We start from the raw sequence: 70,963 nt of genomic DNA on the forward strand, positions 1-70,963 counted from the left end.
TGACTGAGATTTGCTACCATACAGGTCAGAGGAAGGTTTTTTTTCTTTTTCTTTTCTTTTTTTTTTTTTTGAGACGGAGTCTCGCTCTGTTGCCCAGGCTGGAGTGCAGTGGCGCGATCTCAGCTCACTGCAAGCTCCGCCTCCTGGGTTCACGCCATTCTCCTGCCTCAGCCTCCCGAGTAGCTGGGACTACAGGCGCCCGCCACCTCGCCCGGCTAGTTTTTTGTATTTTTTAGTAGAGACGGGGTTTCACCGGGTTAGCCAGGATGGTCTCGATCTCCTGACCTCGTGATCCGCCCGTCTCGGCCTCCCAAAGTGCTGGAATTACAGGCTTGAGCCACCGCGTCCGGCCTTTTTTTTTTTTTTTTTCTTTAACACTCATCCATCTGGTAAAAAAGGAAACCATTCGTAAGCCCCAGTGTTGGTAAGGGGGTGGCATACGGGCACATCTCCGGCAAGGACCGTGGATGCCTCTCGGGCAGGCAGTGAGGACACCTCCACCCCGGCGCTCCCATGAGCCCGGCAAAGGGAAGCTGAGCAAAGATGTGCAGAGCACCCCGATCTGGACGAGGCCTGCAGACCACAAACGCCGGAGGCAGCGAGTGTGCAATTTTTGGTCTGTGTAGTCTCTGCACACAAGTCTGTGCTGCATGAGGAAAAAGCCAGGTCTCTCCACCAGAGAGTGTGGGCCGACCTCTCTGGGCAGAAGGGATGCCCTTACGGCTTCACTGTGTGGCCAGGATGTTGAAGGCAGAGTCCAGGCCCACGCCAGATCCCCAGAGCCAGATCTGTGCACTAACAAGGCATGAGCCACTGCGCCCGGCTATGTCTAAATCCAGCATTTTAGCCATTTTTCAGTGCACGACTCAGTGGCACTGAGCACAGTCACCTTGTCGTGCAGCCATCACCCTCGTCTGCAGAACCCTCCATCTTCCCCAACTGAAGCTCCACCCCCACGAAACACTGGATCCTGCACCCACAGCCGGGCCCCTCCATCCTACTCCCTGTCTCCGTGATTTTGGTGACAGGGCACCTCACGAAGTGGACCCTTGCAGGAGGGAGTTGTCAGCCTGGCTCCCCTCACGGAGCCTCGTGCCCTTGGGGTGCATCCCTGTTTTAGGGTGCTTCATGTTGCACTTGGCAAACGGACTTTGTTTGCAGGTTGTCATCTTCATGGGTTCTGGGCGGCTGCACCTCTGGGCAGTGGGAAGGGGCACTGCCGTGACCGTGGGGTCCTGCAGGGTCTTTGGGGCTGCCGGAGTGCTTCTCCCCAGGGACCCCGATCCGGCAGAACTCCACCTGCCCAGCTGCAGCCAGGCTGGTCTGAGGGCACCCCAGGGAGGACTCCTTGCCTTCGGGACGGCCTGGCTGAGCCCGGGGCCCACCCCAGCTCTGGTGCTGACTCCCTCACAGGTGTCCTGAGCTTGACTGGCCAGTGTGCATGCTCTTGCCACTGCTACTATCACCCTTCCCAAAGAGCCACCTCCATGTTACCCTGCCCCCTGAGGGACAGGGCCAAACAGCCCAATCCGTCCCTCCTTGGAGGAGAGCAGAGGAAGCCCCTCGTGGTGGGGGTGGGGCGAGGTGAAGGGACAGGTGGCACCTCAACATGTGGGTGTGGTTGGTAGAAGACCTCAACCCTGGGCTGGGATCCCAGTTCCGGGGCCACCCCTGGGCTGAGGTGCCTGGAAAGACATGTGCCCTCTCACCAGCTCACAGGCCCCAAGCCCGACCTTGAACCGGGTCGTGTCTGTCCCAGAGCCCCTTCGATGAGAAGTCACTGGGAAGCGCTGGTCTCCCGGAACGGTCCTGGCCGACTGACGAGGGACATGGGACAGCTGGGGAACCAGCGCCCCAGTGGGCAGCCAGAGCTGTGGACATTCCTGGGCTGCTGGAGCCTCCCAGCTGGAGGGGAGGAGGAGCGGGGGAAGAAGACACGTGCTCAGGACCTCTGAGGCTGTCCCTCTGTCCCTCTGCCTCCTGATTGTCCCGTGTGACCCTCCCTCCCTCCCTCCTGAGTGCGGCCCACAGCTGGGGGCCACGGCTGCTTCCTTGAGAGGAAGCCTAGTTTTGGCCTCAAGAGGACTCCAGGAAGAGGGGTCAAGGGGGGCGAGGGATGGGCTTGGAAGGAGGGGGGCACCCTGAAGCTCCTGTGCGAGGGAGAGCTGCCTCCTGGTGCCAGGCCAGGCACCTGGCGCTGGTGCTCAGGGAGCCCCATTCCAGAACCTGCCCGACTACGGGGGCCAGAGGGACACATAGTGACCTCCCTGGGTTGCCTCATCTTACCTGCTAGAGCTGGCAGCCAGCCACACACCTCAGCCAGCCTTGGCCCCATCTCGAGGCCCCTGCCCCCAGCTCAGGACGCCCGCTCTGCCCAGCCTGGGTCTCGAGGGTGGGTGGGAATGGGAGCCAGTTCCTTTGCTGACTCAGCCTGGCTATTTGCTCACTGAGAGGTCTGTGCACCCCACCCAAACTCCTCTCTCTCTGGGCCCCCAAGCCTTCCGCAGCCAGCTGAGCCCTGCCTGCGAGAGAGGCCCTGGAGAGGGTGGGTGGGGACTTATCATCGGGAACCTTCCCACCTCCAGCCCTGCTCAGTACCCTTGGCCCACCCAGATCGCCTCCCTCAGCCTGGTGGGGTCCCAGGCAGCCAGGCGGACCCCTCCACAGCAGCTCCCCACTCCCTCTGGAAGCCCAACCCTCAGCTCACTTCTGCCGCATTTCCAGTGGGGCTACCTGGAGTTCCCCCAAACCCCACCCCAGGCTTCCTCTACCCGCTCCCAGCTCCAGCCCTCCAGGATGGCCACAGATCCCCAGGGAGCCCCAAGGGGAGGGTGTGGCCTCAGGCCCTCAACATGAGGGTGGGGATGCAGCCCTCTCCAAGCCTCTCCACCCCTCAACTCCGTTACAGCCCATGGAACCTGTGGACACCCCACCACTCAAATCTATCTCCTGCCCCTCACCCGTGTGCTCAGACCCACATGGGGCCCCCAGTGATCAAGAGGTCATGGAAGCCGGGTTCCTGTGGGTGGGCGATGAGGCTCCATCCTCCCCCTACCCGCCCCACCCCCCTTCCTGCCCCCGGACTCTTCTTCCAGCCTGAGGTGCCCACCGCCAGACACCTTCCAGCAGTCTTTGAGACCAGAGAGAGTCCTGGCCTGAGGGCCACAGTAACCCACAGCAGGGTCAGCCACTCCAGGCGAGCAGCTAGGGGCCCTCTGCCCCTAACCTGCTGCCCCCGCCCTCCTTCCCTTTACCCGTAAAACTCCCCCCACCCACACCATCGTTCCTCCCCAAGAGGCCTGTGTCCACCGCCAAACAGAATGTCCGGCCAGCCTACTCCTCACAGGCCGCCTGGTGGGACGTGCACAGGGCGGGGCTGGACATCCCCTAGCCCCCGGGTAACAGCAGAATCAGGCTGGGAGGCGGGTGAAGGCAGGGGTGCTCTCACTGGCAGCCCAGGGAGCCTTCCTCTCATCAGAGTGGGGTCTGTCCATCCCATGGGTGCCAGAAGGCACGCGTGACCCAAAGCGGCTCAGGAGTGAGGGAGGTCACAGGGTCCCATCCCAGCCCCTCGGGCTCCCCGCAGGCGCCCTTCCCTTCCCAGACTCTGGGCTCAGCTCCCTCCCAGGCCCCTCCTCCACCCAGGGCTCCTGACCCTTTTGTGCTGAAGTACAAAGGGCCGGGGACAAAGCCGTGGGTCCTGCTGACGCAGCACCCTCCTGTCCAAACTGACAAAGGGGCACCAGGAGGGGGAGGCCCATGCAAGGCTCCTGATGCCTCAGCCAGTTTCTGTCGGGGCTGCGAGGGCGAGGCAGCCGCTGGAAGGACAGGGGATGGGGGATACGGGACATGGGATGGGATGGGCAGCAGGTGCCTGGCTCCCCCTCCTCCTTGGAAAACCAGGGCTGACTCGGGGGAGAAGGGCTGGGCTGGGCTGGGCTGGGTGGGCCCCCTCCCAGAGTGGCGGGATTCCTGGGCAGAGCTGGGGCATTCTCCACGACCCTTCCTCCCCTCACCACGCTGTGCAGGCCTCAGCAGTCCTAGCTGCTGGGGTGGCCTGGGACCCACCTGGGTGGGGCATTTGGGGTCTTGCAGGTGTGCATCCAAGCTGTTTGTCCTCACCAAGCTCCCCACCAGCCAGGCAGGTGCCTGGACACTCAGCGTCTGCCAAGTCCACCCCGTGCAGGTGAATGAATAGGCCAGGTGGGACGGGCACGTGCCACTTGTCTAGAGCAGAGTCAGCCTGGAGGAGCGGGGCTGGGTGGCCAGACCAGCCCTGAAAACAAACCCTGCCTTGGAGGACGGCCCCGAGAGCTGGGGGCTCTGCTCCTTCTCCAGGAGGATGACACTGAAAGCCCAGGGCAGGAGGACAGTCCTGAGAGCCGGCGGCTCTGCTCCTTCTCCAGGGAAGTTGAGTCAGACGCACTTACCCTGGCAGCTTGAGGCTGGACTTGGTGGTGGGATGGGGACCGGAACGCTCCGTGTTTCCTGGCCCCCACCAGGGAACAGACCCCTTGGGCGTTCCTGGTGGGGACAGTGTGGTGATGTGGCTCCTGTAGGAGGTAATGGCTCAGGGTGACCCCAAGCCACCATCCGCATTGCCACAGGGGCCCTTCCATCCAGGGGGCCCGTATGGAAACCACATCTATCCATTTAAGACATCAGGGGCTGCCCTGTGCTGGCCCCGAGGATCCTCTTCTTCGAACACGGCCATGAAGCCCTGTCCAATAAACTCACCACTTCCCTCCGGGAGAGCAGGTGCCACGAACCCTGCGAAAGGGGAAGAGAGGCCAGGGAGGGGTGTCCGTGAGGTGATCAGGATGGTCCCCTGGACGAGACCCTCACATGACCGCAGGAAGCGAGGAGCCCACCATGCAGGTGTCCAGAGGAAAGTGCTTCCAGACGTAGGAGGCCCCCATCAAGGGCCTGGCAGCACCCCAGGTCTGGGGGACACATGATTGCAAAGCACTCGGCCTGTCCTTGTGGACACGCCAGAGGAGCAAAGGGAAGTGGGGCTGGCCACGCAGCCTGAATCCCAGGACACCAGCCTCAGGGCTGGAGAGAAGGCCAATCCTGTGGGCCCAGACTCTGCCCACCTGCACTTGTCTCTCTGTGCACCTGAGGGCAGACGTGGCCCGGGAGGGGGTGGCAGGGGGGAGGGGGAGGGAAAGAGGGAGCCATGCACCTTTTGGGTGGCAGGTGAGGCAGGGGCTGCCCCACTTCTCAGATGATAAAACCAAGGCCCTGAAAAGCAGATCCCTCCGCCCTGGCAGGTCGCCTGGGGGTCCGGACACGGCTCCCCTCTAACAAGCACACTAATACCTGCAGACATCCTACTCACTTTGTAAAACAATGGGGAGAGCAAGAGACGGGTCAGGTGGCCTTGAACCCCACAGCCAGATCCCTGCCCTGTTGTATGGACAGCTGGCCTGGGGACGCCGCTAACAGGGGCAGGGGTCCTGAGGCTGCCCCTGGGGGACCACTGGCCACCCCCGCCTTCAACAGCCCAACCTTGGCTTCTCTGCGTCTCCCCCAAACCCCACAGGGTCAAGTCAAGTCCAGGAAACTTCGGTTTGAACTGACTTTATTATTTTGTAAATGTGAATTTTACAAAGCGCTTTACAATTAATGATCACATCCTTTTGTTTGCTTGTCATGGATTTCCACTGTCTGAAACGGCTCTGAGCACGCTTGAAGCCCTCTGTTTCCCTGGTCGCTTCTGGATGTTTCAGTTTTAGTTATTGATACAATGTCAGCCATGGCTAAAAAGTAACAGTCTTGACTCTACCAAGTAACAGCACAAAAAGAGAGTGAGGGCTCAGGAAAACAAAACAAAGGCTTCCTCCTTAAAAAAAGACAAAAAAAAAAAAAAAAAAAAAAAAAAAGCGAAGCATCTTCTGTGGCTGAAATCTAACTCAGTGGTACTGTGAAACCTTCCTTTACAGCACAGGAAAATTTATTTTTTAACAGTCGTGAGTTACAGTACTTTAACCCCTAAACAGACTCTTTAAAACAAACGTCTCCTTTTTAAAAGTCTCTCTTTTCCAAACATTCCGTCCGAAGGATGGATGTTCTACTTGTACCCAGTGCCATCCAAATGTTCAAGTCAAAAATATTTATACATTTTATACTTAGTTCTTTTCTTTTTTTTTTTTTTTTGTCTGCTAAAAATAGTATTGCAAGTTTTGGCTTCTTTTGACATAAAAATCACAATCATGTGTACGATGCTAACAGTGGAAGCGACTGATCGGAATACGAGCAGGTCGTCCAATCTGAATGCTTTCGATTCTGCATAATTTTCCTTTCTTTTTCTTTTTCCAAAGAAACAAAACAAACAAACACGAAAAACCTTTGCCATTTGAGAAACATCTTGTACCAAGCCCTAAATGCTCCGGTGGTGACACGCACGCACGCGCACACACAGACACAGACGCACGCGCGCGCGCGCACACACACACACACTCGCACACGGAACCGGAGCCGGCTGGCTGACATGACAAATTTATGCGGCAGCAACATTCTGAAACAGTAGTTACAGCTGAGGACAGCTACGAGTTCTCGATTCTGTTTAGGACTCGCTGCTGGCAGAGGCAGACAGAGGTTTCTTGGAGTTTGCAGTTGGTTCATGGGCCATACACCTTTTTCCACTTGCTGCCAAGATGTTTCCATACAAATTTCCCTTCTGAGGGGAACCCAGGCAGTACACGGCTGGGTGGGGTGGGGGGACTGGGCCAGTGCTTACAGCTCCAGCTGTCGAATAAGGACAGGCCAGGGTCAGGCACTAGAGTCCCCTCAGAGGGGTCCAGCCCTGAGGGCCGACCAGCCCTCTGTCCCTACCATCCGCCTTCCTCCTGGCAAACACAAATGCCAAAGAATGGCTCTTTCTGGAGGAGAAAGGAGGCCAGGCAGCCGGCTCCCACCTTCTAGGAGCCCTGACCCACGGTCGCCAACACCGGGACATCCAGGCGGGTCCTGCTGGCCTCTCGCCCACAGCTTCATCCACATTCAGGGGCAAAGTACAATAACCAAATCCAATGCAAAGTTAAGTGACGACAGAGAACTCGGGTGGGCAGACACAGTGCGGAAAACAAGACAGAATTCAAGTACCGAGGCACCCAGCCAGGCGCGGCCTGCCGGGCTCACAGTATCTGTCACACCTCCGGTCCCTCCTGGACCTCTGCATGCAAACCAGCTGCCTCCTGGGCCCATCCCCTTGGGGAAGAGGAGGGCAGGGCAGGAGAGGCGGCTAGGTATCAGGCCCACCACCTGCCAGGCGGCAGCTCCAACACAGTCCAGTCCCTTCTGTCCTCCTTAAAAGGTGCGGAGATAACGTAGCTCTGTAATAGATTCTATATAGGATATGCGTATTGCTAATAGTCAGGCTTAGGGATAAAGGTGCGGACAGCTCATAAATACTGAGTGGCTCGTCTCTCTCTACAGGGTCTGGATGAGTCAGGGTCACACTCACAGGACAGGACAACCCCGGATTCTGGAATTAGTCATCTTGTAAACAAAGGAGGGAAGGGTCCGGCTTTCTTAATTGGTTTCCTTGGGAAAAATGATCAAAGGATGCTAAGGCACTCTGGAAGGCCCCTCCGAGCCCGGGCCGCCGCCCCCGCCCCACGGTACATTCAGGACGCGGAGGGAGCACACGGCAGGTCCGCTCAGCAGCCATGCACGGCCGCAGACACTCCCGACTCACGCCCACCGTGGGACACATTAGTGCAAAATGCTCAGCCTGGCCCGCCCGGGGCGCAGGGAGAGCTCAGAACCCATTCACATTAAATTATTATTATTTAAGTTTTACCTATAGCTCTTGCCTTCCTTACCCAGAACAACAGAACAGACGGCGATTACAAACGAGGAAGGGGCCACGGGACATTGTGCAGGCCTGAGCAGCAGTCAGGCGTCCTCTGTGCAGCCACCACCTCCGGCGGCGGCCAGCGGCTCCCTCCCTGTCCTGGCCAAGGGTGGGGGGCACCCACTTTGGAGTGGAGGGCGGAGAGAGCCCTTCTGTCAGCAGCCAGGCCCCCAGGCATGGTCAAATTAAAGTGCAAATTTGGGTGTGGGGCAGATGCAGGAAACTCCAGAGGGAACTGAAGTGTAGCTCAACCTCACCTACCCACTCCCGCTTCCTCCCAGCTCCGAGGAAGGTTTGGTCCAGGTTCCCAGTGGGCCCCATGGGGGCTCCAACCCCACCTGGGCCCAAGACAGGGGAGGAAGAGGCAGAGAGAGGCTCCCTCTAGGCTGGGTGGTTCTGAGTTCAGCAGGAGGTCCGGATACCTCTGCACCACTGATCCACCTCCGGCCCTAGGAATGCAGGCCTTGGTCTCCCTGGACTTGGGCCCTGAGGAACGAGTGGAGGGGCCGAGGTTAGTGTCCATAGTGTCTGCCCATGGTCCCCCACCTCCTTCTGGAAAGCAACTTATTTTTCTAGAGGGCAGGCACGTGCTGGGCGTGGCTGGAGGAAGCCCAGGGGGCTGAGTGCAGTCTATACAGGCGGCCCCACGGGAGGTCTCCCAGGGCCTTGCCACAGGGGTGGGCTGTGGGGCAGAAAGGGTCACCCAGTGGGAATGCGTCTAACCCACACCCTGTAGGTCCCCAAGCCAGGGTGCAGCACAAGGTCCTCCCCTAGCGGGGGCGGCCTCCACTTGATGGGTTGTGGAGGTTGGGGGAGTGGGGTGTGCTGGTCGGCCACCGCTCACCGGCCTGTGTGCACACGGGAGGGGGTGCTGACGGGTACAGCGCTGCACTTGTTTTGCACACGCAGATGGGGAAGCCGAGTTCTGGAGGGACAGAGGTGAGCAACAGACGTTTCAAGTCTTGGGATGGGGGGTTCTTCTGGCCACACTTCAGGAGGACGGCTGCCCCTGGACAAGGGCCCAAGCCCCCAAAACAAAAGGGAGAGGCACCTGGGTAGGTGGCCACACCAGCACTTCACATAGGACTTCACATGGTCTGTGACCCCCATCACTTAAAAAATAGTAATTAAATTTCAAAGGAAGCACTCCAGCCTCAAAACCTACCAGCCCCATCTTCCATGGGCCTTTCCTCCACTGTCTCTGGCCCCCAACATGCATCCCTAACCTTCTGTCCCCTACCAGTGCCCACACCTCCAACTGCCCCAGCCCAGACCTGTCTTGGCCACCTCCTGCCTGCAGCCTCCATCCATGCACACCCCCAAGGCAGATGGGGAGCCCAGTACTGGGAGGACTCACTCTCGCCCTGGCCCAGCCCTGGCCACTGCCTCCTGCCTGAGCGGAGCCCCCCTCCCCGGGTCGGACCCTGAGCTCAGCTTCACACATACTGGTCACCCATCCGGGACCCCCTTTTTCCCCCAGTGGGAGAGGAGTGGTCCCTGGCCCTGGGCGGGGAGGCAGGGGGGTGCACCCTGACTGCCACAGATGACCCGCCCCAAGTCGTGGTGGGCCGGGGACAGGTACACCATCCCACCCAAAGTTTTTGCTCTATTGAGTCGGAAAGTTTCCAAACCATACATGAAATAGATCTAAATTACAACAAAACCTAAAAAAAACAAGACAAGCATAATCCCAAAGTGGCTGAGGCGGCAGAGGGCGGTGTGGGCTCCGTCAGCTGTGCACGTCCCACAGTGGGCCCGGGCAGGACAGTGGGAGGCCAGGCGGGGTCCGCGGTGCCCTGGGGGTCAGGGGACCGAGGGGCTGCAGAGCCGAGACAGATTGGACAGAACAAGGACAGGGTGAGGGGGCAGAATAAAGTACCCTTTTCTCCACCCCCGAGGGGTGAGCCACAGCCATCCCTGCCCCCTCGCCACGCCCCCGCACACGCGCGCGCACACACACACACTCGTGCACACACCCCACACAGGTGGGAGGCCTGGTGGGCCTGGCCCCGAGTCTCAGAAAGAAGCAAAAACGAGGAGTTAGGGCCCTGGGGCCTGAGCCCTGCCCCATTACCCCAGAGGGGTTCCACGGGTAAGGAAGGAAGGGTCAGTGACGCACACCCCAGCCCTCAACCCACCTCCCGCCACAGGCCACCGCCCCTGCTTTGCCTTCCGGGCAGAAGGAGCAGGAAGGGCAGGGAGGAAGGGGCAGGGCTGGGCACCAGGGGCCTGGCGGCCTCCCGCCCTCCCCAAGAAGGGGGAGGGAAGCTACACGTGGAGACTGACCTTGTGAATATCAAAAGGGAGCCCTGGGAGCTTCCTCACAGGAGGCTGCCAGTGGCCTAATTGTTTACAGTATAATGAATGCATTTGTTTCCTTCATCAATTTTAAATACAAGCAGAATAAAAATCACATTTTTCTCAGGCAACAGTAGCAGTTCAGTAGGTAAGTGGCTTGATCACATTTGTTTGTATTAGTAACGCATGCAAGCAGCTCTAGTACTCGGTCCCTCGCGCAGCCACCCAGCTCCGCTTACAAAGTCCCTGCATAGGTGCCCTCTGACCTCCGGGCCGCGGCCGCCGGTGTCTGGGGCCTGCTGGGGCTGCCCCCGCCCTGCTCAAAGGGCTGTGGGGGGCTCTGGCCATCTGCGGGCAGCGGCTCGGGGGCGGCCACCTCCTGGATGACCGAGCCGGCCCCATCCACCTCCTCCCCGGCATCGAAGGCCGGGTTGGTGGCGGTGCTCAGGTCAACATTCACAGCGTCAGTTCTCAGAGCCACGATGGTGGCCGCGTCGCTCCGCCGCTCGGCATAGATGCGCTGCTCGAACACCTGTGCCGCGGCGGGCGGGAACTCGGGGTCAAGGGGCACACTGGCGGCCGAGGAGCCCATGACCGTGCGGTACATCTCCACGCCCTCCGGCAGCATGGACTTGATCTTGGGCAGCCAGCGCTTGCGAACGCGGCGGGCGTTGGTGCACATGTCCGCGGCGATCACGTTCATCTCGCTCTCCTTGAAGCTGGGGGCGAAGTTCTGACAGTACACTGTGAGGACGGGGCGGCGTGAGCTCAGCCACCTGCCTGCCGGGAGGGCCCGCCCCTCCCCAAGGCCACGGAACCATGATGCCCTGGATGAGCCTCCCTGGCTGCTCCTGGGGCTCCCCTGGGCACAGCCAGAAGACCAGAGGTCACCTTTCTCACTGCGCGGCCTGGGAGGCCTCCCCACCCCGTTCCTCTGGAACAGTCTCTGGCCTGGTCAGGCCCAGCAGCCTTGGCTGTCCGCCAGCTGTGAGGCTCAGGCCTGTTTTTAATCTCTCCGGGCTTCCCTAGCCCCACTGGCTAACGGGAACTGGTCAGAGGGTCCCCCTCTCAGAAATAACAAGACCCCTCCCCGTCCCCGTCCCAGTCCCAGCCTGGAGGAGGGGAGCGACAGAAGCCGTCACTTCAGCAACCCTCGCCTCCTTTCTCCAGCAGGAGCCCAGGCCAAGGCCGGGCCATTCCTCCCAATGGCATCAAACCCACAGGCAGGCCCCAGGGGCCACGTCCACCTTGGTGCCTCCCAGAATCTTCCCAGAGCCCCAGCTGCCACCCTACGCTTTGGGACTGTAATTCCTGGATGCAAAGGCCCCTTTGCTCTAAAACAGAATTTGCCTCACAGGTTTTTTTTTTTTTTTTTTTTTAAGGAGGAAAACAAGATAATGCTTCTTGGGCTGAGGGCCACAGGAGGCTGTGCTCTTGGCCACCTGGTGTGAGCCGGCAGCAGTCAGCATCTTCCACATCTGGGGTGAGGGCTGGGGGGGCGGCGGTCTGCCCCGGAGATGGACCGGGCTCCGCCCCCACACGCCCAAGAGCGGGAGGCAGAAGCCGGCCGAACAGATGGCAAAGGCTCAAAATAACCGCAAAATGTAAATAAGGGGTTTTGTTCAAAAAGGAAAATTAGATCTATTTCACATATTAAAATAGTTTCGCAGCTGAATTCATCACACTTGGAAACCTACCAAGAACGTTAACACCTCGAGACCTGGCTTCTGAGAGCTGCTCTTTTCTCCTGTCTTTCCCTCAATCCGACCACGCTCGGCCCCCGGGGACAGAAGCTGCAGGTGGCCGGGAGCACCCCCGGGGCCCACCCAGTCCTCCTCAGGCTGGGATCCGAACCCAGCCTCAGCCCCAGCCCCCCACCCGGGAGACCCCAGGCTCTTACGTTTCACAGCGTTCAGCACCCGGCTGTCCAGCGGCTTCCGGCTGGGGTCGCTGGTGGACGAGCGGATGCCAGTCCCACAGCTGTTGGCCAGCGTGTTCCTGGTGGAGGGACCAGAAAGGGTGAGGATGACGGAGAGGGGACCTGGAGGCGACCCGCCCGTGCGAATGCCCTGCTGGGAGGCCACTTGGCCTCACCCTTGGCTGGTTTGCATGTGTCCCAGCTCGTGGTCCAGTGGCAGCAGCCAGCCCAGCCACCCTCTAAGGGACAAGACAAAGGAAAAGTGTCTGGGCTGAGAAGATGACCAGGTGACGGGGCTGCAAGGTGACCCAAGCCTTGTCCTCAGGGACTCTGGGGGCATCTGAGGAAGCTGCTGTGTCCTCGGGAAGGGTTCTGTCAGCCCATCCGCACAACAGAGTAAGTGTGGCTCTTTGCGTTTTTTGTTGTGGGGGTTGCATCCATAAGGCCCTTTGAGAAAGACCATGAAAGACAGCCCCTCGCTCCCCGGGAGCCTCTCCACCGTCCTGGCGCTGACAGGCCGCGGCTGAAGTCAGGAATGCAAGGGGACTTTCAATGCCACAACCCTGGACAATCAGACAGCTCACAGCTAAAGGAGCCAGAACCCTCCGCAGCTCCACTGTGCCCTCCAGCACCCCTGCCCTGACCTACCTGTCAAAGAAGGTGGCCAGGAGTCTCCGCAGCAAGACCTTGTGCTTCACCCCTGCGCAGAGGTGGCAGTTCATCAGCTGGCCGCGTGTGATGTAGACCCCAGAGCCTGTGGCCGCCACAAAGAAAAAGGGCTCATGGCCTTCCCGGGCCACTAGGGTCCGAAGAGGGGCACAGAGGGGTGAGGGGAAGGGTGGGGAGGAGCTGGAGGCCTCCAGGATTTTTTTGGGAGGAGCAATTTGATGTCCCACCTGCTGGTCACCAGGAGAGGCCACGGCCAAGGCCAGCCCCAGCGTGTCCCAAATCACACATGGAACTAAGCAGGGGCTGGGGAAAGCCACGGAACCCCCCACCCTCCCCAACGAGCCCCAAACTCCAAGCTCTCCCCGCTATGCTGCGGCCCCCGGGCTCAGCTCCCTCCCTGGGAACACGCTTTGTTGCTGTTTAGAGACGGGATCTTGCTCTGTTGCCCAGGCTGGAGAGCAGTGGTGCAATCACAGCTTACTGTAGCCTCGACCTCCTGGGCTCCAGTGATCCTCCCACCTCAGCCTCTTGAGTAGCTGGGACCACAGGCGCCACCACCATGCCTAGTTAATTTTGATGAAGTCTCCCTATGTTGCCCAGGCTGGTCTTGAACACCTGGCCTCAAGCAATCTTCCCACTTGGGCCTCCCAGAGTGCTGGGATTATAGGAGTGGGGCACGGCACCTGGCCTGTGGGAACACACTCTGAAGGGCTGGCTCTGGCCCTGGGTATGGGGAAACACTCATGTCTTTGCCTTTCTGCTCCATCCCAGATACCAAAGAGCCTCAAGCGACGATGAGGGAGACGGTATCCCCTGACTGGAGAGTATGGCTGGAGCTTTGCAGGGCCCAGCGCTGATCTCCTCTGAGTATGTGTGAAGGGGGAAACCAGCCGGGGCAGCGGCGTGGCCAGGGAGGTCCACCACGCTGTGCTATTTACCCTTAGAAACTTGACCACACCTCAGGTGTCCCACTAGGGTCTGGGTGAGCGAGGGCATGAACCAGCAGCAGGACTGACCCCGCTGGGAAAAACGGGGAGGGACCGCTCTCTGGGGACGGCCAATCTCAATGACCACGAGATGCCACGTCCTGAAGGATGCTGATGTCCAGGTGTGCCTGCTTCCAGGAGCCTGTAGTGCCCATGGCCTCCTCCTGGCATGGCCCGTCTCCTGACCCACTGCTCCCACAGGCCCTCTCCCTGCCAGGGTCTGGGCTGGAGGAACTCTCCTGAGGAGCTCATAAACTTGAAGCCGCACACCCCAAATACAGGCCACAGCTGCTGGAGGCTGGGGTGACAGACTGTCTTCCCAGGACCACACCAATGTGAAGCACCAGGGCTCACGTGGGCACCTGTGCCCCAGAGCCCAACCCCAGGGGCCCACCCAGCCCTGGCAGCCCAGCACTGCGCTCCCCATCCAGAAGCAGTGCCGGGGCAGGGTGAGGGCTCAGGGCACAGCAAGGTGGGCCCTTACCCCTCCTGGCCAGGGCAGCCCAACACCGCCAGGTGCAGCCCAGGAGGCCGCTCTCCCATGAGGACCGAAGTCCCTGGCAGCTGGAAGGCGAGGCCAGCCCAGGCCACTGGCAACCCTTAAGCGGCGGCGCACACTTGAGGCACTCGTCCTGCTGGGAAGGGAGGACCCTGACATGCTGCCCAAGGCGTGGCCTTTGGGGGTGGACAGGAACAGGACAGGGCTGGGGCAGAACTGCTCAGGCTGTGGCCAAGGAAAGCGCCTGAGGGACCAAGCGTGGGGCTTCCCGGAAAACCAGGAAGAAATCCCCGGAAAATGGCCCAATAGTCACCAAAGAAGATGCCCATGGCACGGGTCAGACTGGCTTCAGCCTGCCTCATCTTCTCCTTGAACGGTTGTAAAAATCTACAAGGAGCTATGACGCCAAAGGAATCCAACACAAAAGGTAAACATTCCTGAGCGAGGCCTGGCCCCCACGGGCTTCTGGACTCGGATATGTTTGTTCCGCCAGAAGGATCCCGCCTTGACAGCAGCTACCACTCAGAACCCGGCCGTTACCCCCAAAGGCTGCAACTGGACCCTCGGGGGGCGGGAGGGCTGGCAACCATACGTGACATGGTTTTATCTGTGACCCAAATTAAAACACGTTGCGACTGCAGCCCCTGCCAATCAGGAGCGCGACCAGCCCAGGGGATTCAATTAAAATGCTAAATTAATTCAATTGAATAACTTCTCTTAATGACACATTCTTCTAAAAGGAAATTACAGGAAATTTAAGATTTTTTTTTTTGACTGATTGGTGATGAGTACATTGTTCAGAGCGCCGCAAAAAAGAAATAATAAATGAATGAGTGAGGACATTTGCATACAATAGATGGGTGGGAGGCAGCCTCACCTGCCACCAGCTCCAGCTTTTCTCCGGGGTCCCCTTCCGAGTACAGCTTGGGATGGCAGCGGTATCCGATCTGGCTGATGAGGCTGGCAGGCAGGGCCACGAGATCGCGGCGGATGAGGACGCAGGAGCGGCTCTCCAGCGGCACTGGCTCAGGCTTCTCTTGCACTGCGGGCCCAGAACAACCCGGTCAGGTGGACATCTGGGAGGCTGGGCTGCTCTGTGCCTGCCCGCCTGCCCTCCATGCTCCCTGGGGCCTGGGTTAGACCCACTCTGCCTCCCTGGGCCCAGGTGAGGCCACTCTGTGCCGCTCTCCTGCTGGCCTGGGTCAGACTGGCTTTAGCCTGCCCCATCCCTACACTTGGTGCCCTCTTACCCACCTGGCCTTGCCCTCACAGTGAAGCCCCTGTGAACGAGTGAGCAGAAGATGTGAGGCAAGGGATGCCCGCCCAGGCCCAGGGAATGAGCTGCTGAGGGCTGGCTCCTGGGAGGGTGCTATGCAGAGCCTGCTGGCCAGGCAGGAGTGACAGCTCAGTGCTCAGGGCCCCAAGGGAGAGTACAGCATAAGACAGGATGGAGGATGGCTTGGCGGGGCCAGCAGGGCAACCACCTCTGGGGCCATAAAAACTGCCGGGTGGAGGAGAGGCGGGTAGCTGGACAAGGGTGACAGGTACTGTGGCCCCCAACTCTTCTCCCAGCAGCTCCCAGCAAGGGGCAGTAGGGCACGGCCACCCGACTCATGGGCAAGGACATGGGGACTCAGTGCATCCAAGAACACGGCCTGGGACCGCGCTGGCCTGACGAGGAGCAGCTCCATAAACACCTGCCAACAGCCAGGCCGACAGATGCGCCAACATCAGCCCTCCTGATGTCTGGGACTGTTCCTGACAAACCACTGCTGGGGCAGACAATGGCCAGGGACCCTGCACCCTCCAGACCTGCAGCTACACAGCGTGACCCGGATGGCACCATGTGTCACAGATGGGCCCCTCGGAGGCTCTTGGGCCACACAGCCCATGGTGCCACCCCGGGGTCCTCGGGCGGGACTCTCTGCTGTCAGGGTCACAGAGCCCCTCTAGAGTGTTCACGGAGGGCCAGGGCCGAGACCCCTCATCTGACAACCACCTGGTGGACACCCAGCATGCACCAGGCACGTGGGGCCGAGGAAATACAGCCCTGGCCCCAGATCCTGCCCAGCAATGCCTGGGGCTCCCACTTCCCCACAGGTCCCCACTTCCCTGTTGTCCCCTCCCCCCGCTACCCTGAGTCCCAGGAAGCCTCACAGGGCCCACCCTCACACAGGGGTCCTCACAAGCCCAGCAGGGTTCCAGGGTGAAGATCAGCTCCCCTGAGCAGACCCCCAGTACTCAAATGCCACCGTGGACACCAGTCTGGCACTCCTCACACCCCAGCCTGGCAGGCTGCCCGCACAGCCACCCTGCCCAGGTGAGGGCGGAGCGCCGCCTCCCTCATTCCTGTGTCCCAGCACCAAAGACAAGGCCCTGAGAGGGCCACCTCCCCAGTCTGCTGCCTTCACTAGGGAATCCCACTGCCCTGGGCTCCTGCACACCCCACCAAGCTGCAAGGCCTGCAGGGAAGGCCCCATGGCACAGCCTCCACCTGCCCGATTGCACGAGGGCAGCCTGCAGGTGGGAAAGGCCCTCAGGCCACCCAGGGCTGGACCTTGCTTGCCAAGGACAGGGCACAGTCCCCTCGGCAGCCTCAGTGAGATGGGAAGTCCCCCGGTGGCGGGCGGGGGGGGTAGCTTGCAGGACCTGCTGGTCCCAGGTGTGCAGAGGGAGGGGCGGGGTGGAACCTGTGTGTCCAGCAGGCTCGGGGCAGGCAGCTCCATGCAGAGCCCACCAGCAGCTGCACCAGGATGCTCAGAGGCAGGTGCGCCTGGCCATGCTGTCCCTGTTCCCCGTCTCTCCAAACCACGACCCTCACTTTGGAGAGTCACAGAAAAACACTGCAGGAGTGGCTGAGCCTCAGGGTATGGGGGCTGCCAAGGGGGCTGCTGGGGAGCAGCCTCAGGAGGACAGGAGGCAGGGAGGGTCCCGGAGTCAGCTGGAGTCACCTTTGCACCCAGCGCCTGTCAGGGAGGGTCAGGCCACCCAGCCCTGGGGGGCTGAAACCTTGGTTACTGAGGACCCCATGTCCCAATTCTACAGCGGGCGCCCCACTGAAGACAGTGGGTTCCACTCCTGAGAACCACACGGGGTCTGAAGTCACCCACCCTGGAGTCACCCTGACACTCCCTCCCCAGGGAACCACTCGCCCAGGATGAGCGCGGTGCACACTGCACCTGTCAGTCCCAGGGAGGAGAGGGAGCCTCCCAAGACCCAGGGACACCGGAGTGGAGGCCGCGGCAGAACAGAGGCCAGAAAGGGGGCCTCGAAGGTGGGTGCCAGCCCCTGCTCGGCCGCTGCAGGGGTCAGGCAGCATTTCCCGGGGGTGGCAGAGCACCGCAGGATAAGCCCAGAATTACCCGGGTGCTCAGGGAACACAGCAAAACAACCCGGGTGGTATTTTAAAACCTAATTACGCACCCCCACCCCCGGTGCAGCCCGCTGTGATTACACACGCAGAGGAGCAGCGCGGTGCGTGGCATTTACATAAAGAGTTCACCAACAGAAATAATTCCCCATCCACAACCACCTCATCCCGAGATGTTTTTCTAAACAGCAGAAGTGGTTTGTGCTCGGCACGCCCGCCCCTCCCCAGCCCCTGCCCGACTCCCCAAGAGCCAGAGACTGTCAGCATCAGAATGGCCAAAAAAACCTCTTCTATTTCTGCCTTGCCGTGCACTGGATGCTGCTGCTGGCTAAAAATACCCCGCACCGAGCGAAGCTCAACTGCAAAGGTGCTTCAAATGTCTTCACGCAGCCTCCACTTTCCCGACCCCCAACTCACCCTCCGCAGGAACTGAGCTTCAAGGTCCAAGTTACAACTGGGCTTTAAAAGAGAACCCACAGAGAGACCTGTTCATGGCAGAGACAGGACGGCTCATCCCTGGTGGCCCCCGGGTGGGCCATGCAGAGGCCCCATGAGTCAGGGTCAGAGCTGGGTTCCCAGAGTGGCGGGAGGCCCCTTGATGGGCTTGTGAGCAGGGAAGAGGCCCCTGCCAGTCACATCGAGGTCCCTCCTGAGCCTGGGTCTTGGGTACTGGGGGATCCGTGGCCTCCTATCACTCCAGGACTGGCCGCCGTAGCAGAACTGCCGCCTTCACCCTCGACAGCCCTGTGAAGAAACTCAGGTGCCAGGACGGTGCCCTCCAAACCTCTCGGTGACATCTGGGAACAGCTGGGAAGAGCAACAAGCCAACTGCATGGAGATGAGCAACAGCTCCCCCCGCATGGAAGGTGTGCCAGGGTCACAACGGGAGGGCTCAGAGCAGCAGCCTCCCGGGCAGCAGGGCCCAGCTACTGAGGGTGGGCAGGTGGGCAGCCTCCCTGGACCACACAGGGCGAAGTAAACACAACGACAAATGCAGCCCAGGACGCGGGGTTGGGGCCTTCAGGGACCGAGAAGGAGCCCCTACTGTGCCTTCCAGGTCCTGCTGCTCCCAGCCGGGCGACACCAGGGAAGCCTGGGACAGGGTGGCTGAGCCTGGAGGACACCAGACTCAGGAAGCGGCCAGACACAGAGGGACACACCCCGGGGCTCCACTCGCAGGCAGTCCCCAGAGTTGTCAGGTCCACAGAAGCGGGAAAGAGGGTGGGTGCAGGGCTGGGTGGGGGAACGGGGAGGGACCATTTCATGGGGACAAGAGGTTCATCTGGGGAAGATGGGAGTTCTGGAGCCGACGGCAGTGATGCTCACACAACAGTGGGAACGCGCTTAGCACCACTGAACCGCGCACGTAAAAAATCACTGCAATGGCCCATCTTATGTCCGCTTTACCACGATAACAACGCTCAGAAAGAATGAACGAACGTTGGAAGGAGGGGGCCGTGCAGGTCTGGAGGGAAATCGGGTGTCATTGGCCTTGCCGTAACTTTTCTCAACTCCCTGGGGGACACTGACTGGGTTCTGAGGAGCCTCACATCCTCCCCAGGCAAAATACCCCGAGACCCTGTCCACGGGCCAACGCCACGGCAGAACGCCCCAGATGGCGAGCCCTGTTCCCATCCCCAAAGCAGTGTGTCACTGGGGACTCGCCCAGGTGACACCATCAGAGACCGCACAGGCAGCCCCACCAGGGGAGTCTGTGCAGATGTGGGTGGCAGTCGGTGGGTGGCAGGGCCGCCTGGTGGAGCCCAGCAGAGCCTTGGCGGGGGTAGGAGGGAGATGGGGAGACCTACTCCCTAAAAGTATATGCCATTTGTTAGGCCGGGCATGGTGGCTCACGCCTGCAATCCCAGCACTTTGGGGGCTGGGCGCAGTGGTTCGCGCCTGTAATCCCGGAACTTTGGGAAGCCGAGGTGGGAGGGATCACGAGGTCAGGAGATCAACACCATCCTGGCTAACGCGGTGAAACTCCGTGTCTACTAAAAAAACACAAAAAATTAGCCGGGCGCGGTGGCGGGCGCCTGTAGTCCCAGCTACTGGGGAGGCTGAGGCAGGAGAATGGCGTGAACCCGGGAGGCGGAGCTTGCAGTGAGCCGAGATCGCACCACTGCACTCCAGCCTGGGTGACAGAGCGAGACTCCGTATCAAAAAAACAAAACAAAACAAAACAAAAACAAAAAAAAGTATATGCCATTTGTTAAAATGCAGAACAAGAAAATGAACCCCTAGTCCTTGATGATATAGAAACATACAACTTAAATGCAAACAGACAGAAGCAGTGCTGAATCACACTGATTTTAAGACTTCCTGTAAAGCTACAGTCATTAAGCCTGTGTGGTTCAGGAAAGTGGACAGACAGGTCAATGGCACACAATAGGACACCTACAAACAGACCCACGCGGCCATGCGCGACTGGCTTTTGGCAAAGGTGCACCAGCCGTTCAACGGAAGAGGCAGCGGCCTTCACAAACGGGGCTTGAGCAACGGGTCGTCCGCACACACGCACGGCACCCAAACCACCCTCCATCTCAGCCTCGCACCCGACACGAAAACTGCAGAAGGTCTTCATGATTTTAGGTTAAGCTTAAAGCCTCAGACAGGACCCCGAAGCATCATCCACAGTGGAAATGACTGACGAGCTAGGATTCACCAAAATGAGAAACTTCTGATCTCTGAATGAAGATAAAAAGACAAGCCAGCTACAGACTGGAGGAAGCCACTTGCACATCACATATCTGACAAAGGACTTGTATCTAAAAAATATAAAGAAATGTCAATACTCAACAGTTAAAAACAAACAATCCAGTTTCAAGAATGGGCAAACTATTTGAACAGACTCTTCCCCAGGGGACTCACAGATGGAAATTAGCACATGAAAAGACGCTCAGCATCCTTAGCCACTGGAGAAATGCAAATCAAGCCACGATGTGGTCCCACCTCCCAGCGCGGCAAAACGTAAAAAGACCAGCACCGCCAAGTGCTGGCGAGGATGCGGGGCAGCCGGGACGTCCTGACCTCACTGGGGAGAATGCAAAGTGGCACGGCCACTCTGGAAAACTGCTTGGTGGCTTATCAAGTTCAACATACACTTATGACACGGCGATTATACTTCTAGGTATATGCCCAAGAAAAATGGGAATTTATCTCCAAAGACAGCCTGCACAGGAACGCTTATCCCATCTCTATTCTTGAATGCCCCAGGCTAGACACAGCCTGGATGTCCTGCAACGGGCACGCAGACCAAGGCACTGTGAACCATCCACATGACGCGTTACTGCTTGGCTGTGAAAAGGAATAAGTGATTGGCACACAACCTGGATGGCTCTCCAATCGTGCTGTTACACAGAAACGTCAAACGGTTACATACTGGTGATCCCATTTGCATGACATTTTCCAGGGGACAAACTCTGAGGGACAGGAACAGATTGGTGGTCACCAGGTGTTGGGGTGTGGACAAGCCTGAAGGGTAGCATGGAGGGGTTTGGCGAGGGAGCCACTGTGAATCCGGAAAGGTCAGGCTACACACCTGTCCCCAGAGGAGCAGCCTGCACGACTCGAGGCGGCCTCTGCTCACACATCTGGAGGCTGACCTGGCACATGCCCTGCACTACCTCTGCAGCTGCTGGTTCGGCACAGACCAGCTCTGGCAACACTGGTGAACCTGGTGGCATTGGTGCAGAACAGGTGCGCAGGGACCCAGGTGGAAATGGTGAGGGGCAATGTGGGGGCACCACAGACGGGTGACCAGGCTCGGGCGATTTGGTAACGGGTGCTCCACATGCAGTGGGTCCCGGGGAGATGACCCCACTCTCCATGTGGGGCTGTGTCCCACTCCCGAAAACACACAGGTGTGAACTCAACACCCTCCTGCCCGATGCCCAGCCAGGCCGGGACCACAACATGCTTCCCAGCTCCCCGCCCAGGTGCCTCCTGATGGCCAGAGCCCAGGGCCGGCCGTGGGACCATGTGCTGCAGACGTGGCATTGAGTGTGGTCACTGCAGCTCGGGGAGACCTGCCCTCCCTGCTGGTGCCCCTTCCACCCAGCTTTGGGGGTGGGTCCGTGGTCCCAGCTGGCTGCCTCCTGGCCAGCGAGCCTGTTCTGGGCCCAGCGCTTCTGGCAGTGAGGGGAGCTCACCCTGCTGGTCACTGTCCCCAGGGTCTGGCACACAGCATGCGCTTAACACACAGGCCCCATCAACTACCAGTGCTGGCTGGTGCGGTGCCTCTGTCATCCTCCAGAAAGACTGGAAACGACTTCAACACTGTACTTGGTGGAAACACAGAGGCCACAGTTATAAGGTACACCATTCTCTCATGTGCCACAGGGCAAAGGTACCACCAATTTAACCACATCATGCCATAACTGGGAAGGCAAAACCATCACCAGTTACCACGCAATGCCACACCACACCATGCCTGTGAGACACAGCCCGTTTCGTGGATGCTGAGACACGGGGAAATGCAGAAAAGTCCAGCCGGGAACGCCAGGAGGAAGTGAGAGAGGCCGGAGGGGCGTTCCCTGCGTCAGGACCCGAGGAGGGAGGGAGGAGGGAGGGACCTGTGCTACATCCACATCTCTGAGTCTCCTGGGGACCCAGATGAGAAAGGGGAGCTCGCCAGCTGGGCGGGTGGCTCACACCTGTCCCAGCACTTTGGGAGGAGTGGATCCATCAGGAGTGGGGGAGTTCAAGACCCAGCCTGACCAACATGGAGAAACCCCATCTCTACTAAAATTACAAAATTAGCTGGTCATGGTGGCGCATGCCTGTAATCCCAGGTACTCAGGAAGGCTGAGGCAGGAGAATCGCTTGAACCCAGGAGGTGGAGGTTGCAGTGAGCCAAGATTGAGCCACTGCACTCCAGCCTGGGCAACAAGAGCAAATAACTCAGTCTCAAAAAAAAAAAAAAAAAAAAGGGGGCTCATTGGTCTCTCAAGTCCCCGTGCCCAGCTCATGGTGCAGCTGCAGGGAAGATGTGGGGACCAGTAAGAGGTGGAGTCCTCACTGGCACCGCCAGGGGCTTGCACCTGACGTGAGGGGCCGACACAGTCCTGCAGCCAGGGATCCTCCCGAGTGACTGAGGCCCTCTGGGCTTCTCCGTGACCAGCTCAACAATCCCATTAAACCTGGCCCCTACCTTGCCCCACCTATACCCCTGGCCAGTGCCCTCCCTAGAGCTGAGGCTCCCTCCAGGCCTGGCAGGTGCTGCCATTTTATCTCCTGCAAATCCCAGCACCCATCCTGATAGCACCAAGCCTGGTCCTGGAGACTCGAGAAGTCCCCAAGTGGTCCAAGCCTCCGACAGGGATCCCAGCGAAGATTTTTACTGCTGATCTGATGGCATCACTTTCCTGCTCTACAGCCATCCACGAATTTCTCAGACTTGCCCAAGGATGCCCTCGAGACAGCAGGCGGCCCGCCCTGCCTTTGCAAGAGCTTGTCCAGTCATGGGCACGGGTTGAACCAATCCCACCTACCACAGTACATGGTGCGGGTCACTGTGAAGACACTAGCAGGGTCCGTGTGTGCTGAGAATGACGACCAGGACACTAAGGACACACGAAGGGCAATGCATGGGACGGCACCCACACCACACAAGTGTGTACCCAACGCCACACACAGGTGCATGCCCCCAACCACACAAATGCACAGCCCCCGACACACGTGCACATGCGTCACACATGGAGGAAGCGCCCAGGATGTGTGCCAGCTGTGCGTTCCTCCGGGAGACAGTGTGTGTGTGAAGACAGATTAAGGTATGTGAGTTGAGGTATGTGGAGTGTAGGAGAGGACAGTGTGTGTGTGAGGGGGGACAGTGTGTGTGAGGACAGAGTGTGTATGTGGCGACAGAGTGTGTGTGACGATAGTGTGTGTGTGTGGGGACAGTGTATGAGGATAGAGTGTGTGTCTGTGTGTGTGTGGGAGACAAGTCTATATATAAGGAGACAAGTGTAATGTAAAGAACAGAATGTATAGGAGACAAGTATGTAGCAATGAAATTAATATGGGAACAATGTAAAGAGACAAGTAATAATATGAGAACAAGTATGTAATAATGTAGGACAAGAAAGTATGTGTAAGGACAGTGTATGAGACAAGAAATTAGTAAAGGAACAATTGTGTGTGGGGAGACAAGAAGTATATGTAAAGACAATGTATGTAAAGGACAAGTAATGTAGCAATAAAAATTGTAATATGTAAGAGACAAGTGTAAAGAGACAAGTATGTGTGAGACAGTGTGAGACAAATCACATTAATAATGTAAGAGACAAAGTATATACAAAGGAGACAAGAGGTATAAAAAGGAACAGAGTAATATATGTAAAGGGAGACAATGTAAAGAGACAAATATATATATAAAAGGATAATATGAGAAAGGGACCAGTGTGTATGAGACAGAGAATTAGTATGTATTAATGTGGGGAGGACAAGTATGTATGAAGACTATGTGTAGGACAGAGTGTGTGTAGAGGACAGTGTGAGAGAGAGTGTGTCAGGGGACAGTATGTGTGTAAGGGACAGTGTAATGAGGACAAGAGTGGTAGTAGGGACAAGTGCCAAGGACAGTGTGGTATGTAGGGACAGAGTATGTGTGTAGGGACAGAGTGTGTATGGTGAGATTGTGTGTGTGGGGACAGTGTATAAGGAGGACAGAGTGTGTGTGGGGACAGTGTGTGAGGACAGAGTGTGTGTGTGTAGGACAGTGTGTGTGGGGACAGAGTGCATGTGAGGACATAGAGAGTGAAAAGTAGCAATAATATGAGACAGAGTGTATGTGTGTAGGGACAGAGTATATGTAAAGGAAGGAACTGTGTAGCAAGGGACAAGTGTGTGAGAGGGACAGTGTGTGTGGAGGAACCAGAGTGTGTGTATGAGAGGACAGTGGTAGTAGGGACAGAGTATGTGTGTGTAGGGACAGAGTGTGTGTGGGGACAGAGTATGTGTGAAGACTGTGTGTGGGGACAGAGTGTATGTGTGGGGACAGTATGTGTGTAATGTAGGGACAGTGTGTGTGGGGACAGAGTGTGTGTGTGTGGGGACAGAGTATGTGTGAAGACTGTGTGTGGGGACAGAGTGTGTGTGTGGGGACAGTGTGGTGTGTGTGTGGGGACAGTGTGTGTGGGGACAGAGTGTGTGTGTGTGGGGACAGAGTATGTGAGGAGCTGTAATGTAGAGAGGGACAGAGTGTAGAGGGGACAGTGTGTAGCAAAGGGACAGAAGAATGTGTGTGTGTGGGGACAGAGTATGTGTGAAGACCGTGTGTGGGGACAGAGTGTGTGTGTGTGAGGGGACAGTGTGTGTGGGGACAGAGTGTGTGTGTATTGTGGGACAAGAGTGTGTGTAGGAGCTATTGGCTGTGAAAGGGACAGAGTGTGTGTGGGGGACAGTGTGTGAGGACAGAGTGTGTGTGAGGACAAGTGTGTGTGTGTGAGGGACAGAGAGTGTGTGTGTGAGGACAGAGTGTGTGTGGGGACAGTGTGTGAGGACAGTGTGTGTGTGTGTGAAGGGACAGAGTGTGTGGTAGTAGAGGACAGAGTATGTGTAGAGACTGTAGTAGGGACAGAGGGAGTGTGGTAGTGTGAGAGGGACAGTGCCAGGAGACAAGTGTATGTAAGGACAAGTGTGTGTGTGTAGCCAGGAGACAGAGTGTATGTAAAAGGACAAGTGTATGTGTGTAGGGACAGTGTAGTATGTAAAGACTAATGTAGGGACAAGAAATTGTATGTAGGACAATGTAAAGGGTGAGTGATATGTGTAGGGACAGTATGTGTGAGGCAGCAACAGGGAGACAGAGAGTGTAATATGAGGACAACAGTGTGAGACAGAGTATGTGTGTAATATGAGACAAGAGTATGTGTGTAGCAAAGGACAGAGTGTATATGTGAGACAGAGTATGTATAGTAATAGGGACAAGAAGTGTATGTAGGGACAGTGTGTGAGGACAGTGTATGTGTGTGGCAAAGGGACGAGGAAGTATGGCAAGGACAGAGTATGTGTATAAAGAGGACAAGTATATAGGGGACAAATTAGTATGTAATGTGGGGACAGAGAGTATGTGAAGACTGTGTGTGGGGACAGAGTGTGTGAGGGGACAATGTGTGTGGGGACAGAGTATGTGTGAAGACTGTGTGTGGGGACACAGTGTGTGTGGGGGACACTGTGTGAGGACAGAGTGTGTGGTATGGCAAGGGACAGTGTGTGGTGTAGGGGGACAGGTGGCCAGTAGTAGTGGGGACAGAGTGTGTGTGAGGACAGAGTGTGTGTGAGGACAGAGTGTGTGTGTGGGGACAGTGTGTGTGGGGACAGAGGTGTGGTGAGGACAGTGTGTGTGGGGACAGTTTGTGTGTGGGGACAGTGTGTGGTGGGGACAGAGGGTGTGTGAGGACAGGTGGCAGGGACACGGAGGTAATGTGGACAGTGTATGTGTATATGCCTGCAAGGGGACAGTGTGTGGTGCCCAGGGACAGTGTGAAAGGGACACAGTGTGGCTGGGGACAGTGTGTGTGTGGGGACAGAGTGTGTGTGGGGACAGTGTGTGTGGGGACAGTGTGTGTGTGGGGACAGTGTGTGTGTGTAGGGGACAGAGGTGTGTGGTGTGAGGGGACAGTGTGTGAGGGACACAGTGTGTGTGTGGGGACAGTGTGTGTGGGGACAGAGGTGTGTGTGTGAGGGACAGTGTCTGAGGACAGAGTGTGTGTGTGGGGACAGTGTGTGTAGGGACAGAGTGTGTGCTTGAGGACAGTGTGTAGCCAAGGGACAGTGTGTGTGTGGGGACAGAGTGTGTGTGTGAGGACAGTGTATAGGGACACAGTGTGTGTGTGGGGACAGTGTGTGTGGGAACGAGTGTGAGACACAGTGTAATGTGTAGGGACAGTATGAGACAGAGTGTATATGAGGACAGAGTGTAATGTAGGGACAGATCTGTGTAGGGAACAGAGTGTATGTGAGGACAGTGTGAGGACAGAGTGTGTGGGGACAGTGTGTGTGTGGGGACAGAGTGTGTGCAATGTGTGAGGACAGTGTAGGGACACAGTGTGTGTGTGAGGGGACAGTGTGTGTGGGAGGACAGGGAGTGTGTGTGAGGACAGTGTGTGTGAGGGACAGAGTGTGTGTGTGGGGACAGTGTGTGTGTGGGGACAGTGTGTGTGTGGGGACAGAGTGTGTGTGAGGACAGTGTGAGGACACAGTGTGTGTGTGAGGACAGTGTGTGTGTGTGAGGGGACAGTGTGGACACAGTGTGTGTGTGGGGACAGAGTGTGTGTGAGGGACAGAGTGTGAGACAGGGGAATCTGTGTGTGGGGACAGAGTGTGTGAGGGACAGTGCTGTGAGACAAGAGTGTATGTGGGACAGTGAGTGCCAAGGGACAGAGTGTGTGTGTGGGGACAGAGTATGTGTGTGTGAGGACAGAGTGTATGGGGACAGATGTGTGTCACGAGGACCAGCAGGGAGGAATAAAACTCACTCCTATGGCCAGCCTTTCCTAGTCTTTAAGACAGTGAACACACATTAGCTATGCAAAAAGAAATATATTTAACTTCTACATATACCCAAAGATTCCATTGTTATTATGGATGTAGAGGGCAATGACCAATATTAGACTAACTCCCTCATCAAAAACAACTATCAAAATTATCAAAAAAAAACAACGATAACCCTGAGGGGCTGAGATTCTGAGAACAGGGACCTACCAGCCACGGGGTGGAGCGGATGGAGTCGGCAGCTGTTGATGGAGCCGGGAGCCTTGGGGGCCCGGATCCTGAGAGCCGGCCTCAGGCTGCGATTTCAAAACTGTCCCTTGGATATTTGCTGACTACTAAGTAGCCATGTGTGCAGGCAGAGATGGAGCAAAAACAACTGCCAAGAAACGAAAAAAAACAAGGAAATCTAGAATTTGGCATCTTGTGTACCGGAGAGATGAAAATGGATTGATTTCAAGGCCAGCCAAGAGGAGGGGTTCTGGGGAACACCAGGCTTTCAGCTGAGGCCCGGGAAGGGCTACAGGCTAGGGTGTGGCAAACCAGAAGCACCCCAGCCTTGGAGAATGTGGGCACGGGAGCTGCTGGATGGCACAGATCTCCCCTCACTGCAGACCTTCCGGCAACAGTCCCCAGACCCCTCTTGGAGTAGCACTGCTTAGGGCTTCTCACGCATTTTCACACACTGTCCGGCCGTCCATAAGAAAGGGCCAGGACAGTGGCTCACACCTGTAATTCCAGCACTTTGGGAGGCTGAGGCAGGCGGATCACGAGGTCAGGAGATCGAGACCATCCTGGCCAACACGGTGAAACCCCATCTCTACTAAAAATACAAACACATTAGCCGGGCGTGGTGGCGGGTGCCTGTAGTCCCAGCTTCTTGGGAGGCTGAGGCAGGAGAATGGCGTGAATCCGGGAGGCAGAGCTTGCAGTGAGCCGAGATCGTGCCACTGCACTCCAGCCTGGGCGACAGAGCAAGACTCCTTCTCAAAAAAATACATAAATAAAAATAAAAAAGAAAGGGCCAGGAATCCCAGAAAACAGCACCAAATGACAGAAAACTAATTCACAAAGAGACGTTAGATGTGGACCCATAGACCAAATGATAAAAAAAAAAAGAGAAAAATTTACAAAAGGACATCAGATCAGACAATTAGCAGACACCAACTTTAAAATAACAATTCTTAATGTGTACAAGAAATGCAGGCAACAAAATGGAAAATTTCACCAGAAAACTAGAATCGACAAAAAGGATTAAGTCCTATTAAAAAAAAAAATGCAGCCGGGTGCGGTGGCTCACACCTGTAATCCCAGCACTCTGGGAGGCTAGGCGGGCTGATCACTTGAGGTTAGGAGTTCGAGACAGCCTGGCCAAAATGGTAAGACCCTGTCTCTACTAAAAATACAAAAAAAAAAATTACCCGGATATGGTGGTATGCACTTGTAGTCCCAGCTACTCAGGAAGTGGAGGCAAGAGAATCGTTTGAACCCAGGAGGTGGAGGTTGCAGTGAGCTGAGATTGCGCTGCTGCACTCCGGCCTGGGCAACAGAGCAAGACCATCTCAAACAAACAAAAAAAAATTCCAACAACTAACAATATAAACTCAAAAGAATGATTTAGGGGAAAATTAAACACTTCAGATGAGATTTGTGAACTGGAAAATAATTTAATACAAAATATCCAGATTGATGCGGAATAAGAAAGAATAGGCCGGGCATGGTGGCTCACACCTGTAACCCCGGCACTTTGGGAGGCCGAGGTGGGCGGATCACTTGAAGTCAGGAGTTCGAGACCAGCTTGGCTAACATGGCGAAACTCTGTCTCTACTAAAAATACAAAAGATTAGTCAGGTAATCCCAGCTACTCTGGAGGCTGAGGCGGGAGAATCGTTTGAACCTAGTGGGGTGGAGGTTGCAGCGAACCAAGATGGCACCACTGCACTCCAGCCTGGGCAACAAGAGTGAAAACTCCATCTCAACAAAAAAAAAAAAAAAAAAAAAAAGGAAAGATAAAAGAATAGAAAATACAGGAAACAGAGTAAAAGGCACATGGAACACATACGACTTGGGGAAAGCCTAACATACATGCAACTGGAGCCCCCAAAGGAGAGGAGAGGAGGAGAGCAGGAGAGGAGGAGAGGAGGAGAGGAGGCTGAGGCTCTGAAGAGAAAGAGTGAGAGCTTCCCAGACCAACAAGGACATGGAGCTCCATGAAAAGGAAAGTGATCTCAGATAGGGAGTGAGGTGACGCAGGAGACACTGAATCAAGCATGGGGAAAAAATGTGCAGATAAATATAAACACGATGTAAAATGACAAAGGCAGGTCTAGTGGTGCTTACAACATACAGAATTAACACACAGAACATTCTAACTTAGGATGAATGCTGAAATCCCTAAACTACAAGAACAGTACACAAACTTATAATAGGGAAAAATGGAATACCTGATTAATCGGAAAGGAGGGGCAAGAAAGGAGAAGCAACAGGAGGTCAGAGGGGAAGAGCAGAGACCAACGGACAAGACGGTAGATTAACCCAGCAAAGTCAGTAACCAGGTGAAATGAAAGTCAAAACACTCCAATAGAAAATAATGTTTGTTGGCCGGGTACAGTAGCTCATGCCTGTAATCCCACGCCTGTAATCATGACTGTAATGGGAGGCTGAAGCAGGGGGATCACCTGAGGTCAGGAGTTCAAGACCAACCTGGCCAACATGGTGAAATCCTGTCTCTACTAAAAGTACAAACATTAGCCGGTGTGGTGGCACATGCCTGTAGTCCCGGCTACTCGGGAGGCTGAGGCACAAGAATCACTAGAACCTGGGAGGCGGAGGTTGCAGTGAGCCGAGATAGCGCCACTGCCCTCCAGCCTGGACGATGGAGCAAGACTCTGTCTCAAACCAAATAAACAAAATTAATGTTTGTGAAGAATGAATAAAACCAAACCCAAGAGAAAACCTTAAACAAGAGGACAAATGATGGAAAGAGATGTACCATGTAAATATTAAACAAAAGGGAGCTAAGGTGGCTCTGCTAGTATCAGACCAAGCAGATACTAAAGCAAGACCTGTTGGTAACACTGAAGAAGCATAGTTCATGATAAGGGCATCAACTCAACAGGAAGATACAACACCTGAAATTAATATGCATTTAATAGAAGCTAGCACAACTGAAAGGAGAAATGGTCAAAACTACAATCATGCTTAGAGTTTTTTTTTTTTTTTTTTTGAGACAGAGTCTCACTCTGTCGCCCAGGCTGGAGTGCAGTGGCGCAATCTCAGCTCACTGCAAGCTCTGCCTCCCGGGTTTACGCCATTCTCCTGCCTCAGCCTCTCGAGTAGCTGGGACTACAGGCGCCCGCCATCTCACCTGGCTAGTTTTTTTTTTTTTTTGTATTTTTTAGTAGAGACGGGGTTTCACCGTGTTAGCCAGGATGGTCTTGATCTCCTGACCTCGTGATCCACCCGTCTCGGCCTCCTAAAGTGCTGGGATTACAGGCTTCAGCCACCGCGCCCGGCCATGCTTAGAGATTTTAACACAACATGTCCATAACCAACACAAGAAGATAAAAACACATCTGAAAGAATATACATTTGCCTTCCTTATCAGTACCACTTATGCTGTTCCTTTTCAGTGCATATGGAGCATATACAGGGGCACATGGAAGGTCTCAACAAACTCCAGAGGAACAAACTAGGCTGAGTGCGTTCTATTCCACTGGAAATTTAATTCAGGATTCATAACCAAAAAGATGACCAAAAAATCCAAAAAGGTTTATAAATTAAGCAGTACACTGCTACATAGCATAAGGACAAAAGGGGGAAAAAAATCACAATTCGCTAGAAAATACTTTTATCTGAATGATAATGAAAATCTGACATATGAAAATGTGTTAGAATTAAGCAGTGCTCATCAGGAAGTACAGAACCCTAAGTGCTTTACTTTAAAAGGCTGAGGTATCAATGATCTACAGATATCTCTCAGAAACTAGGAAAAGAATAGCAAAGTAAACACAAAAGAAGTAGAGAGAAACTGAAATAAAAAAATATATAAATACATCCATAAGAGAAAAAATCCAGAAGTTGGTTCTTTGAAAAGACCAATATAATGGAAACTCTCTAGCAAGTCTGACCAAACAGAAGAAGAGAAAAGACAAAAATTAACATCGGCCAGGTGCAGTGGCTCACACCTGTAATCTCAGCACTTTGGGAGGCCAAGGTGGTGACTACTCTGAGGTTGTGGAGCTTGGAGACCAGCCTGGCCAACGTGGAACCCTATCTACTGTAACATAAAAATTATTGGCATACTGGCGGTGCCCAATCCCAGCTACTTTTGAGGGAGGTTGAGTGGCAGGATTAATTCCAGCCTGAGTAACAGAGAGAAATTATCTCTGGGGGTGCAAAAAGACAAATGACGGCAGAATGACCCATTACATAACAGGTTCTCACAGAACGGGTTGGCAAACTTGTCTGAAGGCTGGGCTGAGAGTAAATACTTCAGGTGGTAGGTCATGTTGGCTGTATTGGCTGCATTACCTAAACCCATCTACAGTCTCCAGGATATGGGAGGGTATCCCCAACTCAAAATAAAATAAAAATAAAAATAAAATAAAATAAAATAAAATAAAATAACAAAATTCAAAATAATCTGCAGGGAGACTCCTCAGAGTAAATCAGTGAGTTAGCAAAGTGAGCAGACTTCAAAGATAATCCAATTTGTTTCTACATATTAGAAACAAACATGAAAAAAAGAAAGTTAAGTACTATGTAATTCAAATTAAAAAATGAACTTCTAGCCGGGCGCGGTGACTCACGTCTGTAATCCCAGCACTTTGGGAGGCCAAGGTGGGCGGACATCTGAGGTCAGGAGTTCAAGACCAGCCCAGCCAACACGGTAAAATCCCATTTCTACTAAAAATACAAAAATTATCCAGGTGTGGTGGTGGGCGCCTGCAATCCCAGCTACCCGGGAGGCTTATGCAGGCAGAATCACTTGACCTCGGGAGCTGGAGGTTGAGGAGCCGAGATCCGCCAATGTAATTTCAGCCCAGGTGACAGAGCGAGACTCTCAAAAAGAATTTCTAGGAATAAATCTTTTTAAAAAAAGATGTGTAGAGAACTACAAAATATTCTAAGAAAAATGGGGACAGACATAAACAGAAGGATACACCACGCCCATGGACTGGAAGACCCAATATGGTAAAAATGTCAGGTCACCGTGACAAATAACAGAACCAATGAAATCCTAATCAAATTCCAGCAGGGTGCATACTGGTAATCTACTTCTGAAAGCATGGAAAAATGCAAAATAGGAGGCTCGACGGGCGGATCACGAGGTCAGGAGGATCGAGACTGATCCTACAACACGGTGAAAACCCCCGCCTCTACTAAAATACAAGAAAATTAGCCAGGCGAGGTGACATGGGCTCTCTGTATCCCAGCTACTCCGGGAGGCTGAGGTGCAGGAGAATGATGAACCCGGGAGGCTGGAGCTTGCAGTGAGCCAGATCCGCCACTGCACCTCATTGCAGCCTGGGCGACAGAGCCAGACTGGCCTCAAAAAAAAAAAAAAAGAAAATGCACACAACTAAGACAAATCATATGAACTAAAACTTGGAAATAAAGCAGAGAAAATATTTAGAAAGATTTGGGAAAAAATTGTAAAAAAACACGTACCGCCATAGGAAAAAACACAGAGATCAAGGGTATAGAACAGAGTTCAAAATACAAACACACATTTTACAGACACCTCTACACAAAGAGCAAAGGGCCCCTGCAGGCCAGCTGTGGAAAAGACCTTCTCGCGTGAGAACGAGGGTCAACTGGAAAGTAAAAATCCGAACAAGTGAGTCCTGCAAGCCCTGGATCGCACTCACACCACAAAAATCCATGCCAGAGATATTTCATAGACTCAGTGCCTTTTTTTTTTTTTGAGACGGAGTCTTGTTTGTCGCCTGTGGCTGGGAGTGCAGTGGGCTGATCTCAGTCGCGCCAGCCCGGCCTCCCGGCTGATTCAGCCACAAGCCTCAGCCCTGGGTTGATCTCGCCTCACTGTGAAGCCTGGGCCCCGGGTTCCCCGCCATTCTCCTGTCTCTCAGCCTCCCGAGAAGCTGGGACTACAGGCGCGCTCGCTAATTTTTTTCTATTTTAGTAGGAGACGGAGTTTCACTCATGGTTCTATCTCCTGACCTTGTGATCTACCACTGCCTCCCAAAGTGCTGGGGATGGCAGCGTGAGCTACCGTGACCGCCCCATCTGAAAGTCTTTAATAATAAATCATAAGAGAGTCCGAATCTTGACTATCAGGAAAGAAAAATAGGAAGAGAAAAAGAAACAAGGAAAGGAGGAAGGTCAGGAAGAACCCTGGAGTGTTGATTGCTTTGGGGAGTACTCAGTATGAACCCACAATTTTAAATATATAAATTCCAGCTCTGGACTGCCAAAAAGGCTATAAAACAAAAACACTTAGTGGCAGTAAACAAATCTACAGAAACATCCTGGTTTCTAAATTCCCACTACAGGAGAAATAACTGATTCTAGGGCTAGGGACCAGAGAGTCTAGGATGAGCCTGGAATATTTTGCTGAACAAGACAGCAAGAAATGCCTAAAGGCCGGGCGTGGTGGCTCGCCTGTAATCCCAGCACTTTGGGAGGCACTGGCGGGCAGATTACCCGAGGCTGTGGGAGTTTGGGCGATCAGCCTGGCCAACATGTCAAAACCCCATCTCTACAAAAAAAATACAACAGGCCGGGCGCTGCAGTCTGCTTGTAATCCCAGCACTTTGGGAGGCCGACGGTGGATCACGCAGGTCAGGAGATCGAGACCATCCTGGCTAACACATGGTGAAACCTCATCTCTACTACTAAAAATACAAAACTAGCTGGCGAAAGGTGGCGGCTCTGCAGTCCCAGCTACTTGGGAGGCTGAGGCAGGAGAATGGCGGAACCCGGGAGGCGGAGCTGCAGCTGCAGCTGAGATCCGCCACTGCACTCCAGCCTGGCGACAGAGCCAGACTCCGCCCCCAAAAAACAAAAAAACAAAAAAAAAAAGAAAACAAAAAAAACCCCAAAAACCAAAAACAAACATTAGCCAGGCGTGGTGGTGGGTGCCTGTAATCCCAGCTACTTGGGAGGCTGAGGCAGGAGAATCACTTGAACTCGGGACGCAGAGGTTGCAGTGAGCTGATACCACGCCACTGCACTCCAGCCTGGGTGACAGAGCGAGACTCCATCTCAAAAACAAAACAAAACAAAACCCAATCCTATCTGCACCCATCAGAGCAGTACCTGACCCAGGCAGGAATCATCAATAAATACTAGAATTAACAGATAGAAGGCTGAGGACACACAGGATATTTGATACACAGCCTCTCACAAAGGTGAGAACAGTGACCACCTGGCAGAGACCACCTGCACCAAACCATCAAAGGAACATCACCAATATTGAGCCAAAGTGGTGTCACATGACTCCTATGACGCACTGAGAAGGTTTTGCTGCTGTGAACTGCAGCCAAAACGCACAACCTGACCCCAATCCTGAGATGAAACCTGACAAACCTAAAGAGAGGGATATTCTACAAAATAATGAACTGTGCTTTCCAAAAGATCAGTGTCAAAAAAGATAGAGGCTGAGAAACTATTCTAGAGAATAAAGGGATGAAAGAGAAGAACCACAAAATGCAATGTGTGATTCTGGATTAAACACCACATCAGGGAAAAAACCACTGCTCTAAAGCACAATATTGAGACAACCGGGAAAATGTACAGTCTGTAGTTACATGAGGATGATGTATTGAGATAACATTTCTTGAATTTTGCACAGCGTATTGTGATTATGTAAGAGAATGTCCTTGTCTGTAAAAAAAAAAAAAAAAAAAAAAAAAGTTCAGCCTTTTGATGTAAAGGGCATAATATCTGCAACTTACTTTCAAATGATTTAGTGAAAAACCTCTACGTGTAAAAAGAATGACAGAACAGACGCGGTAAGTTCCTACCAATTGTGAAGGGGATACAGAAGTTCTCTGTGCTTACAACTTTCCTGCAAGTTTAAAATGATTTCAAAACAAAGTGTGTTTTTTGTTTTTTTACAAACATAGAGAGCATCATCATGATCCTGAGGGGGGAACAAATTTCTTTAAATAGGATATAAAAACTGCTATTGTACAAAAAGTTTGATAAACTTCACTATAAAAAATTATATTAAGAAAACGGAAAGCTGCACAGTGGGAGAAGCTACTTACGTGTCTGACAAAGGATGTCAATTCACAGCGTAGAATGCGCAAAGTGGCAAGAGAGGGACAGATAACTCACTCTATGAGGAACTGGGGCAAAATATTTAAATAGGCACTTCACAAAGGAGGATGTCCACGTGGCTGATACGCCTATGAGAATGTGCCCAACATCATGACTCGTTATTGAAATTCTACCTAACACCACCGTGAGAGAATCAAGGACAGCAACTTGGAGATGCTCAACAATGCAACAACTATTAAATCTATTAAACTGTTAAATCTATTAAAAGCATCTATTAAAACAACAAACAAGTGAAGGCCGGGCGCGGTGGCTCACGCCTGTAATCCCAACACTTTGGAGGGCCGAGGCGGCCAGATCACAAGGTCAGGAAATTGAGACCATCCTGACTAACACGGTGAAACCCCGTCCCTACTAAAAATACAAAAACTAGCCGAGGCCCGAGTGGGGCATGCAGTAGTCCCAGCTACTCGGGAAGGCTGGGGGCAGGAGAATGGTGTAAACCCAGGAGGTGGAGCTTGCAGTGGACTGAGATCTGGCCACTGTACTGGCCACAGGCTGACAGAGCCAGACTCCGTCTTAAAAAAAAAAAAAAAAAAAAAAAAAAAAAAAAAAGTGAGAAACCACAGAAAGATCATCCTTAAAGAGAAGAAAAATCAGTAAAAACAGAAACAGACCAAGAAATGACAAAATGCTGGCATTAGCTGATAAAGGTTACTTTATATATACATACACACACACATAGATACATATATATACACATACACATACATCTATACACATACACACACACATATATACACACATATATTAGCTGACAACTGGCTATTATAAACATGATCAGAGCATTATAAAACAAAACAGAGGAACTCAATGAGGGGAGAAATGAAAAGTATAAAAAAAGAACAAGAAACAGAACTTTAGAAAAGCAAGCCCTTGGGCATGAAGAAACCACAGCAGAGATTACTCAGCTGAAGAAAGTCTATGGAAGAAAAAGTCTAAATAATAAATCTGAACCTCCAGTGAGCAAAACATACATTTGGATTGCTTCTAGGGGGTAAGGGGGCAGAAGAATATTTGAGGAAACAATAATTTTTAAAATCCCAAATTTAATTTTTTTAAAAGTATAAATACTACCGCGTTCAACAAATCCTAAGCAGAATAAATACAAAGCAACACAAAGGCATACAACAGTCAAATTGCTGCAAGCGTGAGATAAAAATAATATAGAAAAGAACACACAATAAACACAGAAGAACATAGATAAGATGACTGTGATTTCCTGGGCCATCAGAGACAAAGAATATGACATCCTTAAAATTACTGAAAACAAAAAAAAAAAAAAAAACCTATCAACCTAGAATTCTATATGCAGCAAAAGTTTCTTGAAAAATAGAAAGTGACAATAAATTTTACAAGGAAAGCTGATGTAACTTTTTATTATATGTAAAGGTATACTACTCATGGGCAGATATTTTTTATATACAAAGTTTTTCTTTTTTTTTGAGATGGAATCTCACTCTGCCCAGGCTGGAGTGCAGTGGTGCAACCTCATCATTGCAACCTCTGTCTCCCGGGTTCAGCAATTCCTGCCTCAGTCTCGAATGGCTGGGACTACAGGCCCTTTCCCATGCCTGGCTAATTTTGTATTCCATTGTATGGCTACACCACAGTTTATTGTGTGCTCATTAGTAATGATTATGAACTAAGCTGCCATGAGACATGTGCATCATTGATTTTGGGGGCAGTCTGGCTCTGTCGCCCTAGGCTGGAGTGCAGTGGCGGATCTCAGCTCACTGCAAGCCAGTTTCGCCATTCTCACTAGCCCTCCCAGCCAGCAGAGACTTCTGGAGACCACCGCCGCTAGTTTGTGTGCGACAGGGTTTCCAGCGTGTTAGCCAGGATAGTCTCCCGTCTCTGACAATCATATCTGACCTCCCAAAGTGCTAAGAGATGAAACTTAACCACCAGCCCGGCATATGCGTGATTTTTGTACATGCGCCCAAAGTTTTCTTTTTTTTTTTGGGGCAGGTCTGGTTTCATCACTCAGGCTGGAGTGCAGTGGCAATCTCGGCTCACTGCAGCCTCTGCCTCCCGAGGTTCCAGCGATTCTCCTGCCTCAGCCTCCCAAGTAGCTGGGATTACAGGCACCCGCCACCACACCTGGCTAATTTTTTGTATTTTTAGTAGAGATGGGGTTTCACCATGTTGGCCAGGCTGGTCTCGATCTCCTGACCTCAGGTGACCCACCTACCTCGGCTTCCCAAAGTGCTGGGATTACAGGCATGAACTCCCGTGCCTGGCCAAGCTTTCATTTCTATTGGGTCAATTAACCTAAAGAGTAGGACTGAAGGTCATATGGTTAAAAAAAAAAAAAATGAAAACTGAAGTGCATACAAAATCAGGTATGCACATGTTCATGGCAACTTAGTTCATAATCACTAAAAACCTAATGTCCTTTAACCAGTGAATGCGTACAGAAATTGTGGTGTGGCCATACAATGGAATACTACTTACTCAGCAACAAAAAGCATGAAATGCTAACACATGTGAATCTCTAATGCATTCAGATCCAAGAGGCCACGTAACTGTACACAACGCCATCTATAAGCCAGGAAACAGATTAGTGGTGGCCAGGAGTCAGGGGAAGTTGGGGAGAAATGACCACAAAGGGGCAGGATGAGTTTAGAGTGATGAGATTGTTCTGTATCTCGACCAGGGAGGTGACTACAGAACTATAAGATTTTTTTTTTTTTTTTTTGAGATGGAGTCTCACTCTGTCGCCCAGGCTGGAGTGCAGTGGCTCAATCTCGGCTCACTGCAAGCTCCACCTCCTGGGTTCACGTCATTCTCTTGCCTCAGCCTCCCGAGTAGCTCCGACTACAGGCACCTGCCACCGCACCTGGCTAATTTTTTGTATTTTTAGTAGAGACAGGGTTTCACTGTGTTAGCCAGGATGGTCTTGATCTCCTGACCTCGTGATCCACCCACCTCGGCCTCCCAAAGTGCTGGGATTACAGGCTTGAGCCACCGCGCCCGGCCTATATGCATTTTTTTAAACACCAGGCTGGGCGTGATGGCTCATGCCTATAATCCCAGCACTTTGGGAGGCCAAGGCAGGTGGATTGCTTGAGCCCAGGAGTTCCAGATCAGCCTGGGCAACGTGCTGAAATCTTGTCTCTACAAAAAAAATCCACAAAAATTAGCTGAGTGTGGTGGCACGTGCCTGTAGTCTTGGCCACTCAAGAGGCTGAGATGGGAGGATGGCTTGAGCCCAGGAGGCAGAGTATAGTTAGCTGAGATCGTGCCACTGCATTCCAGCCTGGGCGACAGAGTGAGATCCTGTCTCAAAAAGTAATAATAATATAAATTATTTTGAACCTCTGAATTGTACACCAAAGAGTAAATGTTACAATATGTAAAATTTTAAAGTTATTAAAAATAGAAAAAGGTTATTTTATGGTAAAAATAATATCAGGCTTATAGCATATGAAGAAGTACAGTGTAGGACAACATTAGCACAAAGGACTGGGGAGGAGGAACATGAGAAGACACTGTTTTAAGAGTCTTAAGTTATGCATGACGGGCGTCGCACAATTGAGGAGGTGGGCTGAGGTACGTGAGAGATGCTACCGTGTGGTCTAGAGCAATCGCTAAACAACTGAAGCAGAAGCAGAAATAGCTAGTAAGCAGGTGTGGACCTGAACACGAACACTGGATCATATTCAACAGAGAAACATGCAGGGAAGGAGAAAAGGTAAATGAACAAATTGCAAGAGGGCAGACGTACACCTAAAGCCACTGAAAATTACATCAAATGTAAATGGTCCAAAGATCCCAAATAAAAGGCAGATTGTTAGACTGCATAACAATGCAAATCCCAACCATATGCCGTCTCTAAAACATACACTTTAAGACACAGGTAGGTTAAAAGTAATAGGACAAAAAGAGCCAAAACCATGCAAATACTAAATATAAGAAAGCTGAAATGCTATGGTAATACCAAAGTAGACTTCAGAGATGGATAAATGACATGAAAGACCATTACTATGACTAGAACAAGATAAAAGAGAAAATCCTAATAGTTCTATGTCTTAAAGTAATATTGCTAATTAAAGTCGATTGTAATTGGTAAGAACGCTGCTAATTGGGCCGGGCGCGGTGGCTCAAGCCTGTAATCCCAGCACTTTGGAAGGCCGAGACGGGTGGATCACGAGGTCAGGAGATCGAGACCATCCTGGCTAACACGGTGAAACCCCGTCTCTACTAAAAAAATACAAAAAATACAAAAAACTAGCCGGGCGAGGTGGCGGGCGCCTGTAGTCCCAGCTACTCGGGAGGCTGAGGCAGGAGAATGGCGGGAACCCGGGAGGCGGAGCTTGCAGTGAGCTGAGATCTGGCCACTGCACTCCAGCCTGGGCGACAGAGCGAGACTCTGTCTCAAAAAAAAAAAAAAAAAAAAAAAAAAAGAATGCTGCTAATTACAGTAAATTGGTAATTAAAAGCCTTCCCACAATTAACAACAGCAACAAACCCGAGGCCCAAGGGGCTTCACTGGTAAGACAAGTGTATCAAACGCTTCAACAACGTCAAGCTTACATCAACTCTTTGAAAAAATAAAGGAGAAGGGAACGTAAAGCCTACACAGATACCAAAACCAGACAAAGACATTAGAGGAAAATTACAGATCAATAACCTTCATGAACATAAATGCAAAATTCCTTGAGAAAATATCAGCGAGTTGAATCTAGCAATATACGTACAAACTGTAACACAAAATGACCAAGTGAGGTTTATCGCAGGAATGCAAGGGTGGTTCAATACTGGAACAGTAACTGAAGCAATACACCATATGAACAAAATTAAGGACACCTACAAAATCACTTGCATAGATAGAAACTTCCACAAATTGATCAAATGCAGCCATGAAAAACCTACAGGTGACATCACATGTAACAAAGAAAGGCTGAATGTTCCCCCCGAGAGAGAGCACGGCAAACACGTGTGCTCTCACTACTTCCACTCAATCTGGAGTGGAGATCCAGAAACACAAGGCATGAAAACTGGAAAGGACGCAGTAAAACTGTCATTATTCACAAACAGGATGATGGCCTACGTAGGAAATGTCAAGGAATTTACAGAGAGCTATAAGAACTCATCACTAAAGGTAGCAAGGTTATAGAATACAAGGTCAGCATACAAAAAAATCAACTTTAGGCGGTGGCGGTGGCTCAAGCCGCAATCCAGCACTTTGGGAGGCGAGAGAGGCAGGCGGATCACAGGTCAGGAGGTCGAGACGCCATCTGGCTGACTGCAGTGAAACCCGTCTCTACTAAAAAATACAAAAAAAAAAAACCTTGAGGCGTGGTGGCTGAGCAGCCTGTAGTCCCAGCTACTTTCGGAGGCCTGAGGCAGGAGAATGCGGCGGGGAACCGGAGATGAACTTACAGTAGGCGAGGTCCCATGCCTCCAGCCTGGGCGACAAACAAGACTCCCGTCTCAACAAAAATCAACTTTATTCCTATGTACTGACAATAAACAATTGGAAAATGAAATTATAAACAATGTAATTCACAAACGCACCAAATTAAAACCAAACAGGAGAATGGAGAAATACATGCAAAAAATACGTAACGTCAGCAATTCTACTCCTAGGTATGTAAGTAAACATATGGAAAACATGCATCTGTAAAGACTTGTACATGAATGTTCACAGCCACATTATTCAAAATAGCCAGCAAGCGGAAAAACTCCAAAAGTCTATCAACTACTGAACTGATACATAAAATATGGTATTAGTCACACAGTGGAATCTGACTTTGCAAGAAAAAAATGGCCAGGCGCAGTGGCTCACGCCTGTAATCCCAACACTTTGGGAAGCCAAGGCAGGTAGATGGCTTGAGCCCAGGAGTTCAAGACCAGCCTGGGCAACATGGCGAAACCCGGTCTCTACAAAAATACAAAAAAATTAGCCGGGCGTGGTGGCGCACGCCTGTAGTTCCAGCTACTCTGGGGGCTGAGGCTAGAGGACTTCTTGACTCTGGGAGGCAGAGGCTGCAATGAGCAGAGATCGTGCCACTGCACTCCAGCCCGGGTGACAGAGTGAGAGTGAGACCCTGGAAAGAAAGGAAAGAAGGAAGGAAAGGAAGGAAGTAAGCAAGCGTTCTTGGCTGGGCACAGTGGCTCATGCCTGTAATCCCAGCACTTTGGGAGGCCAAGACAGGCAGATCACTTGAGGTCAGGAGTTCGAGACCAGGCTGGCCAATGTGGTGAAACCTCGTCTCTACTAAAAATACAAAAAAATCCGCTGCCACGGTGGCGGGCACCTGTAATCTCAGCTACTCAGCAGGGTGAGGCAGAAATTGCTTGAACCTAGGAGGTGGAGGTTGCAGTGAGCCGAGATCGCACCACTGCACTCGAGCCTGGGTAACAGAGTGAGACATGATCTGAGAAAAAATAAAGAAAGAAAAAATGATGCATTGACATATTCTTCAACATGGGTGATTCCTGATGCCAAAAGAAAAAAGCCAGTCATAGTATATCATATGATTGCATTGATCTAAAGTGCCCAGAATAGGAATCTACACACAAAGTAGACTGGTGCTTGTCTAGGGCCGAAGAGAATACGGGGAAACAGAAATGTCTGCCAAACGGCATGGGGTTTCTTTGGGGGATGACAGAAATATTCTAAAATTGATTGTAGCGATGGCCACACAGATCTGAATATGCAAAAAAAAAAAAAAAAACACAGTGGATTATTACTTTAAACGGAGGAACAGTATGGCATGTGAATTATGTCTCAATAAAGCTATTACGTATATGAATGACATCCATATACTAAAAGCTACGAGAAATTACAGTGGCAAGAAATTGAGAGACATACTTTCTTCATGGGTTTCTTAGAAGCCTCAATATTGTTAAGAGGTCAGTTCTTCTCAAACTGATCCACAGATTCAATGCAACATCAATCAACATTTTAGTAATCTTTTAGTTAGAGATCAGCAAACAGCAAAGGACTATGATAATCCTTCAAAACAATTTCTTTCTTTCTTTTTTTTTTTTTTGAGACAGAGTCTCACTCTGTGGCCCAGGCTGGAGTGGCACGATCTCGGCTCACTGTAACCTCCGCCTCCTGGGTTCAAGTGATTCTCTCACCTCAGTCTCCTCAGCAGCTGGGACTACAGGTGCACGCCACCACACCGGCTAGTTTTTGTATTTTTAGTAGAGACGGGGTTTCACCATGTTGGCCAGGCTGGTCTCGAACCCCTGACCTCAGGTAATCTCCCCATCTCAGCCTCCCAAAGTGCTAGGATTACAGGTGTGAACCACCGCATCTGGCCCAAAACAATTTTCAATAAGAAAATGAAGTTGAAGACCTACGCCACCTGACTTCAAGACTTATTTACAGCTATAGTAATCCTGACAGTGGGATATTTGGCATAAGCACGGACACACAGATCAATGGAACCGAACAGAATCCAGAAATAGGCCTGCACGTACACAGTCGATTGATTCTTGTCAAAGGTGTGAAGGGAATTCAGCGGAGACCTGGTGCTGCAATGACTGGACGTCCACAGGGAAAGGAAATGAACCTTCCCGCTACCCGAGCCCTTCTGCAAAACTGAGCCCAACACGAACCGTCCACCAGAACATCAGAGCAAAAACTCTAAGACTTTCGCAAGAAAACACCCACATACAGACACACACACACACACAGAGACACACACACACACAGACACACACACACACATACACATACACACACACAGACGCACAGACACACACACACACACACACAGACGACACACAGACACACACACACACAGACGCACAGACACACACGCACAGACACACACACACAAACACATACACATACACACACACAGACGCACAGACACACATACAGACGCACATACACACACAGACACACACACAGACACATACACAGACACACACACACACAGACGCACATACAGACGCACACACACAGACACATACACACAGACACACACACAGACACACACACACAGACATACACATACACACACAGACGCAGACACATAGACACACACACACACAGACGCACATACACAGACACACATACACACACACAGACACACACAGACACACACACAGACGCACACAGACACGCACACACACACACAGACACGCCACACAGATGCAGACACACACAGACACACACACATACACAGACGCACACACACATACACATTAACAGACACAGACGCGCGTACACACACAGACACACAGACGCACACACACACGCACAGACACACGCAGACACAGACGCACAGACACACACAGACGCAGATGCACAGACACACACACAGACACATACACACACACACACACAGACGCACACACACACACACACAGACACATACACACACAGACGCGACAGACACATACACAGACACATAGACACAGACGCGCACACACACACGCACACAGACACATACCACAGACACACAGACGCAGACAGACACAGACGCACACAGACACACACATACACACACACACAGACACAGACACACAGACACAGACAGTGTTGCCCCATCCCGGATGGGCAGGAATTCACACAGAGACACAGAATTTTAGGTAGACAAGGATTTCTCGAACAGGCTACAAAAAGCACTAGCCATAAAATACATTAACATATTGATCTTCATCAAAATTTAAAACTTCTGGCCTGAGAGTCACCATTACGATAATGAAAAGGCAGGTTGGACTAGGAGACAGTGCCTGCAATACACATATGTGAACTTACTTGCAAATTATATAGGAAACTCTTAAACTCCAATGTTTAAAAAATGGACAAAAGATCTGAAGACATACGTCACAATAAATGTTATATGAAGTATCGCTTATTCAACCTGTAACATGCTCAGCATTATTGACCATCAGGGAAACGCAAATTGAAACGACAGCGGATGTCATTGCTATTCCACCCGCTAGGAAGGGCTGAAACGTCCGGCTGCTGTAAGGGCGTGGGGTGCCTGCCGTGCTCACCGGCTGCTGGTGGGAGCGCGGCCTCATGCAGCCCCTTGGCATCATGCATTCAACCGCACGGCGAACAAAAACCATGACACACGGAAATAGACAGGATCTACTGCTGTACGGTTCCACGCACGAGGATCCTATGAGAAGCAAAAGGGCAGCAGGAGGCAGCAGGGTGGTGGTCCCGTGGGGCCAGGGTGGGGTGGACGACCCCACGCAAAGAACCCCAGGGTAACCCTCCACAAGAGGGAACTATTCTGTATCTTGATTGCAACATCGCCCTTGATCATACAGCGAACTCACTGACGGCACACTTTACACAGAATACAAATACTTCTGGTTTTTGTTTTTTGGTCGGGGACAGGGTCTCGCTCTGTCGCCCAGGCTGGAGTGCAGTGGCGCAATCTCAGCTCAATGCAGCCTCTGCCTCCTGGTTCAAGTGATTCTCCTGCCTCAGCCTCCAGAGTAGCTGGACTACAGGCGTGCATCGCCACACCCAGCTAATTTTTGTATTTTTAGTAGAGACGGGGTTTCGCCACGTTGGCCAGGCTGCTCTTGAATTCCTAACCTTAAGAGATCCGCCCAGCTCAGCCTCCCAAAGTGCTAGGATTACAGGGGTTAGCCACCATGCACGGCCAATACAAACACTTCAACAAGGAAAAAAGGCGGGGAGGAGAGAACAATGGCCTAGACGGGCCGCACCACAGATGAGCCACGTGTACAGGATGCTGATGAAAGCTGCTACACGGTCCAGTGCGGTGGCTCCCACCTGTAACCTCAGCACTTTGGGAGGTTGAGGCATGAAGATTGCCTAAAGTGCTGGGATTACAGGCGTGAGCCACCACGCCCGGCCACCCTGTCTCTATAAATAATTACAAAATTAGCTGGGCATAGTGGCACACAACCGTGGTCTCAGCTCCTCGGAAGGCCTGAGTTGCAGGGCTGTTGGCCCTTCAAAGCAAAAGGAACTCTTCACCCCCCACCCCTGCAGCCAACAGCACTCCTGGGTCTGCCCACCTCTGCTTGGGGCTTCCTCTTGGGCCCCATCCTGTCCAGGCCAGGGATGAAGGCACCCTCTGCTCCCCGGGTGGGGGTGGGGGGTGGGGGGTGGGAGTGGCGCTCTAACAGTGTGGACGCCCCCTTCCCAGGCCACGAGGCAGCAGTGGGGGGAGGATGGTGCGATTTGCACACCTGGCAACCCCAAGTCCAGCCCCTCTTCCCGCTTCTCTCTGGGAACCCCAAACAACAGTCCTGAGTTTTGAGCTGCTGGTGGGAGCGGCCTCAGACACACAGCCCTGCCCCCGACCAAGCAGAAGTGCCTTCTGGATGGGTGACGGTGGTGGGTGGGTGGCTGCAACGGAGACCACCATAGCCAGCAGCCCTGGCCACCTGGGTTCTGTGGCCCAGGGATGGGAGTAGTCCACCCAAACCTGGGTGTTCAGCCAAGGGTTGGACGAGGTCAGCGCTGACCTTGCAAGTCACCCTGAAAAGGGTGGGGCCTGAAGCAGGCCTCTCCTGATGGGCAGAGCCAGGATGCCAGGATAGATGTGCTACTGTGTGCCAGGACCCATGCCCAGTAGCATCTGTCCAGGGTCCAGGATGTGGGCAGCTGGGCTGAGGCTGGATGGGAGGGTCTCCCAGAGCCTGAGCAGTTCCAACTCTGCCTGTTTTGCCTGAGTTCAGGCCGCCCCATGGAAGTGGATACCGACCTTAGGGATGGGTGCCTGACCTTCATGCCCCGCAGACAGGCACACAGGGGACACCGGGTGGACCCCAGAGAGGTAGGGGTAGGGGGGGCAGAAGGGAAGGGGAAATGCACAGGGTCACCTGCTCACAGGCCCACAGGCCCTGCAGCCAGAGCTGTCCCCTCCCCAAAAAGGGTTACTGTCCTGGACACATAGGCCCTGTGGCCAGAGCTGTCCCCTGCTGGGAAAGGGTTACCGTGGAAGTGTGTGGCTGGTGTCAATACCCAGGCGTGGCTCTGTCTCCGCCAGCCACACAGAGTGACATCTACCAGCTGCAATTAAACATCTGCCCGCCCAAAGCCACTGCAGAGGGCGTGAAAAGGACGGCCAGGCGAGCCCCGTCAGGCACAGGAAGGGGTGCGGGTGCAGGTCCGGGCAGCCCCCTCCCCTTCAGAAGACAGGAGAGAAGCCCCAGCATGGCACTACCCCTTCCCTCGCTGTGCCCTCTGCGAGCTCCATTTCCCTGTCCCTGGACCTCAGTGGCCTGCCATGCCGCAGGTGCCTGTCCTCAGCTTGGGCGACAACGGCCACCCTCACCATGACGAAATAACCGTCAGGGCCCCGTGCCGTCCTCTGCCCTGGGGTGAAAGCAGCAGCCGTGCCCATCTCGGCTGTGCTGCAGGGACCTGTGGATCCAGATGTGCCAAGGAGACCACGGCAACAGACCCCTGAGGGCAGCTGGGGAGCTCCCACCCCAAGCCCAGCTGCAGCTGGCACTGCTCACCAGACCTGCTGCCTTGCCCAGGGAAGTCCCTGGCTCCTGGAGTCACTGCTGGACGTTCAGGTGCCCCCGAGCCCTGAGAGCCAGCAGGAACGCAGCCACACCCTCTGGGGGAATGAACGCGGGTAAGGGAGGAAGGGGGCCTGAAGAGGAAAGGGCCTGCTGCTCAGGCCACAGCACCACCAAGTCCTGAGGCTCGGGCTCCCTCTGTCTGGCCCACCTCCTGCTCTCTCCAGGGGCTGGCCCCTGACTCGTCCCCGTGGTCGGGGGGGGGGTGGGGATGGGGGTGCAGGGGAGGCAGAGGCAGGCATTTCGCAATCTCTAGCTCAGATGCACGGCCCCTGACGAGGCGAGGCAGGCACGCCCGTGCTTCACTGTCCGGGAGGTTTCCCCATCAGCCAGAGGGGAACTGCACTGGGCGTTTCCCTTCTGCTGGATACGATGTTTTTCTTTCACCCCTGGGTGCACCCCACCCCCAGCTCATCTTACTCCAGGGTCTCCCATCGCTGCCGGCCACAGGGCCAGGAGGAAGGTCCCTGCCCGCCGCAGGGGTGATGGCTTAAGGCCCGGGAGGGCGCCATGAAGTGACTGCTGCAGAGATGAGGGCTGGTGGGTGGGAAGCACTGAGCGGCCCGAGCCAGAGTCCACCCGATGGGGCCTGCCTCGCTGGGTGTGGGGGGCCTGGACTCGGCCCCATCAACCTCACACACCCAACACAGAGCCTTCTCAGCAGCTTCACTCCTCACTGCAACAAATTGAAAACAACCTAAACGTCCTCTGATAAGACCCTGGATAAATCAAACGTGGCGCTTCCTTCTGACGGGTGGCGACGCGGGACCTGGAGGAAGGGAGGAGGCACGAGACTGACGCTGCGTGGAGACCCTCGCCGTGAGGCCACGCAGACCATGGGACGGGGGCTGCCCTGGGGTCGAAAGGCAACTAACTTTATCTGTAATATTTTGACTTATTTCAAAAACAAGAGAACAGCCCTAGAGAACAAGCTGTCCGTGGTTCTTAACACGAGACACGGTGGAACAGGCACACGCATTACCACACGCCGAGGTGCAGCTCCGGGACCCTCAGCAATCACTCAGGCCCGCCTCTCACTCGACAAGTGGGGAGACTGAGGCCAGAGAGGAGGAGCTCAGCCTGCAGGAACCTTAGAACACGCTGGTCCTACCAGCCCAGAGACAGCTGCCCGACTCCACTTTTGCACGGCCTGGCAAGGGCAGCAGCCAGCCTCCTGCATGGGTATAAGGACGTTCCCCGGACGAGCCCAGGGCACGGAGTACGGGGAGCACGGGGCACAGGGAGCCAGCACCCAGGGGCAGCTCCGGGTCAAGGGACGGCCCCTCCCTCTACCTGCTCCCCCCATGGCACCGCCAACCCAGCACACCCAGCGACGCCAGCAACGTCACAGCCAGTAACCTAGATTTTAACCAAGAAATCACACACCCCCTTTCTCTGTCCCACTTATGGGCTTGCCGAACAGAAAAACCACGACAAGAAACCCAGACTGTGGCATCCAGAGCCAAACTGTATGGTAGGTGGGCGGGAGCAGGCCTGGCCTCCCAGCCGCCCACTTTCCACCACGCTGGCGTCAGCAACACCCGTGCAAAGGCAGAGACTGCCTCGCAGCACCTGCGGCCTGGACAAGGCCCTGCAGGAACACGGCCTTGGGGGCATCCCCACCCCTCAGCCCCAGCAGGACTTTGTACCTCATCTGGTCGGAGTACGGGGGAGTTGGAGGGAAGGACTCGCCAGGGCGGCTGCCTCCTGTTCCCACCCAACACACATCCGGGACTCCACAGAGCCGCTTCCTGGCTGCTGTCCTGCCTGCTTCCCGAAAACCCATCAAGGCAGTTGGGCTTGGGGGCTTCTAGCTCATGAAGTCCAGGTGATGTGAGGGCTTAAGGCTGACCTAGCACCCAGGGGCAGATGCATAGGACAAGTCACAAGGCTTCACTGTGCTTCCAGCAAACCTGACACCCAGCCCTGCTTTCCATTACCCCAAACACACCGAGGCCCAAGGTCACACTGGAGCAGCAGGGGGCTGTGCAGGGAGGACCCTGGGAAGAGGTGTGGACACGTTGGGTCTATTTCCATCTCCATAGTGCAGCTTCCTGACCTGTCGGCAGGGCACTGTCTGGCTGCCATCATTAGGGGAAGTCCTCAGGGACTGCAGGGGTGCTCAGCCTGTCTGGGGTTCTGCCCTGGGACCGGAGCCCATGGACAGAGCCCGTTCCCAACAGGGCCCCTGGGTGGGCCTTGGGAGCCTTCCCCAGCAGCCTCTGGCTGGTCCCCTGCCTTCCCCAGGGCCGCTGTCAGCAGGGGCAGCGGGAAAGTACGCACGGGGCGGACTCCCCGGAGGCCTTAGCCAGTCGGGTCCACAAGCACTGACATCCTGTACGGCCTCTGTGGTAAGCCGGAGCCCAGTGTGCTCTGCCCTCGGGAAGGGCCAATTCAGCAGCTAGCACAGGTCTCAGGAAAAATCAAGCCCTACCTGCTACCACTAAACAAAAACAAAAGCTGTGAAGCCCAGATCTAGATGGCCTGTGAGCTGGCATTCTGTAGGATTCATGCAAACACAGCAATGTACATTTAAATAAAGTGCGGAGTTCTCAGGAAGATACCACGGAGCCCAGAGCACCTGCTGCCAAAGCAGTGGCTTCTCCTGCAGGCGGAGAGGGAGCCAGGTTGGCCAAAGCAGAGGCTACCTCGCTGTTCTGGCTGTGCTGGCACATGCTGCACAGGGATCCAGCTGACCTAGGGGTCCGAGCTGGTGGGTGGTCCTGGCCCCCTCTGCCCCCAACCAGCACTGCAGGAGGGGAAGGGCAGGGGGGGAGTCCCATCAGGGCACGAGGATATGTGTGGTGGGGTGGAGTCCCCATGCTGCCCCTCGGGGCCCACCACCTGCCCGCTGCTGGCACTATGCGCCCCCACCCAGGCCCAGGCCACTGCACACAGGCCCTGCATGCAGACCAGCCAGGCGGCCAGCCCAGACACACAGTCAGGTTGCGGGGACGCCCGATTTTGGGCACCAACTGTGGGACTCTGCCCAGCAAAGCCTGAACGGTCTCCAGAGGCTGTAACCCAGGAATCTCAAATTAGGGCAACCTGGGTTTGCGGGCCCCAGGAGGGGGAGCAGCCCTTCTTGAAAGAAAGGAAGGGGGAGAAGGGAGGACGATCACTCACTCGGCTCAGCGCAGCGGGCACTTACTGGCCCGTCCCTGCTGTGGGGCCTGGAGAGGTGGTGGCAAAGGGTTGAGTTCAGGGGAGCCTCTGGACCTCGCCAGGTGAGGTTAAAGGGGAAGTAGGCGGGTCCTCCCAGACACCTTGTGGCGTCAGGCCCTTCACAGATGGGGAATGTGAGCTCTCGGGCGGGTCCCTGGGCCACAGACGCCTGAGTTTCCTCATCTATCCAGTGGAGACAAGACCCTTCCTACAGGCTGGCAATCTCCCAGGAGTTCCTGTCTCATCCAGCACCAAGTCTGAACTCCCTGGTGAACGGAGCTCTGCCACCTCCTCCAGGCTTGGTGGGGGGCTCCCCTGTGGCCCCGCAAGCCTCCAGCCCAGCGGCCTCCTAAGCCGCCCTGGTCCCAGGCATGCCCTGCTTCCCAGCCAGGTGGTGTGGGGCTCCACCCCATCGCGCATTACCTGCATAGCTGCCAGAGGCCTTGATGTACATCTGGCCGTACTGCTCCTCCACCATGGTGTCGTAGGCCTCATCGTCCTCCTCGTCCTCCTCATTGTGGTACGAGGTGGGGCTGTCGGTGGTGGGCAGGCTGCTGGCGCCCGGACTGGTCCGCTCCCCCTGGGGGTAGGGCATCTGCTGGATGCCAGGGATGAGGGTGGCCAGGCTGGGCACCCCGTAGTAGGAGACTCGGGGCAGTTTGAGAGGGGCTGCGCCCGCCGCCACCGCAGCCCCTGCGGCCACCGCCACGCCGTCCCGGGGCCCCGTCTCCAGAGGACGCTTGGGGGCCAGGCCTGGGCCGGCCGGTGGCAGCTCCATGGCTTCATGCTTTACGCGGGTCAGCAGCGGGATGGGCACCGAGGGGGACACGACGTAGGGGGCGGCGGCGGCGGCCGGCTGCAGCTGGTTGCAGGGGCTCTGGGGCTCGGAGCCGGCGTCCTCGATCACAGCGGTCTGCGAGTCGCAGTGGGGCGAGCTCACCTTGAACATGAGGTCGGTGCCGCGCTCCACGATGTGCTGGATCTGCAGGAAGCCGGCCGTGTACATGACCACGAGCTGCTCGCTGGCCGTCATGGTGAGCCTGCCCGTGTAGCAGAAGGACAGGATCTGCTGGAAGCAGGCGGGCGGCACCGAGCCGGGCAGCTCGAAGGCGTTCTTGCTGTTGCCGCTGAACAGGTCGCGAAAGTAGAGGCTGCTGGCGGCCAGCACCGCCCGGTGGGCCTTGAAGGCCTGGCCCTTGACCACGATGGACACATCGCAGTAGAGGCCCAGCAGGCGCTGCTCGTTCAGGCAGCCCAGCACTGTGTTCCCGAAGTTGGGGATCTCGATGTGCAGCATCTGAGACATGGCGGGCGGGCAGCGGCGGGGCTGGGCTCTCAGCGCGGGGCGGCCCTAGCGGGGCTCATCTGTGGGGGCAGGAGGCACGTGGTCAGTTCCTCCAGGTCCAAGGCTCCCCGCTCAAGGGGCCATTCCCACACCCGCCCCCTCCTGCCACGGGCTTACAAAGAGCGAGCCTTCCCCACGCACCCTTCCCCACGCACCCTTCCCCACGCACCCTCCCCCACCCCTCCCGGCTGGGACACTCCAGAGAAGGAACTCGGGGTCTCCCAGACGCCCTGGCAGAGGCGCAAGAGGGCCCGGCCAGCACCGCTGCAGACCCCCGGGGCGCTGCCCGGCAGGAGTGCGGCCCCACCACTCCCAGGGGGCTGCTCTTAGCGACTCGGGCTCAGCAGGCGAGGAGGAGCGCAGGCCCGAACCTGCCCCGGGACAGGAGCGGGGGGGATGTCGGGGAAGACGGGGGCGCCTCTGGGCAGGTCTGCAGCCACTATCCTTCCTTCAAAAAAGTTCCAGCCCGCACAGGAGCTCCCGGGAGGGGCCGCGCCGGAGCCGTGGGGAAGGAGGGAAGGAGGGAAGGAGGGAAGGAAGGAGGGAGGGGGTCTTTGGAGCTGTGCAGTTTGCGGTTTGCTTTTTCTCTCTTCCCTCTGAGCAGCCTCACAGAGGGCCCCTGGGGGGAAGGCGGGCCAGTGTCCCCTCGTCCCCCCGAGCCTCCCGGGCAGGTGGGGAGGGGCTGGTGGTGCCGGGAAGTCCGCTGAAGCCGCGTCCACTCCTCCCCCAGCAGAGAGACCACCCTGGGCGCGCCCGCTCCGTTCTCCGGTGTTCTCCCGGCTCGGACCAGACCCAGGTTCCCGAGCCGCCGCCAGAGCAGGAGTTGGGAAGCCTGTCGCAACCCCACTCGCGGACGCCCCCCACCCCGCTCGCCTCGCTCCCCTCGCGGGCCAATCCCGACGGCCCGGCCCCAACCCAGGTGACTACAGGGGTCCCAGCCCTCGCTGGGCTGCCCGGACCCCGGGGCTGGGAGCTGGGGAGGGCGCCGCTGTTTATCTGGTGCGCACTCCGGAGGGGGGCGGGGGCGGCCCAGAAGGCGCCGGCCCAACTCCGCAGGGCCGCACAAAGGCCGCTGTGTCCCGCGGGAGGAAAGTGCGGGCGGCCGCAGAGGCGCCGGGCGGCGGGAGGAGGGCGGAGCCACCGCGCCTGGAGCTGGGCAGGTGGACGCGCGCCGGGGGCGGCCCGCAGTGCCCCCGCTGCGGAGAAGTTGCCGGCCGGTCGGGAAGACCTACCTTCCGCCGCTGCGGCCGCCGGCCGGCACTGCCCGCTCCGCCTGGCAGGACAGGCTTCCCGCACGCAGCCCGCCTGCCCAGCTGCTCCGCGAATGCAGCAAACGGAGCGGGAGCCCTGGGGCGGGGAGGGCGCAGGGAGCCGGCAAGGAGGAGGAGGAGGAGGAGGAGATGGTGGAGGAGGAGGAGGAGGAGAAGGAGGAGGAGGGCAGAGCGCCTGGGCGCCGGGCTCGCGGCCGCAGCTCAGCTGCACCCAGGCCGGCCCTCCCGGGCAGCGCACCGCATCTCAATGAAGGGGCCGGATGCAGACGAACGTTCCGGCGGCTCGGGAATGAATAGCCGCCTTTGATTTGGGAGCCGAAGTAAATGCCAGCTCCCAGCCCCGGCTTTAAAAACAGTGGAGTGTTGGTGCCAGAGGAATGCGCGGCCCCGGGTGCTGGTACGAGACAGACTTTTGATGACTCACTGCAATGCAAACAAAGATGGCAGAAATACTGTACAGTAGTGGAGAAATGCTTCCCGGTGCCACGGCAACTGAGACAGCCTGGAAATTTATGGTGCAGTTTTGCATATGAATTACCCAGTAAACTGCCTCCCGGCCTTCCAGGACAGCCCCAGTGTCAAAGCATTTAAACTATTCCAAACAGTCTGCAGAGCTGGCAGAGCTGAACTCCTCCACCGCGGGCGGGGAATGGGCAGAGGCGCTGGGGGAGGGGGGCAAGGGGTCAGGACAGATAGGGGAGCCAGGGAAGGGGAGGGGAGGTACAGCAGAGGGTGAAGAGAGGCACAGAAACGGCAGGCAGCGGGTGGGCGAGGCAGCACCCCAGGTCCTGGCGGCCTCAGAGCTGTGTCCTCTGCCCAGGCGGCAGGCCCGGGAGTCCAGCCGCAGCACCCCTCCCCATCCCACTCCCAGCGCCCTCCTGGCACTTTAAGAAAAGAGCGACTTTGTGGCCGGGCAACCAGGAGCCGGAAGGGGCAGCCCCGCCGAGAGGTCCCAGCAGAGGGCAAGGCGGCCGCCCCACTCCTCCCGCACACTCCGGGCTGCGGCCACACAGGCTCCTGGCGGACCCACTTCTCAGCTGACATCAGCTGCACCTCCTGCCCAAGGGGTCCACAGCATCTGACCGTTATTGAGCCTTTTCCTGGGAAAGGGCTGCTGTGCAGGACTTGTGGTGGCCCCCGGGCGCCTCAGAGAATGTGCACTTCCTCCTGGGCTCACACCACGCTGGCTGCGTGGGGCCCTGAGGCCGACCTCTGGATTGCACAGCCTCAGTTTCCCTGCCACCGGCGGTGACCCCCAGGAAGAGAACATTCCACCCAAAAGAAGGGTCCAGGCTCGAGGCCGTTGAGGTGAGCCCCCTCCTGCCTGGCCAGCTACCTCCACCACTGTAACCCTGGTAGCAGGATGCGGAGGTGGCCGGCACAGGCCTGGTGGGAGGCAAGGCGACAGCGCCCTGCCCCTCACTCCCGGCGTCCCTCTGAGGCATCCGGAGACCAGAGAGAGGGCCATCTGGTTCCTCCCTAGTCACACACTGTGGGTTCAGTTTCTCCAGACCAGACAAAAAGCCGCTGAATGGGGACGGGAAGACATCCAGGTGCGGGGAAGCTGCCGGCAAAGGCCCGTGGAGGTGGCTTCGTGCCTAGTGTTTTCTGCCTCCTACGGGGGGCTGGTGACGACTCCGGGAGACTGGGATGGGGGCGTTTACAGAAACATCCCCACTTGGCCACACAGAAGAGCTGGGCTCCCCGGGGCTAGGAGACGCAGGGCCCAGCTGTCACCCTCCCCGCCACACCCTCCACCCTCAGGTCCCCACTTAGTTGCCGCCTCCTCCAGGAAGTCTGCCAAGTGCCCTCAGAAGCTCGGCAAGGGCTGAATGCTGGACACAGCCCGGGCAGGGAGGTGCAAGAGAGGGGCCTGTGCAACACAGCAACACAGCACAGAGGGCAGAGGCCCCTAAACAGCTCCCTTCACAGACCCACTGCGCCCACCACCAGGAGCCTCCCAGAGAGCCCATGGCTTCTGTTGGGGCAATTTCACCCCAAGGACGGGGGTAGGGATGTCTGAATCATACAGGGGCTCTTGTACCGAAAGAGGGGACAGGCAGGGGCCAGCACAGTGCACCGGCTCCTGGGGGTCCCAAGAGCCTGGGCTGGGCAGGCCAGCAGCCAGGGCTGACAGAGAGAACAAGGGACAGTGTAGGCTCTCAGCCTGGCCCTTCCAGCAGCAAGAGGGTCCTGGCCTGTTGGCCAGGATGAAATCCTAGGTCCCGTGGGCACCAGCCACTTCCTGTAAGGACGCCGCAGCCTCAGATGCTGAGCTGCAAACTGGGGTTATAATTTACCCTCAGATGGTTCCTGGGGGTGAATGGAACAATGTTTGTGAAGCCCGCGGCTGGAGCCTCGCACACAGTAAGCCGGTGATGCCTGCGACCTGCTGTGACCTGGGCGGGAGAGCAGCTCTCAGCTGGGCATCCAGGTGGGCGTCTTAGCACCCTGCCCAGTTCGGCCTGCATCCACACCTCAGGAGCGGGAGCCCCAGGGCTGGGGGCCAGACCAGCTCTCCCAGAGAAGGGACCATTATTCCCTTTGAAGGTGATGGGGCCGTGTGGTCCCTGGGGATCGAGGACAACTGGAGCTCTTGCTGGCTTGTCCTCAGGCCACCTGCCTGGTGAGGCTGCAGCCCCACGGCCCAGCCTGCTGAGAGCCGGACAGGAGCTGGTTTTAGGTTACTTTCTTGGAAGGCTCAAGAACAAAGCTGAACTTTAGGAGAAAAGAATAAAATAAAGGCTTGGCTCACGCCCCCAGGGCCAGGAAAGCGGACACGCGGGGGCTGACCCTCCTACTGCCAGAGAGGAGGGGGCCGAGGGCCCAGGTGGGCCCAGGGACATGAGCAGGGCTGTCTGCTGAGGAGGGCAGGGCCAAGCCCTCGTCGGACACCAGGGCCTCTCCACCCTCCCCTGCAGATTCTCTGGTGACTCAGTTTCCCCACCACTTTGCTTCCCAAGCCCATACCTCCTATTGTTTCCCCTCCTCGGTGAGATTCACCACACTCATTCACTTATGGAGAGTTCTGCAGAGCCAGGCAGAAAATCAGAGGTCGCCAACTTTGTTTACCCCGGCCATCCTCAGGATTGTGGCACCAACGACCCTTGCTCTCAAAATGCCCTTCATCAGAACGGAACCCACTTTGGAAAACCTCTGTAGATGACCCAAGGCCCGAGTCCAGTCCCTGCAGCTGTGCCAGCCTTGGGTGCCCCACCCCACACAGACACACACAGAGGAGGCTGGGTTCCTCTGAGCCCACAAGCCTCCCTGAGGAATAAGAAAATACGGGTAGCTGCGGCAGGGAGGGGCGGGAGGTCTCTTCTCTGCAGAGCCTCACTTGAGGAAGGCTGAGATTCAGGCCAGGCTTGCCCTGGGGTTAGGGGTTACCGACCGTGATGAGCCTCATGCCCAGCAACCTGCCGGTGGGTGAGAGGAGCCCACGGGGAGGACAGGGGCTCACTGGAACTAAAGCCTGATGCACACACAGGGGTTGGGGCAGCGTCTCCAGAATGACCCCCCTGCCTGAGTGTCGTCCTGGCAGGATTCACACAAGAACACAGGTTACCAGGTTGGTGCCAGGCCAGGGCACCTGGGTCCTGGCATCTAGTGCCCAGCAGCAGAGGCTCCAGCAGGTAGAAGACCCCTGAAAGCATCCCCCAGGCCAGAGGACAGGGACAGGGACCAATCAGGCAGCCCAACAGGAGGAGCCCCTTTCCGGGGGCCCAGCCAGGCAGCTCCATGGTCTGAGGGCCTCACCCAGAGTCCCCAGAAACCCTGCCCCCTCCACCTCCAGATTGTAAAGCACTTCCTAAGCCCAGCACAGTAAACTAGAGGAATGCAGCACTGAATTTCTGCAGGATCACTACAAGCAAGGGGAAGGGAGGCGAGAGAAATTAAATTAAATTAAATTATCTTGCAGGATTTAATTTCACCAATCTAATAAGAGGTTCTGGACCTCGGCAAATGCACAGCCGTTAAACACGTGGCAGAGGAAGGAGAGAGGTGGGACACGGGAAACGTTCTGCGGAGGGGAGAGCCCCTCTACCCCCAGCCCCGGCCCCTGGTGAGACCGCCTGGCAGTAAGTGAGGACATCTCCTAAAAGGTCAACGGAAGGCGCTCCTGGAGCGTGACATGGTGTGGGGATGGGGCGGGCCTGCTGTACCAGCTGCTCTGGAGTCAGCAGGCGCACACGGGGTGTCACAAATACGAACACTGCCTGGAGGCTGCTTCTCGGTGGACTCTGCCCGCCTCGGAGCAACGCCTTCCCTGTCCCACACAGTGCAGGCTCCAGGAGGACTTGCTTGGACCCCATACCTTCAGAAGAGGGGCCCTAGGGAGGACAAGGGGGCAGCAGGGGCCCCGGAGGTTAACCCTGGCAGAGGGTAGAGGCTAACCAGCTCCGGATGTGCCAGGGCCCCAGGGAGCTGGGCGTGGCACCAGCTTAGCCTTCAGGTTTGCATTAAACTTTTAAGACACCAGAAAGCAGAGCTGGGCTGCCTGGAGGCCTGGCTGCTAATGGAACCACCAGCTCCAGGCAGATGAGATACAGGAGCTGCGGGCCAGTGCCCTCGGTGGCCAGGAACTCCCCCCAACCCCGAGGCCCCCATACAAGCCGGGATGGCGTGTGCCGTGTGCTCACCTCCCCACTACTGGACACACAGATGAGGAAACTGAAACCTCACAGTCGGGAGGCAGCTGGGCCAGGCCCCTAGCCGTCATCCTTCCTGGGAGGTCTCTGGTCATCAAGTCACAGGAGCCAGAGGGGAGGCCTGGCCCTGCCCAACAGACCCCGGGTAGCAACGACCCTGCCGGGGCCCCAAGGACTTTGCAGCAGAGAGGAGAGTTGCACCCAGGAAACGGGCACACAGGCCCCCAGCTTCAGGGTCACAGAGGTGCGGGGCGTCTCCAGGCTGACGGGCCCCCTGGGACTGTCACTGTTGCCCCGGCCTGGGAGGCGGAGGAGAGCCGTGCAGGGCTGGGCCCAGGCCGGGCTCTCTCCATTCAGCAGGGTCCCTAGGCGGCTTCTACCCCAGACCACAAGCCGGGGCCAGCATCAGCCGTGAGAGCCGGCAGTAACTGCACTAATGAACATCTGCCTGGAAGCTTTCTTCCCAGATGGAGAAGAGCAGTACTCCAGGACCTGCAAATCCACAATTCCGTGTATCAGCCCTTCCTCTGGGGTCAAAGCCAGGGACACGGCAGGGGGCCTCTGGACAGCACAGCCCCCAGCCCCCACACCCAGGGTGGGTCTCCAGCAGCCAGTATTTCGTGGGAGGGCTGGGAAGATGCTCCCAGCACAGCAGCAGCAGGCTCTGCGTCCGATAGGGCCTTGTGGGGTGCCCATGGCATTGGCCCGAGGGTCTGGTCCAGGGGCCTGTGTGACTGAGCCGAGCCCTGCGCTTACGGGGAATGACCCAAGCAGCCACGGCTCCCCTGAGGCACGGCCCCTGGCCAGCGACACGCTCATCTCTAACCTTCGCTTGCAGGATATTCTGACTTTCTTCTGGGTGAGGACTTGGGGGACAAACACGGCACAGACTGGCAACAGGGATGGCTCAGAGGAAGAGAGTGAGTCGCAGGGTGGGGAGGGATAGGTGGGGCTGGCACAGCTCCTGTTGAGCCTCCAGACCCACCCCGCGGACCCGCCCTAGCCAGCAGACCCACTGGGTTCACACACCGTGCGATGCTCCCTCACACCACAAAACATTCTAGAAGGTTTCCAGAGAATTAAGCTGTGTTTTGAAAGAGCCAACAATCTCCCTCACCCGTATTTGTAATTTAAATAACGTAAGCTTGAAGAGCGTCTCCCTCGGGCACAGTTTAATAACTTAAAAAGCCAGCGCCAGCTCCAGCGCAGGGCCCCCTCCTCCCCCAGGGCTGCGGCAGGGTCTCCCCGGCAGCGGGTGGCCGGGTGGAAGCTGAGATTGAGGCTGCCCAGGCGGAGCGGCCGGGAGGGGAAGGACCCTCCTTGGTCGCTCACCCCCTCTCTTGATGGCCTGGGGCAGCTGTGACCTGATCATCACTACTGGGGCCGGGGGTTGTGGAAGCTGTCGGATCCCAGGCACCGGCGGTCAGAGGTGGGCACTGGGAGGCGGTCTGGAGTGTGCTGGGCCCCGCCGCTGGTCACCCAGCCCATTAGAGACGGCGACTTCGCGGCACACTCTCATGGTTAATATTCATAGCTCTCCTCATCTGCATATCATGCCATAAATAGTCGAGGCGAGGTAAGACACAAAGCTCCCCTGCATTTCTAATTATGCTTAAAACTCTCATGTAAATCAGAGCGACACAGAAACACTACATCAGCCGCTGGGGGGGGGGGGGCGCCCAACGATGCCTGGAGCCACACGCCTCTGGGCCCTGGCAAGGGTGCTGCCGGTGCCACCTCTGCCTGGAGTTGGGCAGCAGGGAACCCAGGCTATGTCACTGGGGTCACCAACCTCACCGTGCCTTTGCCCCAGAGGGCGAACTGCAGGGCAGACACTGGCAGCACCTCACAGTCGCCTCCATCCCTGCTCCACCCCGCCCTGCCCGGTCCCCACCGGCTCCCAGTGCCTGGCCCAGGCCCTTTCCAGCCAGGGACCTGGGATCACATCTTCAGCGGTCTCCGGCGGAAGCTGCAGGCACCTGCTTAGGAGGGGGCTCCGGAGGCTCCCCAGGGCCCTGGCCATCCATGTTTTACCCCTTGGACATTCACATCTGGGACCTGGGCTTTCTCAGCTCTTCAGAAAGATGGGACGTTGGATACACACGGACATAAACATGGGAATGACGGACTCTAGGGACAACAGGATGAGGGAGGGAGGAGGGCAGAGGCTGAAAACCGACCCACCGGGTACCATGCTTACCACCTGAGTGACAAGCTCAATCGCAACCCACCTCAGCATCGCACCATGCACCCAGGTGACAAACCTGTACACATATCTCTGAATCTAAAATCAAAGTTGAAAAAAGGACAAGATTCAACTCACGCAGCACTGGAGGTTCGGAAAAGCCCCCACCCCACTTCAGGCAATGCCTCACGCTGAGGCGTGGAATTGGACGAAAGTCCTGGGCAGAGCCCAAGCCATGAAGGGGACGCAGGGGCCAGGGCAGGATGGTCTCCTGACCACCACCCCAGCCCAGTGGATAGCACAGCCCCCGATGGGCAGCAGAGGCCCGGGTGCGGGAGGCGTGACTCTGGCCCCTGGGCCCGGCCCTCCTGTCTGCAGGGAGAGGCAGCGCGGGGGCTGTAGAGGGAAGTTGCTGGGTCAGGGGCAGGGGAGAAGCGTGATCTGGAACCCACATCAGAGCCTGAGACGGCCCCGATCCCTGTGGGCAGCACAGAAACAATCACAGGGTCCCTGGAGAAGAAGCTTCAGCTGGGACGTCCGAGGGCAAAACTGCCATCCAGCGCGCCCAGGAGCAGGGCCATTCCCTGGGACTTGGACACCCTCAGGGCTAAGGCCAAAGGTGCCCAGGCTAGAGCGGCACAGGGGCCCGCAGAGCTAAGCAAGGGGCACAGCCACGCTTGGTGTCCAGATGGGAGCACCAGCCCTCCCGGAGCGGGGCCCCAGGACATGCCAGGTCAGCACCCCCAGAGAGAAGCTGGCACGGGGGCTGCACGAGAAGCCTCAGAGCCCAGACCTGGTGCTCCCGAGACAGTGGACAGCGGCAGCCCAAGGGGAGTGACCTGCACTCTGGTTGCGAAATTCCACCCGGGGCCGCCTCCTTGGGTGTGTGGTCCACTCAGGGAGCCCGGGGCGGGGAGGGGGATTGTCAAAGTCGGCTAGATGTTAAACAAAAGGCAAGTCCCTTCTCCAGCAATGCGTCCAGGTTGGCAGGTCCAGCAGGGGACCTGAGCAGGCTGCAGGCTGGGACTTCCCAGCCAGTTGCAGGGATACCCTCCATACGGCTGGCCTGGGTCCTCTCTACCATGACAAGGACAGGACAGTCTGCCTTGGGCAGGGCCGCTGGCTACATGGGGACTGTTGGGCCTCTGTGTGTGTCCGTGTGGCCCACAATCATGTCACCCAGAGTCCCCAGCCTTCCGCTCAGCCTGGCCTCCATCAGAGTCCCCTGAAGAGTCCCCACCTCCCCCTGTCAAAAGGACCCCAACTCCTCAACCCTAACCCAACTGCAGCCAAGACCCACCCCGATGTCCTGACCAGAAGAGAGGAGCTGCACCCTGTCCCCTCCTCAGGGTGCACGGGGAGCCAACTTGGGGGACCTGCAGGAGGCACAGGGCCAAAGGATGCAGGGTGACCCCACTCTGCCATGAGACAGGGATGCAGAGATGCTGGCTGCCCGCATCTGCCCTGGCGGCATGCCCAGACCTATTTTTAAGCCCATTTACTAGAAATCCCACAAATTAAAGGAAATACGGATAATGTAGTAAGAATCCTGGGGGCCAAATAAAAGCTGCACATAATTGTCCTCGTGCTCCAGTGTGAGAATCTTAACCACAAAACCCAAATCTCCCCCAAAGCTCTTTTGAAACACTGAAGAATCTTGTGTAAAAGAGGGAAAAAAGGCGGGAGGCGGGGAGGCCTGCACGCGGCTCTGGGATCACGGGGAGGCCCTGGAGCCGGCTGGGCTGCCTTTAAGCCGGGGCCATAAAAGGTAATTACCGACATGAAAAATAAAGACCATAAATACAAACACCCAACTTCTATGGCTTGGCTCAGGAATGGCAATTGCAAAACTGGCAGCAGGCGCTTCTTTCCAGAAGGCAGGGCCAGACCCAGGCCCCATCCCTCTTCCCTCCCTGAGGGTCAGCTCCACACTGGGGCCGGGTGGGGGATGCCACCCTACCTTGACTCATCTGGTCCAGTCCCGAGAAGGCCAAGCACTGCTTGATCCTCCCTGGCAAGGCTGGACTCCAGCACCACACGCTTAGCCCCATCGGGTCTCAAAGGTGCCAGCTGGGGCGGCAGGACACTCCCGGGTGAAGGGCGTGGGAAACACAGCCAGTGATCACAGAGCCGTGAGGGGACCCTCAGAGCCCTGGGCACGTCCCCACCAGCCCGCTGGTCTCCAGGCTTCAGCCCTCCCTGCTCATCCCTCCCGCCAGACATGGCTATCTAGGGATCTGCCAGCTGACCAGAGCCTTCTCTGCATCCGGGGAGCCCCCCAACACAGTCATTCCCTGAGAGACTGTGGGTGCAGGGGTCAGGGGTTGGCCCGGGGGAAGGTGAAAGGGGGAGGGGAGGATGTCACCCCAGGATGCCCTGGCCTGAGGCCACAGTTTGTTCTGCACCATCACAGGGTGGGGACAAGGGCCCACTGGCTCTGTTACATACTAGAATGGACAGACGCTCGCTTGGCGGCTGGGGGAGGAGGAACAATGCCCGGTAAGGGGCTCCTCTTCTGCCTCCTCCCCTTGAATGCCCCTAAACCCCATCAGGGTCTGCAAATCCCCCACTGTGGGTTCAGATTCTGCTGCCTACGGGTGTCTCCCACTGCCTGGTTGGGAGGGACAGGCCAGCACTCCTGATGCCCCAGCTTGAGTGGTTACCAAACACAGGCTGCCCCGGCCTCCAGCCACTGGGACCCACAGCAGACACTGCCCATGGTGGCAGCTCCATTTCCCGGGCACTCACCACACAGAGGCACAGCCCTCAGATGGAGAGGTCCCCTCCCTCCAGGCCCAGATGCTAGAGGTCACCAGGCCCAACTCCCGGGCCGCCCCCTCATCCAGGAACCCTGACCATTGAGGGGTCCATGGCATTTGGCCACAGGAAGCGGCTGGAAGCAGAGAGAAGGCAGCCAGGGTCGGGGAGGGTAGATGGATGGGCCATGCTGATCGCACCCAAGAGGATGTGTGTTCACGTTCAGGAACCTGAGCAGCTACGAGCCTGTACAGCTCACACCGGGACCCAGCAGGTCTACCCCAGCCCCCAGCCTCAGCCCTCGTACGGCCAGGCGGCAACACCCTTCTCGTCAGGAAGAGGCAGATTGGAGGTCTACCAGGCTCAGGAACCAGCGAGAAGCCAGGTGGGTGGGCGGGGACAAGCCCACAAAGCAGAGAAATGCAAGCCCAGGTGCAGAGCACGCCATTAAGAAAAGTCAGTGGCTGGGCATGGTAGCTGTAATCCCAGCACTTTGGGAGACCAGGGCGCGCAGATCACCTGAGGTCAGGGGTTCGAGACCAGTCTGGCCAGCATGGCGAAATCCCATCCCTACTAAAAATACAAAAATTAACTGGGCATGGTGGTGCGCACCTGTAATCCCAGCTACTCAGGAGGCTGAGGCAGGAGAATCGCTTGAACTGGGGAGGTGGAAGTTGCAATGAGCCGAGATTGCACCATTGCACCTGTACTCCAGCCTGGGCGACAGGGCGAGACTCCGTCAAAAAAAAAAGAAAAAGAAAAACAAAAAAGAAAGAAAGAGAAAGAGAGAAAGAGAAAGAGAGAAACAGAGAGAGAGAGAGAAAGAGAAGGAAGGAAGGAAGGAAGGAAGGAAGGAAGGAAGGAAGGAAGGAAGGAAGGAAGGAAGGAAGGAAAAAGAAAGGAAAGAAAGAAGTTAGCAAGAAATTAGCAATTAAGCAACACGATGACTACAAGTCCTTCCCCGCTCGACGCCAAGGGACCACCCCGCAGTCACTCATTTACCTAGGATGGCGCACCTTTGACCTGCCATCTACCCGACCCCGGCAAGTTACAGGTATATACATGTCAGCTTTTGTCCAGGAAACATGCAAAGATTTCTCTCTATAGAAAAGACAATCCCAAAGACAGTGAGGTTTTGGCCCGTGGGGCATTAACCAGTTTTAGACCTTGTCTAGCAAGATCTGATAGGACCTCATCTTCAGTGCCCAGGCCCAGGGGCTCCTCTGGCACACTCCCAGCCAGCGACCATCCTACCTGCTCCTTCGTTGATGAGTTAAATACATAATACATGTTCTCTGTACATTCGCACCATCCTCATTTATCACTTTAAAAATTATACAGGCTGGGCACAGTGGCTCATGCCTGTAATCCCAACATTTTGGGAGGCCAATGGGGGTGGACTGCTTGAGCCCAGCAGTTCAAGATCAGCCTGAGCAACATGGCGAAACCCATCTCTACAAAAAAATACGAAGAATTAGCCGGGTGTGGAGGTGCATGACTGTAGTCCCAGCTGCTTGGGAGGCTGAGGTGGGAGGATCACCTGAGCCTGGGAGGCCGAGGCCGCAGCGTGTCGTGGTTGTGCCACTGCACTCCAGTCTGGGTGACAGGGCAAGACCCTGTCTCTAAATAAGTAAATAAATAAAATTATACGTTGACAGGACATCCTAGCAACATGAGGTATGTGGCCCGTGCTCAACCCCACGCCTGTCTTCTCGTGTCTTCCCGAGGGAAGAACCCAGACTTCGCCATCACCGTTTTCTTGGTTGTTGTTGTTGTTGCTGTTTCACCCTTTTTCCCTGGGACTGTTCCCGTGTCTGGTTGTGGGTCAAGTCTGTCAATCTATCTATATCCTGTCAAATGTGTGGTTTGAGCCACATTCCTGTTCCGTGGCAGGGACCGGGGATTAGCGGCCACCAGGACCCCTAGGCTGGTCTCGGCCATGCTGTGCAGAGCACCTGAGAGCGACGTGCCAGCGAGGGGGCCCTGGAGACTGGGGTCTGACTCTGCGGGCTGACCCTGTGGAGATGCCTGCAGGGCCAATGAGGAGCTCAGGTCCTGTCCCTATTGATCATCTTTGTTCTTCAATCTAGGAAAGAGGTCATATACATTGCAGAAGCAAACACTTCCCTCCAAGATAAGAAGAGGTGAGCCATTTTCCAGATTGACGTTTGACCTGTGGCTGAGCCTGCAAGTTCTCTGCATGTCCATCACCAGGACAAGCCTTTCCCTGCCATAAAGTATAGCATTTTTCCTACCTGGGAAGGGGATGCACAAACAAGATTACAAAATCTCTTAAAGAGGCCGAGCGCAGTGGCTCACACCTGCAATCCCAGCACTTTGGGAGGCCGAGGCTGGTGGATCACCTGAGGTCAGGAGTTCAAGACCAGCCTGGCCAACATAGTGAAATCCCATCTCTACTAAAAATAGAAAAATTAGCCAGGCATGGTGGTGGGCACCTATTATCCCAGCTACTCAGGAGGCTGAGGCAGGAGAATTGCTTGAATCTGGGAAGTGGAGGTTGCAGTGGGCTGAGATCATACCACCTGTACCCCAGCCTGGGCAACAGAGGGAGATTCTATCTTAAAAAAAAAAAAAAAAAGGAAGTCACTTAAACAACTGTGCCCTCATTGGCTAGGAGATACTGTGCAACTTTACAAATCTAACACTGTTAGAACTCCTGGAATATAATGAAACTGTAGGCCAGGCGTGGTAACTCAGGTCTATAATCCCAGCACTTTGGGAGGTCAAGGCAGAGAGATCACTTGAGTCCAGGAGTTTGAGACAAGCCTGGGCAACATGGCAAGATCTCATCTCTACAAAAAATTCAAACATGAGCTGGGCATTGTGTTATATACCTGTGGTCCCAGCTACTCAGGAGACTGAGGGGGGAGAATCGCTTGGGCCCAGGAGATCAGGGCTGCAGTGAACTATGACTGCACTACTGCACTCCAGCCTGAGTGAGAGTGAGACCCTGTCTCAAAAAAAAAAAAAAGACAAAAGTAAATCCTAATCCTTAAAAACTACTAGGAGAATGAACAAGCACAGCAAGATTGCAAAATATAAACTCAGTATCCAAAAATCACAAGTATTTCTCTACACTTGCAATGAACAACCTAAAAATAAAATCAAGTAAACAATTCCATTTACAACGGCATCAAAAAGCATAAAATACATAGGAATACATTTAACAAAAGTAGTGTAAAACTCATACTTTGAAAGTTTCAAAATTCTGTTGAAAGAAATGAAAGATCTAAATAAATGAGAAGATATCCATATTCATGGGATGGGAAGACTTAACATTATTAAAGTCTTCCTTAATCACGTTAATTAAGGAATACGCCCCAAATTGATCTACAGATTCAATGCAATCTCTATCAAAATTCCGATTAATTTCTTTGCCAATATTGACGAGTTGATGCTAAAAATTCATATGGAAATGCAAGGGTCCCAGGAGAGCCAAAACGATATTGAAAGAGGAACGAAGTTGGAGCAGTCATACTTCTGAATTTCTAAACTTGCTATAAAGCCACTGTAATCAAGACAGTGTGGTGCTGATCTAAGGACAGACTTAGATCAATGGAATAGATGAGTCTATAAATGTATTCATGTGTCTGCAGCCAATTAATTTAATAAGGGTGCCAAGACCATTCAATGGGGGAAAGAACAGTCTTTTCAAAATATGGTGCTGGGACAACTGGATAGCCACATGCCAAAGAATAAGGCAAGACCCTTCCCTCACACCATATACAAAAATTAACTTAAAATATTTCAAAGACCTAAATGTAAGAGCTAAAAACCATAAAACTCTTACAAGAAAATACGGGATACATCTTTGTGGTCTTGGGTTAAAGAATGGATTCTTACATATGACACTAAAGAGCAAAGCAACTCAAGGAAAGAACAAACCAGACCAGGCATGGTGGCTCACGCCTGTAATCCAACACTTTGGGAGGCTGAGGCAGGAGGATCGCTTGAGCCCAGGAGTTCAAGACCAGCCTGGGCAACATAGCAGGACCTTGTAGCTACAGAAAATAAAAAATTAGGCCAGGCTTTGTGGTGGCTCATGCCTATAATCCCAGCACTTTGGGAGACAGAGGCAGGCAGATCACTTGAGGTCAGAAGTTCAATACAAGCCTGGCCAACACGGTTAGACCCCGTCTCTACTAAAAATACAAAAGTTAGCCAGACGTGGTGGCACACACCAGTAGTCCCAGCTACTCAGGTGGTTGAGGTAGGAGAATCGATTGAACCTGAGACACCAAGGTTGCGGTGAGCCAAGATTGTGCCACCGCACTCCAGCCTGGGTGACAAAGCGAGATGCGGTTTCGAACAAATTTAAACAAAAACAAACAAATAATACAAAATTAGCCTTGAGTGGTGGCACATGCCTGTAGTCCCAGCTACTCAGGAGGCTGAGGTGTTAGAATCACTTTAACCTAGGAGGTTAAGGCTGCAGGAAGGGGCTGGAGCCGTGTTCATGCCACTGCCCTCCAGCCTGGGTGACAGAGACCCTGTCTCCAAAAAATAAATAAATAAAAAGTAAGAAAAGAAAAACCAGACATATTAGACTTTCTCAAAATGTAAATATCTTGTGCTTCAAAGAATACCATAAAGAAAGTAAAAAGAGGACGGGCATGGTGGCTTACGCCTGTAATCCCAACACTTTGGGAGGCAGAGGTGGGCGGATCACGAGGTCAGGAGTTTGAGACCAGCCTTGCCAACATGGTGAAAACCCATCTCTACTAAAAATACAAAATTAGCCGGGTGTGGTGGTGGGTGCCTGTAATCCCAGCTACTCGGGAGGTTCAAACAGGAGAATCACTTGAACCCGGGAGGCAGAGATTGCAGTGAGCCACAAATGCGCCACTGCACTCTAGCCTAGGCAACAGAGTGAAACTCCGTCTTGAAAAAATAAATAAATAAATAAAAAGAAACCAAAGAATAGAAGGGAATATCTGCCTACCATACAAGAGACTTATATCTAACATATATATAAAGAATTCTGACAACTCAACAATAAAAAGACAAATAACCCAATTTAAAAATAGGCAAGGCATCTGAAAAGATATTTCTCCAAATACTATGCACAAATGTCCAATATACACACGCCAAAATATTCAGCATCATTAGCCATCAGGGAAATGCAAATCAAAACCACAAAGAGATACCACTTCATACCCACTAGGATGGCTATCATCAAAAAGACAGAAAACAAAGGTTGGTGGAAATGTAAAAAGATGTAGCGATCGGGAATGTAAAATGTTAAGGCCACGTATGGAAAACAATCTGGAATTTCCTCAAAAGGTCCAAGAGAATTCCTACATGACCCAGTAATTCCAACCCTAGGTATGCAGCCAAGAGAAAGGAAAGCATGCATCCACACGGAAACTTGTTCGGAGTGTTCCTCGCAGTATCATTTGCAAGAGCCAAGAAGTGGAAATACACAAATGCACCTGCTGAACGGATAAGTAAAACGTGGAATATCCATACAACATCATTCGGCAATGATAGGAATGAAGTACTGAGAGAGCACGGATGAGCCCCACGCTAAGAAAAACATTACGCTAAGTGTGAAAAAAATGCTGGTCACAAGAGGCCACATATTATGAGATTCCATTGATACAAAATGTCCAGAACAGATCATTTAAAAATATATTAAAAAAGAAAAAAAAAAAAAGATTTAGCTGCATGCGGTGGCTCAAGCCTGTAATCCCAGTACTTTGGGAGGTCAAGGCGGGCAGATCACCTGAGGTTGGGAGTTCGAGACCAGCCTCGGCAACATGGCAAAACCCCGTCTCTACTAAAAATACAAAATTAGCCAGACATGGTGGTGGGCGCCTGTAATCCCAGCTACTCGGGAGGCTGAGGCAGGAGAATTGCTTGAACCCAGGAGGCGGAGGTTGTGGTGAGCCAAGATCGCACCATTGCACTCCAGCCTAAACAAGAAGAGCGAAACTCTGTCTCAGATGATGAAACCCTGTCTCTACTCATGATACAAAAATTAGCTGGGCGTGGTGGCAGGCAACTGTAATCCCAGCTACTCAGGAGGCTGAAGCAGGAGAATCACTTGAACTTGGGAGGTGGAGGCTGCAATGAGCCAAGATAACGCCACTGCACTCCAGCCTGGGTGACAGAGCGAGACTCTGTCTCAAAAGAAAAAAAAGATTTGTTGTTGCCTAGAGCCGGGAGCAGTGGGGTGAGGGAGGGATGGGGGAATGAGAACGACTACCAAAGAGTGTGGGTTTTTTTTTGGAGTGATGAAGATGCTCTAGAATTTATGGCGGTAACGGCTGCATAGCTCTGAATACAGATGTGTTGATTAACGATGGGGATACATTCTGAGAAATGCATCATTAGGTGATTCTGTTGTTGTCTGAACATCACAGGTGATTTTGTTGTTCTGTGAACATCACAGAATGCACTTAAACAAAGTTAGATAGGCCGGGCACGGTGGCTCACTCCTGTAATCCCAGCACTTTGGGAGGCTGAGGCAGGCAGACCACGAGGTCAAGAGATGGAGACCATCTGGCCCACATGGCAAAACCCCGTCTCTACTAACAATACAAAAATTAGCTGGGTGTGGTGGTGGGCACCTGTAAGTCCCAGCTACTCAGGAGGCTGAGGCAGGAGAATCACTTGAACCCGGGAGGCAGAGGTTGCGGTGAGCCGAGATCGCGCCACGGCACTCCAGCCCGGTGACAGAGCGAGATGCCATCTCAAAAAAAACAACAACAACAACAACAACAAAAAAAAAACAAAGCTAGATGGTACAGCCTACTGCACACTCAGGCTACATGGCATGGCCTAGTGCTCCTGGGTTATAAACCTATGGGGCATGGTACTGTACCAAATAGCGCAGGCAACAGCAACACAACGGGAAGCATCTGTGTATCAAAACATAGTAAAGATTCAGTAAAAATATAGGATAAAAGATTAAAAATGGTGAAATTGTAGAGGGCACTTATCATGAATGGAACTTGCAGGACTGGGCGTCGCTCTGGGTGAGTGAGTAGTGAGAGAATGTAAAGGCCTGGGACATTACTATACGCTATGAAGACTGTGTAAACACTGTACATTTAGGCTATACTATATTTATCTTTTTTTTTTTTTGAGACGGAGTCTCGCGCTGTCGCCCAGGCTGGAGTGCAGTGGCCGGATCTCAGCTCACTGCAAGCTCCGCCTCTCGGGTTCATGCCATTCTCCGGCCTCAGCCTCCCGTGTAGCTGGGACTACAGGCGCCCGCCACCGCGCCCGGCTATTTTTTGTATTTCTTAGTAGAGACGGGGTTTCACCGTGTTAGCCAGGATGGTCTCGATCTCCTGACCTCGTGATCCGCCCATCTCGGCCTCCCAAAGTGCTGGGATTACAGGCTTGAGCCACCGCGCCTGGCCTATATTTATCTTTTTTAAAAAAACAATTGTGTGACTGGGCACGGTAGCTCATACCTGTAATCCCAGCACTTTGGGAGGCCGAGGCAGGCGGAGTACCTGAGGTGAGGAGATAAGACCAGCCTGGTCAACATGGCGAAACCCTGTCTCTACTAAAAAATACAAAAATTAGTTGGGCATAGTGGTGTGCACCTGTAATCCCAGCTACTCAAGGGGCTGAGGCAGGAGGATTGCTTAACCCAGGAGGCAAAGGTTGCAGTGAGCCGAGATCGCACCACTGCACTCCAGCCTGGGCAACAAGAGTGAAACTCCATCTCAAAAAAAGTAATTTTGCAGGGACATTATGATGGCTACAATGTCACTAGGGAATAGAATTTTTCAGCTCTATTATAATCTCATGAGCGCACCACTGTATATGCTGTCCACTGACCAAACTGTTGTTATGCAGTATGTGGCTATATACTAAAAACCACTAAACCGTACAGTGTATGAGTGAATTGTAGGACACATAAATTGTCTCAATAAAGATATTATTTCAAAACTAAAAATACAGATAAGCCAAAATGAAATTTTAAAAATCGAGCGGCTCACAGGAAGGCAGAAAAAAGAAACAAAAGACAGGATAGAATAAAAAACTGAAATAGGAGACAAGGCCTTAGCACATCAATAATTTCATTAAATGTAAATGATCTAAAAACATCCATTAAAAGACAGAGATTGATAGAATACTTTTTTTTTTTAAGATGAAGTTTTACTCTTGTTGCCCAGGTTGGAGTGCAACGGCATGATCTTAGCTCACTGAGACCTCTGTTCCCCAGATTCAAGCGATTCTCCTGCCTCAGCCTCCCGAGTAGCCAGGATTACAGGTGTGCACCACCACGCCCGGCTAATTTTTTGTATTTTTAGTAGAGACGGGGTTTCACCATGTTGGCCAGGCTGGTCTCAAACTCCTGACCTTGTGATCTACCTGCCTCGGCCTCCCAAAGTGCTGGGATTATAGGCATGAGCCACTGCACCTGGCCTGAAGTGAGTTTCTTTTAGACAGCATATAGCTGAGTCATATTTTAAAATGTCTTCTATCAACCGGGCATGGTGGCTCACACCTGTAATTCCAACACTTTGGGAGGCCAAGCCAGGTGGATCTCACCTGAGGTCAGGAGTTTGAGACCAGCCTGGCCAACATGGTGAAACCCCATCTCTACTAAAAATACAAAAATTAGCCAGGCGTGGTGGCGGGCACCTGTAATCCCAGCTACTTGGGAGGCTGAGGCAAGAGAATTGCTTCAAACCAGAAGGCAGGGGTTGCA

General features: G+C 54.5%; 1 protein-coding gene across 3 annotated transcripts; it reads right to left on the bottom strand.

Annotated features, from left to right (window-relative positions):
* Window positions 1-5,567: 5,567 nt before the first annotated feature.
* On the bottom strand, window positions 5,568-53,350 carry NACC2 (NACC family member 2). 3 transcript variants are annotated; one of them, XM_031654701.1, is made up of 6 exons: window positions 52,636-53,350; window positions 50,482-51,423; window positions 15,109-15,273; window positions 12,726-12,831; window positions 12,060-12,157; window positions 5,568-10,903 (listed from the first exon to the last, which is right to left on the bottom strand). In XM_031654701.1, the coding sequence occupies exons 2-6, from the start codon at window positions 51,362-51,364 to the stop codon at window positions 10,395-10,397; spliced, it is 1,761 nt and encodes a 586-aa protein (XP_031510561.1). In that variant the 5' UTR covers window positions 51,365-51,423; window positions 52,636-53,350; the 3' UTR covers window positions 5,568-10,394. The 3 variants fall into 3 exon arrangements, with proteins under 3 accessions (XP_031510561.1, XP_017804976.1, XP_009186121.1); XM_017949487.3 differs by lacking the exon at window positions 52,636-53,350 and having other exon boundaries at window positions 50,482-50,638; window positions 50,999-51,503; XM_009187857.4 differs by lacking the exon at window positions 52,636-53,350 and having other exon boundaries at window positions 50,482-51,505.
* Window positions 53,351-70,963: the final 17,613 nt, after the last annotated feature.

The sequence above is a fragment of the Papio anubis genome, chromosome 13 (assembly GCF_008728515.1).
Source record: "Papio anubis isolate 15944 chromosome 13, Panubis1.0, whole genome shotgun sequence".
NCBI lineage: Eukaryota > Metazoa > Chordata > Mammalia > Primates > Cercopithecidae > Papio > Papio anubis.

Coding starts and splice junctions, on each gene's coding strand:
- NACC2 (XM_031654701.1), bottom strand. CDS start 51,364: ATGTCTCAGATGCTGCACATCGAGATCCCCAACTTCGGGAACACAGTG. Junction 12,158..12,725: donor CTGGCCACCTTCTTTGACAG/GTAGGTCAGGGC, acceptor TCCCTCCACCAG/GAACACGCTGGCCAACAGCT. Junction 10,904..12,059: donor GGTGCTGAACGCTGTGAAAC/GTAAGAGCCTGG, acceptor CCGTCCTCACAG/TGTACTGTCAGAACTTCGCC.